General features: G+C 31.9%; 7 protein-coding genes across 7 annotated transcripts; 5 read left to right on the top strand and 2 right to left on the bottom strand.

Moving 5' to 3' along the window:
* The first annotated feature begins 3,415 nt into the window (after nucleotides 1-3,415).
* LOC133038956 (disease resistance protein At4g27190-like) lies at nucleotides 3,416-10,606 on the top strand. The gene is made up of 5 exons (XM_061117675.1): nucleotides 3,416-3,687; nucleotides 4,838-7,706; nucleotides 7,790-8,209; nucleotides 8,454-8,822; nucleotides 9,305-10,606. Exons 2-5 carry the CDS (start codon nucleotides 4,869-4,871, stop codon nucleotides 10,262-10,264), a joined length of 4,587 nt encoding a protein of 1,528 aa, XP_060973658.1. The 5' UTR covers nucleotides 3,416-3,687; nucleotides 4,838-4,868; the 3' UTR covers nucleotides 10,265-10,606.
* Nucleotides 10,607-14,172: 3,566 nt separating this feature from the next.
* LOC115695614 (uncharacterized) lies at nucleotides 14,173-15,657 on the bottom strand. The gene has a single exon (XM_030622670.2). The coding sequence runs from the start codon at nucleotides 15,655-15,657 to the stop codon at nucleotides 14,173-14,175; it is 1,485 nt and encodes a 494-aa protein (XP_030478530.1).
* A 6,996-nt stretch (nucleotides 15,658-22,653) lies between these two features.
* LOC115695613 (uncharacterized) lies at nucleotides 22,654-24,144 on the bottom strand. Its single transcript, XM_030622669.2, has one exon. It carries the CDS (start codon nucleotides 24,142-24,144, stop codon nucleotides 22,654-22,656), a length of 1,491 nt encoding a protein of 496 aa, XP_030478529.2.
* A 5,759-nt stretch (nucleotides 24,145-29,903) lies between these two features.
* LOC115695612 (protein SENSITIVITY TO RED LIGHT REDUCED 1-like) lies at nucleotides 29,904-31,246 on the top strand. Its single transcript, XM_030622668.2, has 2 exons — nucleotides 29,904-30,095; nucleotides 30,614-31,246. Exons 1-2 carry the CDS (start codon nucleotides 29,904-29,906, stop codon nucleotides 31,244-31,246), a joined length of 825 nt encoding a protein of 274 aa, XP_030478528.2.
* Nucleotides 31,247-41,977: 10,731 nt separating this feature from the next.
* Nucleotides 41,978-43,429, top strand: LOC133039528 (protein SENSITIVITY TO RED LIGHT REDUCED 1-like). Its single transcript, XM_061118428.1, has 2 exons — nucleotides 41,978-42,276; nucleotides 42,813-43,429. Exons 1-2 carry the CDS (start codon nucleotides 42,085-42,087, stop codon nucleotides 43,395-43,397), a joined length of 777 nt encoding a protein of 258 aa, XP_060974411.1. The 5' UTR covers nucleotides 41,978-42,084; the 3' UTR covers nucleotides 43,398-43,429.
* A 6,525-nt stretch (nucleotides 43,430-49,954) lies between these two features.
* On the top strand, nucleotides 49,955-51,324 carry LOC115695611 (protein SENSITIVITY TO RED LIGHT REDUCED 1-like). Its single transcript, XM_030622667.2, has 2 exons — nucleotides 49,955-50,195; nucleotides 50,479-51,324. Exons 1-2 carry the CDS (start codon nucleotides 50,004-50,006, stop codon nucleotides 51,121-51,123), a joined length of 837 nt encoding a protein of 278 aa, XP_030478527.2. The 5' UTR covers nucleotides 49,955-50,003; the 3' UTR covers nucleotides 51,124-51,324.
* A 3,631-nt stretch (nucleotides 51,325-54,955) lies between these two features.
* LOC115695610 (uncharacterized) lies at nucleotides 54,956-56,999 on the top strand. The gene is made up of 2 exons (XM_030622666.2): nucleotides 54,956-55,490; nucleotides 56,062-56,999. The coding sequence occupies exons 1-2, from the start codon at nucleotides 55,248-55,250 to the stop codon at nucleotides 56,662-56,664; spliced, it is 846 nt and encodes a 281-aa protein (XP_030478526.2). The 5' UTR covers nucleotides 54,956-55,247; the 3' UTR covers nucleotides 56,665-56,999.
* Nucleotides 57,000-57,356: the final 357 nt, after the last annotated feature.

The following is a 57,356-nucleotide window of genomic DNA, read 5'->3' as shown; positions in this document are numbered from 1 at the left end:
GGAAACAACTCAGCTAATAACCCAGCATTATTAAAAATAACACTAACAAATTAATTAAATAAAATTAATCTCAAGGAAGCAACCACCTGCTCCAAATCCAAAACTAGGAATTCTTCTTCTTCTTTTTTTTTTTTTTAGAAAATGATGGATCTGCAAGCAAGAAGTAACAAAATTGAAAATTATTAAACCAAATATTCTCTCCTTAAAAATAAATAAGAGCATATATGTAAACATATTATCCAGAGAAGAAATAGAGAGAACATATTATAAAGTACGTACCTTTTATAATTATAGAGATTAGAGATTGCTGAAACAAACACTACTACTACTAGATTAGACTTTTTTTTATTTTTTTTAACAGAAAGAAGAATGGCTGAAACTAAACTCAAGTGTAGTAATCAAAAGGAGAGAGAGAGAGAGAGAGAGAGAGAGAGAGAGAGAGAGAGAGAGAGAGAGAGAGAGAGAGAGAGAGAGAGAGAGAGAGAGAGAGAGAGAGAGAGAGAGAGCAAGTTAAGTAGAATGGTTGATGAAAATGAAGGAATAGAGATTAGAATGAATGTTTGATGAAAGAAGTGACTCAAGTGAAGTCAAGCAATAATCCTACTTACTATTCTTCTCTAATGAACAATTAATCTCTAAGATACAAACAAAAGACATATATATTTTATCAAAAGACAACCAAAACAAAACAAAAGAATCCATACATTGTGTGAATATACAAATACAATGATATAGATAATAGTATTATGCTTTTGGAATTTCAAGTTAAAAATGACTCATGAAACAAACACTACTAGTACTACACTAATTGCAGATTAATTAATTAATTAATTAAAACTCTCACTTCTGGCCTGGTGGGAATCTAGAGGATTAAACTATACTACTACATTTGAATCTCTCTCTGCTCCATAAACAACCAACTAAATAATAATAATAATAATATATTGTTTATTTGTATATGTGAAAAGACAATATTCTCGTACAAACAAAACAAAAAGATTAAACTTATAAATTTCATTTTGAATTAGACAGATAGACAACTCTTTAAAAAATTATACTTGTCAATAATATTCATTTTCCAATTTATTCACATTTTATATTAATGACCAAACTGAATTATTATAAAAGAGGATTTCCATCTCAAAACCAATTGGTAATGAGTGGAGTAGTCTATATTCTTATACATAGCTTAATACTTTTATATTTAATCTATGTGGGATAATGTTCTCCAATATTACCCCTCAAGATGGTGGTTATTTTTGCGCGCCAATCTTGAATCACCTTATCACAGGCCGTGCCATTTTGCTCGCTTTATTTTTATTCAGATCTTAAGTGTCTTTGCACCATATGGATCTTATTTTGTTCGGATCTCAAGCGTCTTTGCACCATCTGGATCTCATGCGGCTGGCTAACCATCTGGATAGATGTAGATCAAAAGCCCGCTAGGAATATGACTCTGATACTATATTGAGAATCATGGGATTCCATCTCAAAATTAATTGGTGATGAGTAGAGTAGTTCATGTTCATATGGATAGCTCAATATTTTTACATTTAATCCATGTGAGACAATGTTCTCCAATATAAAAGAAGCATAAATATATATTAAAGGAGAAATTTTTTATTAATTAAAACGCAAATGCTACAAAGACCAACATCCACAAAATAAAATTAAAAATTCGTTGGTCTCTCTTAGAGTGATTCCTCCTATCAAGTAATAATCTCGCTTTAAGAAAAACTCCAATCAAATTATTCACATAGCTTTCAAGAAGCTATGAGAAGTAAAGATACTGCAGCATGGCTACAGGCCAACCAAGAAGAGATGCAGCCTCTTAGGAAGAATAAAATATGAATTGTTGTGAAGAAACTAGAGTTTTATAAGCTCGTAAGATTTAAATGGCTTTTCAAGCATAAAAAAGGTTCAGAAAATGGGCCTACCAAATTCAAAGCAAACTTAGTCGCAAAGGAGTTCACTCAGAAGAAGTGACAACAAATTATGTGGGAACTCTTTTATTACATTAATATGTATGATCAATAAAAGAAGATTCAAGGAATGAGCCTACCATATTCAAAGCAAGGTTAGTTATAAAGGGGTTCACTCGGAAGGAGTGACAACAAATTGTGTAGCAACTCTTTTATTACACTAATATGTGTACTCAATAAAAGAGTTACAAGTGACAACAAATTGTAACTCCTTTCCAAGTTACAACATGTAGGTTATAAAAGTGTACGTAAACCATAGGTTACACATTTATTTACCATACACTTAATATATATTTATTATATTTTAATTTATACTCATTATATTATTAAATAATATAACACAAGTAATTTTTTGTTGCGACTAAAAGTCACATTTAGTTACAAAAAATTTATGTTGTAACTAAAATGTTATCACTAAAAGTAATTATTTTTTGTAGTGGTGTGTGTATATATGAGTTGATAATAATTTTAGTCTCTGATTTATACTTTTTGGTTGACTTTGTGGTCAGGTACGAGCTACTCGTCAAATTAATAAGAAGTTTTTATACCATATATTGAAATTTTTAATTTTTTTTTACTTTTTTACTATAGGGTGAATTTTTTTTCACAAATACTGTGTAAGTTTTATGATGTAACTGTGTCAAGTTTTCACAGTTGTTCCACGTTTATTTTTTAGTTGTTCCACTGTTATTTTAATTGTTTTGTTTTGTTGTTTTACAATACGTTGTTTTATAAAAAGACAGTATGTTTGTAAAAAAAATTCTATCGAATAGTAAAATTGTAAATTTTTACTAAAAATTTAATATTTTTGTAAAAACCCCAATTAATAATGTTGCAATTTGGTCAATTTATTTTGCTAAAATAATTCTTGTTTCTTGCAGTATTAAATTAATGGAAAAGTACCACATAAATTATAACATGTTTGTTAATTATTGTAAGGAAGCCAGATTAATTGTTTGTTTTGATCAATCAACTGCCATTTCTTGGACTTCCTTCAACCAAACATATATACATCTTATTATTACTTTAATTTAATTAGTAAAAAATGACCCATATATTGGGTCAACAAATTTGAGTCTTTTTTAAATAATTAATACTGATAATCTGATTAGTGGAATAAAATATGGTAACAATTATATTAGACTATAACATTATATAATCACACTACCAACAAAATAGTTGGTATTTTCAAACTATACCCTTTGATCTTTCTCACTTGAAAATTCAGACATTAATTAATCCGTCCAATAAGACATGGGATTTATTTAATTAACATTAATCTAATCTAATTTTTTGTTTTCTGTAGTTTGTGTCTATATATATTCTCTCATTTTTCTATACAAAACAATATATTAATTTCTAGTTGGTTGACATTTTCTTTTTATTTCTGTTCCCCTTTTATTGTGGTTCCACTTCCATTATATTGCCTTTGAGTTTAATTTCAGTCATAAAATCTTCTTTGATTTTCTTCACCAAAATCAAGTTCTGCTCTTTCTTTTATGTTTTTTTTTTTATCTCTAAACCAAAATCAATCCAACTTTAAGTGTACTCTTGTTCTCTCTCTCTCTCTCTCTCTCTCAAAAAAAAAAAAAAAAACCTTTCTATAAACCAAACAAAAGATTAGAAAAAAAAAGTCTAGTTCTGTAGCTGTGGTTTTTGCTTGATCTTGGTTTCTGAGCAAGCACCAATATCTGTTATATGCCAGGTACTTTATATGTTACTTATATACATGGTTTTATATATTTTGAATTTTTAAATATATACATTCAAGTAATAATTAGAACAATTTATGCACATGTACGATCTTTTTTTATATATTTATATATGTTGTATTATAAGATTCTCATCTGTACAAGTATAATCCGTACAAATTTTTTAATATTTTTACGTTTCTTTGAATTTTATTTATATAAAATACAGTGTTTTGATATATTTTTATGTTTTTTTTGTTAGTTTGTTGTTAATTTTTTAATATTTGTATATTGTTTTTTTTATGTTGTTTTGTTGTTACTTTTATGTGGTTTTTTTGTGTTTTTATAAAATACTTTGAAAAGGTTAAAAAAAAAAAAACTTTAAACTTAAAAGTATAAAAATTAGTGCTTTATTATCCTAAATTTAAATATATCTTCATTATAGAGGAATGCTCTTAATTTTTTTATAAGATAGAAAAAAAAAATGTTAAAACAATATGAAAAAAAATGTGAAAATAAAAGAATCATATTTTAGTAAAGGTTAAAAGAAATTAATTAAGATATTTTTTTTATAAAATGGGATTAATTAAAAAGAAAATAAAATGAAATAGTTTGAGTGCATGTGAATAGTAAGAAAATGTAAATAAGAAAAGTATATATATGTATAATAATAAGTGTTTGTATTTTGTAAAAAACTAAATAAAATTTGTCAGAGTGAAAAAGTATTTGAAAAATAAGATATAACAATGTAAATTTATTATATATATTGTTATATATAAAAGAGAGAGAAGAGAAAGAAAAAAAAGAAGTCAATCAAAAAAATACAAACAGATATAAAAAAGAAAAAAAATTAAAGAAGTTTTAACAAATAAAAAATAAGTAAAAAAAAGTATAAATGTAAAAATTCTTTTGTCAAATTATAAATGTAAATTTTGAAGAAAAATTACTGAATATGGTGTAAATATCCCAATTTTTTTCACGATCACAAACATTTTACTTGTACATTTTTTAAGAGACTCTTCATGATCTCTCTCCCTAACAGACTAACAGTCCTATATATATAGTATATATTCTTGAAATTCCATTTTTATAATTACCAATTTATTTATTCAAATTAAAAAATAACAATAATTTGTTGTTGTTGTTGTTGTTATATTGAATCAGTTGAGTAGTAGAAAGAAAGGCAATTGGTAGCATGGACTTCATTATTTCAATTGCAACCAAAATAGTTGAGTATGCAGTGGCACCAGCGGGTCGACAGTTGGGCTATCTATTTCACTACACAGCCAACGTAAGTGAACTCAGGAATCAATTGGAAGATTTGAACAATGCCACACAAAGAATGGAACGCCGTGTCAATGAAGCATTAAATAATTGTCATGAAATCGAAGTTGATGTTCAAACATGGCTGAACAATGCTGGAAAAGTCTCTGTAGAGGCCATCACATTTCTTAACCCCGAAAGCCATGCACAGGCCTTGTGCTCTTGTGGATCGCCTCATCATTTGGTGATGCGACACCAACTGAGTAGGAAAGCAAAGAAGATGTCAAACAATGTACGTGTAGTTGTCTCCAAGAAAAACGAATTTGATTCTGTTCCAATTTCGTATCCTCGTCAGCCAGAAGGATCCTCTACAACACCAGCGAAAGGGTACCAGACTTTTGATTCAAGGAGTAGAATTATGAAGAAGATAATGGCAGCTGTGGGAGATGGTAATAGGAGGAGGATAGGGTTGCATGGAATGGGTGGGGTTGGCAAAACTATGCTTGCGGATGAAATTGGTAGACGAGCTCAAGAAGAGAAGCTGTTTAGTAAGGTGGTTAAAATCACTATTTCTCAAACACCTAATACAAAAGAGATTCAACAACAAATTGCTGAAATGCTAGATATAACAAGTTTCAACCAAATAGAAAGCACAAGCAAGAGAGCAGAGCTACTTCGAATGCGGTTGAAGCAAGAGGAAAACAAGATTTTATTAATCCTCGACGATATTTGGAAGGAACTTGATCTGGAAGCTATTGGAATCGACCATCAAGAGTCTAGGATGCTGCTTACCTCTAGATATCTACATGTTTTACGCAACTTCATGGATGTTGATGAGAGTAATGTGTTCTTAATTGAAGCTTTGGAGTCGAGCGAAGGCATAAGTTTGTTTAAGAGAATCATTGGAGAGACTAAAGTTGAAAAGAGTGGAGATTACAAGGCTCTAGCACTTGAGATTGTTGATGAATGTGCAGGACTGCCAATTGCCATTGCGACAGTGGCACATGCTTTGAAATGCAATAATATGGATAACTTGTTCATATGGAAGGATGCGTTGCAACGACTAAAGAATTCCAACTTTAGGGGAATTGAGGGAATGCATGACAAAGTGTACTTGAGTATTCGATTGAGTTATGATTTTCTTGGAAGACATGAGGAGGAGGCCAAGTCATTGCTATTGCTTTGTGCTTTACATAAAGAAGATCAACAAATAGACGTGGAAGACTTGATTCGATACAGCATTGGCTGGAACTTGCTTCAAGGAGTGAGAACAGTGAGTGAAGCAAGAAACAGGGTGAATTCGTTGGTTGTTAAATTGAAATCTCATTGTCTTTTGTTGGATGAAACTGAGACTGATAAAGTGAAGATGCACGATGTCATTCGAGATGTTTGCATAGCGATTGCAAAGGAAGATGATGATGATGATCATGGGCATAGGATGTTCATGAATAGCATTACTAGTGCTGCTACCTATGAAGAATTAGTTGTTCATCAAAGGCATAAAGCATCTAAAGCAATCTCCTTTGTTGATTTTGATGATTTTGATAATCTTCCTCAGATATTGGAATGTCCTGGGTTAGAATTACTTCTTCTATCTAGAACTCGCCTTTGTTTGGAATCAATTCCAAATGACTTCTTTGAACAAACTGGGCAACTTAAATCGTTGGGTATGAATGGTGCACGCCTAAGATCATTACCTTTGTCTTTTCGTTTGCTTCAAAATCTCCAAACATTATGTCTGTGTGGTTCTTTTATAGAAGACATAGCGGTGATTGGTGAGTTAAAGAATTTAAAAGTTCTTGATGTGTCCTGGTCTTTTTTCATTAAGCGACTGCCAAAAGAAATAGGAGCATTGCAGCGTTTGCAAGTGCTAGATCTACGAGTATGTAGAAATTTAAAAGTGATCGAGGCGAATGTCATTTCAAATTTGACACAAATGGAAGAACTCTATCTTCCTACTACATTTGAGAGATGGGATAAAATTGAAGAAGACGGAACAAGAAATGCCAGTCTTATCGAGATAAAGAGTTTGCAACGACTAACAGCTTTATGTTTGTATGTTCCAAGTGATCAACATGTCTTGCCAGAGGGTTTGTTTGATGAAAAATTGGAAAGATACCAAATATCTATTAGAGGCGATAGATATTTGGATGATAAAATTTCATCAAGCAGGTGCTTGCACTTATGTCTCTCTCAATTGGATCAAGTATATGCACGTGAACTTGTAGCGTTTATGACAAGGTCTGAATATTTATCACTAGAGGGATATTTTGATGTTGCTCCATGTTTGGTTAAAGAAGGTTTTCCTAGATTAAAGGAATTGACTTTTGAGGCAAATGAAGGCGCCAAATATATCATTAATCCGACAGACATGATGATTCATGATCAAGAAGCCTTTCCATGTTTGGAGGAATTAACACTTCGACATTTAGAAAGCTTGGAAAGCATTGTAAGTAATATTAATGTACTCCCAAGAGGGTCTTTCTTCAATCAATTGAGAAAGGTGGATGTGTACCGTTGTGGTAGATTAAAGAATTTGTTCCCTTTGTCAATTGCCAAACTTCTTCATGAGATTTCAGTACAAGAATGTGAGATGATAGAAGAGATCATAGTCAGAGAAGATGGTGATGATGATCATGAAGTAGTTGTTGCCCATAATAACTCTTCTTTGCAATTACGCTCTTTGCGTTTAAATTATTTGCTAAACTTGGTCCAATTCTACTGCTCTCCACTAATAGAAGATTATTCTATGCCTTTATTCAGTGAAACGGTACAAAACTCTTCCTATATGAATACATACAAATTGAAAAGAAAAAAAAGTTATCTTATATGAAATTCCTTATTAATTTGCAGGTTTCTTTTCCTAAGTTGGAAGACTTGACCATCCATTACTTCACTAAAAAAATGTTATGGCCAGATCAAGTTGTGGAATCATCATCAAGTTCTTATTACATGCAAAACTTAACAAGGTTAAATGTGAGTAATTGCAATAATTTAAAGTATCTATTCTCTTTCTCTATTGCTCAAAAGTTTGTAAACTTAAAGAGTATACAAGTCAAAGATTGTAAGGCAATGGAAGACATAATAAGAGTAGTAGATCAACTTGGAGAAGAAGATGATCAGTTGCAAAGGGATTATATTATTTTGTTCCCTAAATTAGAATGTGTTAAGCTTGATGAGCTTTCATCCCTCCAAAGGATTTATGGAACTGCATGTACTGATTTATCAGAGCTTGTTGTTAGCTCTTCAACACAAACTTTCTTCAAAAAAAAGGTAATTAATTAATTTCTTAAATGTGATTATGTTTCTTATAGGTTGTCCCATATGTTTATTGAACAATAGAGCATTGCAATTTGAAATCATGAGGTATAAGATATTGCCTTACAAATGATTATTAACGATTTAATATTTAATTCTACCAATAGTAACAATACTTTGGATGGGTTTAGACTGCATTTTTATTATTCTTAAATTGAAGTGAGTACAAGTAATTAATGCTTTAATGTTTTATTTTCAGATTGCATTAATGCCCAACTTAAAAGAGTTTAATGTTAGGTACTGTCACAATTTGGAGTCTCTGTTACCATCTGCCATAGCTCGAAGACTTGTACAACTTGAGAGATTAAGTGTAACAAGATGTGGGAACATAAAAGTGGTAATTGTAAGCAATAGTAGTGATGATAAGGAATATCTATCATTTGAGAAACTTGAATCCCTTGAACTTGATAGGCTTCCAAACCTTTTAAGCTTCTGTGAAGGAGATTATTGCATTGAATGTCCCTTATTGTCTAAGCTGGTTATAGATGATTGTCCTAAAATGAAGGAGTTTATGAAGATGGTGTCCACTCCTAATAAACAAATAAGTCACTTCAAACACAATAATAAGGTACACTAGTATATATATTTATAAAATTTTAGTTTCATTTAAAAGTAATTTCTTGCACATTTAAAATAAAAAGATACCAAGAAGCAGTCCTTATTTATTTTTATTTTAATTGTCACTACAAAATTAGTTTCTTTACTGATAATCTTTTATTTATAAAATATGACTAAATGTGACTTTAAGTCAGGATAAAAAATTACTTGTAGCTAAAATATAGTATTTGAATATAAGTTGTTGCTAATTTAGTTTTAGTTACAACAAGTATTATGACTAAAAATATATTTTTAATTACAATAAATTGTAATTTTTGTGCCTAATACTTTTAGTTACGAAACTTTTAGTCACAATATAAGAATGATGATTTGTAATTAGGCATAAATTTTATTGTGACTAAAAGAAAGAGTTTTTGCAGTGTGTTTTGTAAAATTAAATTAATTATTAATTAGATGTTCAATGCACTTGTAATATTGTTTTCCTTTTTGTAGGTGATTTTTCCTATGCTAAAGAATTTACAAACAGCCTGGAGTGAAGGAATTAAGGAGATATTTGAGATGAGTAGTAACTCAATAATATTATTTCCCAACCTTTCCAATGTTTCATTTAAATCTTATGGTGACGAACCAATTGGTGTACCGAATCTGAACTCATTCCTTCACAAGTATCACAAAATTCGTACACTTTCATTGTATGGCTCCTTTGTCAATTTAAGTAGCACTCGTGGTAGTGGTAATGGTAATAGTAATAGTAATAGTGACGATGAATCGATGGATAACATTACTGCTACTCATCTTACATCTATAGCTTCTTCATTGGAGACACTGTATGTTATTGGTGCTGAGAAGCTTGATTATGTGTTTGGGATAGAACCATCACATGCACATAATAAGTCCATTGTCTTATTTCCAAATTTAGATTACGTGTGTGTTCAAGATTGTAACAGATTACTGAGCCTTGCACCCTCCAATATGTCTTTTCACAACTTGGGAAATCTCGAAATTAAAAAATGTCATGGACTGAGGTATTTATTCTCTTCCTCAACAGCAACCACTCTTCTTCAACTGAGAGAAATGAGAATAGATAATTGCAAAGAGTTGAGGGACATTATTATTACTATTAATACTACTCAGTCGGAAAATAGTAGTGGTAATCACCATCACTACTCCATACTAGTTTTCGAGAATTTGAACCAACTATTTCTAACTGAATTACCCAATCTCGAAAGCTTCTACTCAGGAAATAAAGTTATGAGCTTCCCAAGTTTGAAACGATTATACATACGAAATTGTCCTAAGATAAGGAGATTTTCAGGTGGGATTATAAAAACTTCTTCATCATTATTGAAGACAATCGAGGTTGATGGTAAAGAAGAAATTCTGGAACCACATGTTAATACAACTTGGGAAAATCTTTTCGGGGAACATAATACTAACAATAATGATTCCTGATTCCGATTCAAGATTACCACATGAATTCACTCATCGAAAGGTACCTTCCTTCATTTTTACTTTTTCGTTGTTCTTCATCTTTTAATATTATATTAATTAATATGATAAAGTCTTTATGTAAAATTTGCCAAAATGAGAATGTGAAATACTAAAATTTGTAAAATAACTCATCTAATTTGTAGTCGTTTAGCCATATATTTCATCATATTTTTGTTTGTTGATTGAACATCATGTCTTCTTTGTTGGTTCTGTGGTAAAGGATTTGTGGAGTGCATGCAGATGCAGGGGACTCCTCTTCTCTTCTATTCTACTATACTAGAGAGAGAGAGACACACACACACACAGGTAAAAACCTCACCAAATTTAGTTTAATATCATCATGATGATGTACACAAACTCTTCTAACTATTATCCCAAGCAAATTCACAAAATAAACTAAATCTCTCTAATGTAAGAAATAAGGAGTAAATGTTCGTTTAGAATTAATACACTTGCATTTAACATTTGTTTATTTGTTTGTTAATTAAAATTAAAAGTTAAATGGTTTCTGTTATTTATTTATTCGCAGAGGATTTGTGGAGAAGAAATAATTAATTAATTAGTCATGCAAAAATAAATTGAAAGCATTATTATCAAAGGATCGATCAATTGATGGAGGAATGCATGGAGATGAGATTTGAAAACATTTAATTAATTGTGTTATCTTGTTTGATATGTAACAATACTTATACACCTCTCTCACTCTTTCTTTCTTCCTTTCTATATCAAACAAAAAAGTTCTGTTAAAGCCTTTTCCTTAGATCTTGTTTTAACATTTCTACTTAATTTTCTACGACTCTTCTAAATCATCATCTTAATTTACTCTTTATATGATAATATACATTATTAATTAATTTGTAATGACTAGTTTTTTTTAATCTATTTACTCTTGATATTTATATTTGACATATATGAAATATATCATCAATAGGTTTTTATTTGTCATATTTATTTATTTGTTATTTAATTTTTAATCTAAAAATTATATTATATGAAATAATATAACAATTAAACATTAGCTTTCTTATAGTATAGGAATACAAGTATATATATAGTAGTGAGTACTCTTGTAATATTTTCTAATAGTTTGGAAATTGAGCAAATATATAAATTATGCCAAAGAAAGCCCATTGCAAAAAGAGAGCTGGGGGCAAAAACACACAATAAAATTAAATACTGACAAAATAGTATGTAGTATAAGTACTCAAAGTTTAAAATTTGTAATCGGCATAATTCTAATTTTTATTTTTAGCGGCATAAATACTCAATATTCTGTAATTTTCTTCTAATTTTGTCAATACAAACTTCATTTGAATTTATTAAAGAGAAATGCAAGTAAATGACCTTATTTTTAACTTTATAGATAGTTAATGTCCATTTTTTAAAATAATAAAGCAAATGTCATTTTTTACTTTTTAATACCTAAAATACCCTTCATTATATAAAATGTATTATATGTTTTATTCCTTTAATAGAAATTATAAAAAACAATAGATCAAAACCTCTCTACTAAATTTTTATCAACTATTTTTTCATTATATAAAAGGTGTTATATGTTTTATTCTTTTAGATTTTGTTGTTGTTGTAGCTGTCTAATATGTTATGGGAAATTTGAGTTTCTATGCATTTTTTATACCTAAATTAATTATCTAAACTAATACTTATAACTCTTTAAAAAATAGGACTACTTTTACCTAAACCCCAAAATACCCCCCTCATTATTCTCAACCATTTCTCTCTCTTCCTCCTTTCTCTCTCAAATCAAACCCACCAAAACACACTGCCGATCCACCTCCCTTCCACCCAAAACCAACCATCGCAGAACGGCGAATGCCACCTCCGACCGAGACGCCGACGGAGAGCCAACCGAACCCACACCTCCACCACCTCCGACCCTCTCTGAAATCTGAAGAAAAAAAAAAAAATTCTGAAACTTTTTTTTTTTTTTTTCCTGCGATTTGAGAGAGGGAAGAAGACAAAGGTCCGATGGTCGGACCTTGGGGGTCCGATGGTCGGACCCATCGGACCCCAAGGTCCGACCATCGGACCTTTGATTTTTTTTTTTTTTTTTTTTTTTTTTCGCGATTTTGGAGAGAGAGGAAGAAAGGGTCCGATGGTCGGGTCCGATGGGTCCGATGGGTCCGATGGTCGGGTCCGATGGGTCCGATGGTCGGCTTTAATTTTTTTTTTTTTTTTTTTTTTTCCCGCGATTTGAGAGAGAGGGGAAGAGAGAGGTCCGATGGTCGGACCTTGGGGTCCGATGGGTCCGATTGGTCGGACCCCATCGGACCCCATGGTCCGACCATCGGACCTGGGGTGTGGGATTATTGGGACCGGCTAGATAGAGAGAGAAAGAGAGATAATTTTAGTTTGGGGGTATTTTTGGGGTTTTGAAAAAAAAGGTATAGTTTTTTTAGGGTTTTAATTATTGGTTTATAAATCAAATTTTTTGATTTTCTAAGCATAGAAAATCAAATTTCCCTATGTTATTTAAGCATATAATTAGTTTTTTTTATTAATATATCGTATGATATACAAACAATATACCTTAAACCAATATACATGTATCACAAACTTAAACTAATATACTATTAAATGAATTGTTTTCCACAATATACAGTAGCATACAAAAACTTATACCACAATCATAAGAAGATATACCATAGTCAAAAATTAATATACCATCAGCATAGTGAAAAAAAAAAATATTATACAAAAGACTTAATTTAATATTTCACAATTTTTTTTTCTTGTTCTTTCCTTCATTAGAATATAAAATCAATATCCCTCAGTCAAATATAACTATACCTCATACTTAAATTAATATTTAATAGTTTTTTTTTCCTTTCTATCCTTCACGATATACATATCACATACAACTGATATACCTTAGACCAATATAAATATACCATAAACTTAAACTAATATACTATTAAATAATTTTTTTTTCACGATATACAATAGCATATAAAAACTATATTTTGCAATCATAAGCATAAATACTATAGTGAAAAATTAATATATCACCAGTATAGTGGAAAAAAAAATATATATGTATACCAAAAATTTAATTTAATATTCCACATGTTTTTTTTTTCTTTTTCTTTCCTTCATGATATACTAATGAACATAAATACAATATTTTCTAGTGAAATATAACTATACATCAAACTTAAACTAATATTCCACATTTTTTAATTTTCGTCTTTCACTCATTATATACCATAGCACATTAAAATAATATACTACAATCTTAAACTAATATACTACATTTCAGTTATTTCAAAAAAAATATATATATAATACCTTTCAGTTTTTTTAATATATTATTGCACATAAAAATGATATACTATTGTGCAAAATAACTATACCAAACACTTAATTATTCAAGGTTATAATTGTAATTTCATTATCAAATTTTTAACAGAATGGACATTGTGTTAATTTTTTTAAAAAATGGACATTTATTAACTTAATTGTTAGATTTAAGGCCATTTTGCATCTTGGCCTTTTAATACATTTAAAAGTAACTGATACTACATGTTTCTGTTTAGACTCAATGATTTAGAATCTGGGCCTTATATATGTGCCCTGTTTAAGACAATAACAGAGTATGTAATGATCAAATTAAAGAAAAAATATAATTTTAAAAATATTAAGTATTTATGCCGCTAAAAATAAATATTAAATTTATACTATTTATAAATTTGAAACTTTAAGTAATTATTATGCTATTTGAATGAAACAAAATTAATAATACTGACTTTTAGTGACCTTATATAGCTATCTTATCATTACATGATAGTATATATAATGTCATCATATTTATTTGAACTTAGTGCCAAACTTGAAAACTAGTAATAATTGAATTAATCAGAAGTTGGTAAGGGCTCCTCCTTAGTAACGTAGTCTATGTTGGTGGTGTTGATCCCCTTGTAGATCCCATCATGCAGTCTTTTAATCTCGGGATTGCGTTTATTGTGGTAATAATCGCGACGAGTATAAGAGAAGGGAACTTCACATATTCCGTGCGTGGCTACAAGGGTCACTGTTTTTCTAGTCCTTGGAGCCACTTTAACAGCGTTCATAGTTTCAGTTACAGTTTCAGTTAAGTCGGTGGTTCCCCATTGAACTGTCCCTGTAAGCTCAGCCGAAAACTCGATCTGCCCACCTAAGTATGCAGGTATCACGTCAAGTTTAAGGGTTGCTTTGGCACCTAACTTGAGGGAAACACTTCCCCCAAGAGTTTTAGATTTTGATTTCTTGTGAGAAAACTTAAGGGTCACAGTGTCTTCTGTTGTGTAACTAGTGTTGCGAGATGTCACACTGTCTTTCTCAATGACATTATACACCTTTCCTACCTCTGTGTGGTATTCTACGTCGTATATGTTCCTTTCAATCAAGGTCTCAACCACCTCCAACTTCACCTGATTTGGCATGCCAGTCTCTGCGGCATTAAGGCAATCTGTTACGCCATCTAGAGTGATTCCCTTGAGAAAACGATCATTCACCACACTGCGCAGTGCCACCACATTATCACCGAGTTTGACAGGCCAGAATATAGTGTTTTGGAAGTCAGAACTCTTATCATCCTCAGTCTTGTCAGAGTCAGCCCAGATCCAATTAGGGCTACGCCTCCAGAATTTTCCAGTGGAGAGATTTTTTATACGGACAAAACCATCACCAACAGTGTAGATCACATTGGCTACAGTTGTGTCGCCCTCATCGGTGCCATCGAGGAACTGCAGGTACGGGTGGTTTTTGAAGGATCTGCAGCTGAGAAACTTGTTTTGGGTACCGTGCTGCTTGAATGCGACTTGTTCAGGAAATATAACGATGGACTCAAAATCCATGATTTTGAAAACATCGTCATAGTACTTATTAGTGGAGGGGGAGGTGTAGGCGACGTATAGGCTTTCCTCGAGTGGCTCAGGCATCCTATGGTAACTAACGTACTTGTTAGTCGCGACGTGTAGAAGACGGTATAAATCTGGTTGACCCTCCAATTCAGCATCGGTAGCTCTGATAGGTTTGAAGAGTGTAGATGTATTCACAGATTTTTCATCATCTATGGGAATGTCAGCCTTGGCATGAATAAACCAGCCAGTTGTCGACCCCATGACGAGATACTTGTTGGTGTGGCAACACCGCAAGTGCACAAATTCCTTATTTCGAGCTGTCACCACTTGAAATTTTATCAAAGGACTGCTAATGTGCTCTCCTCCAAATTTCACATGCATTTTAAATAGTTTTCGTTTCTCATCCTCAAATTCCTCCTTAGTTAAACATCTCAAGTATTTTCCATTGTCCATGGATTTGATAATCACAATATTGGGCAATGCCACTACCTCCATTCTCAATAGAATATAAATAATTATACTACTATATATACTTAAGGAATTATATATAATGGATGTGTTTGGAATGAATATATGAATACTACAAACACAGAAATAAGTACGTATATATAGAGCAACACATTCCTACAATACATACATATTAATCAATTCTATAAATCATATCATGTGTAGTACCAGTACGTGAAGCCCATTATAAGTATGAACATTAATAAATTAACACGTTTTTGCTTATAATAAATATTATATTATAGATAAGACTTCTCATTTTTTGTAGTATTATTATTTCGTGTGGTATACGAGTTTTGGGCTTCAACAATAAACAACTCTCCCACCTCACAACTCACAACTCACAACTCATGATCAAGATCATATATAAAAGCATTTGATTGATTTGATGTTGATCTTATAATATCAGATCGATCGAGACATCAAATAAATAAATGTGCAGTAGTGCCAGGATAATGAATCATTAATAATTCTTACTTTGTCAGTTTCATCAAAAGAAACCAGTTTTATTTCCTGGAAAAAATTACATTCTGTATCTATTTTAATTTATTTGTTTTAATTTTTATCTCTTAGTTTTTATATTTTGGGTACATAGCGGTAAAACCCTTAAAAATTTCATTTTGGTTTCACTTAACCCCAAAACTCAAATTTGAGCGGTAAAACCACAATACTCCTATTCTATTAGCAATTAATTAACCCTTCTGTCCAAATTTAGCTGTTAATTGTCAGGTTGGATTGTTCACGTGGAGACAATATACACATGTCACAATTTTATTGGTCCACGTAAATAATTATTTAAAAAATTAAAAAATTAATTATTTTAAAAATAAAAATTAAAAAAAATTAAAAAAATTCTTTTTCTTTTTTCTTTTTTTCCTTTCTTTCTTTTTCTTTTTCTTTTTTTTTTCTTTTTTTCCTTTCTTTCTTTTTCTTTTTCTTTTTTTTTTTCCTTTCTTTTTCTTTTTCTTTGTCACGATGAACCCTAAACCTAAATCCTTCCCAACCACCACCCACAGAACCCTAAACCTAATTCCAGCCACCACCCACCACCATTCCCTTCCTTACCAGCCATCGCCATCGCCACCATCTTCCTTCCTTCCTTCCTTCCTTCATACTGTTACCAACCACCACCACCATCTTCTTTTTCTTCATCTTCTTCAAATCTGCTACCACCACAACCATCCAAATCACAAAAAACAAAAAAACAACAAAACCAAGCTCAAACCAATTTAAACAAATCCAAATCCAACAAATAAACAAACACACATATATATACGAAACCTTAACCCCAAAATTAATATTTGAAAACCCTAAATTTATTTCCCCACAACTATTTAAAAACCCTAAATATAAAGAGAAATAGAAGAGATCGGGAAAGAGAGAGGAGATCGATCCGAGCTGGCTTGGTGGTCCCCGACGTCCTCCTCCACAACCACGTCGAAGCTACATCTTTGTTCGCCAGCTTTAATGGCGGATCTGAGATGGAGGAGATGGTGGGTGGTGGCTTTAATGGCTTCGAAGTCGGCGGAGGAGGACGAGGCCGGAGGAGGTTGCGGTTCAGAGGTGGTTAGTTGTGGAGGATTGGGGACAGAAGAAGAAGAAAGAGAAAGGGATAGTGCGAGAGATAGAGAGAGGAGATTGAGAGATGTTTCAGAGAAAGAAAAAGAAAGAAAAGAAAAAAAAAAAGAAAAAGAAAAAAAAAGGAAAAAAACAAAGAAAAAAAAAAGAAGAAAATTATTTTATTTTTAATTTTTTTTAATTTTTTTAAAATAATTATTTACGTGGACCAATAAAATTGTGCCACGTGTATATTGTGTCCACGTGGACAATCCAACCTGGCAGTTAACAGCTAAATTTGGACAGAATGGTTAAATTGCTAACAGAATAGGAGTATTAGGGGTTTTACCGCCCAAATTTGGTTTTTGGGGGTTAAGTGAAACCAAAATAAAACTTTTAGGGATTTTGCCCCCATTTACCCATATATTTTTTAAGATATACCCATTTTTATATATGATATCTCCATTAGACCCCTTAAGTTAATGTAAATTATATGCTAGACTTAAGTAAAGAGTAAGGTATATTGGACAACCCACTCATAAAAATAGGTATATTATAATAAAATATAATATAAGGGTATTTTTGATTAATGGATATAATTAAAAAAGGATATTTTTTTTAATTTATCCCTTCATTTTGCGTGAAATTAAGGAAAGAGTGGAATTCAATTAGGCTTGGAAAGGGTATTCTTAATTAGGGAGAAGTTGAAGAATATCTTTTTTTCTTATACATTAATCAAATTTACTTTTAAATAAAATTTAATTTAAATATAACTCTTTTTATAAGAATTGTACCTAAATTATCTTTACACCCTCACATAACTAAGACATAATTTCAAAAATAATAAAATAATGTTCTTTGGAGATGGATGTGTAAGTTCGTAGAAATGTTTGGATAAAATTTTAATTAGAGAAGAATGGAGACTATTGTGAAATAATAGGGCTAAAATTAGTAAAATGATTGAAAAAAGAGGTAAACATAATAGATTTTGAAAGAGAGAATAAAAATTAAAGACATGAATTTAAAAAAGTATACAATGTAATTTAGTGGTGTTCTTAAGTAGAGGCCCTTGAAAAATTGGCGATCTAGACGCTTCGACATAATGTTTGAAAAAGTTAAGATGCTCTTCGAAAAAATTGTACTATAAAAATGTATTTGGTGAAAAGAGCAATGTTAAGTGTTACGTGCAGTCCAAGATGGCACGTTACAAGCTAAGTGATGCCTACAAGTTGGCCAAGTGGTGGTCAAGTAGTGGCGCATGTTGTGGTGCATGCAGGTGCCATGCTTATGCTTAGTTTGTATGCAGTGGCATTTTCGTAAATATCTTCAATATTGTCCGAATTGGGACGGGACTTGGTATTCGCAATTTATTTGGGTCTACAAATAGAATGGTGCAATTGGATTGGCAAAGTTATGTGATTTGGTTTGCGGTTTGGCCGTATGTCTACAGAGCCAAAATCATGTATGTTCCTGATAGAAGGCTAAAAGCTCAGAATGCTATTTAACGGGGTACTCTGGTGTCAGCTCTCCACCACCCCTTGCACCTTGGTTCTAAGTGAGCTACTACTAGTCAGTGGGGCTAGTAGGGCGGGCATATGAGGACCGCGAGAGGACTCATATGTCTCCTGAGTTGGAGTACTCATGGACATTATCGGCCCGACCCGGTAGTACGTCGAAGAATGCCGCAAGAGGTTCACTGGTACGTTTCCAATGGCTTGCCGGTATGCCGCTTGCACAGGACGTGGCTTAGATCCTCCAAGAGACGTTGTGGTGCACCTAGGCCACGAGTCTCAACACGAGATGACACGGGTAGTCATTCGTGGGCTAGCTTGCGTGCATACATGGGAAGGATACACCATGCTGGAAAGGGACAGAGGTCTAATGTATGCAACTAGCTCGGTGGTTTATCTTGAGGGCCTGCCAACATGCATGGAGGCATGGCGCCTTGAGGATTGGTCCATGGACGTATGGGAGTCCTTGGGCGACGAGGGAGACTGTTCGGACAGTATCAAATGGGGCATGATAGAAGCGTTGGCACGTTGGCTTGGTGTTTGCATCTTGCCACACATGCTACCTTGGTCACGAGTGACAAGGTGAGTGTCGGTGTTGGGATTTGTCTTACCATGGTGAGAACCTATGGACAGTGCGAGTATCTTGGCTAGAGAGCCTCAATGCATGGATGCAATCCACCAAATGTGTCAATTTAGGCTACTCGGCTTCCCACAAAGGATATAAGTGTCTTAGCTCCACCGGTCGTATCTACATTTCTCGTGATGTTGTCTTTAACGAATTGGAATTCCCATTTAAAACTGGTTTCCTTAACAACTACCAGTCTGAAACACCTCTTATGATCCATAGCTCTCAATGGTCTTACCTGCCTATCCCCATTCCTACTGTGTCACAGCTCAATGCACCCCCTAGAGCTCTTGGCACTCGTTCTAACTCTGTTGTTTTTCCTCCTTCAGAACAGCCTGTTGCTTCAGATATTGAGTGGGAGACAGCAGCAGTAACACCCCGTGTTCATGACCATGATCCTGTCATTACTGTCTCTCCTATGAACTCATCTTCCACTGCTGCATCTGTGAGTGATCAACCATCTGAACCGGCTGTCACAACACCTGTTGCTCCACAAGCTACCCATCCAATGATAACTCGTGCCAAGGCCGGCATCTTCAAACGACGATTTTTCTTTGGACAATCGAAGTGGGAGTCTCTTCTTAGAGAACCAAGTAGCCTAGAAGAAGCCATCAACCATGCTGGGTGGAACAAGGCTATGAACTCAGAAATCATAGCCCTCAAAGCCAACAATACATGGTACCTGGTTCCTACAGCACCTGGACAGAATCTTGTGGGCAACAAGTGGGTTTATAAAATAAAAAGGAATGCTGATGGATCTCTCCAAAGACTCAAAGCGAGATTGGTAGCAAAAGGATTTCATCAAAGACCCGGGATTAATTTTGGTGAAACATTCAGCTCAGTTATCAAGGCCTTAACAGTCCGAATCGTCCTAATCTTGGCAGTAACTAAAGGCTGGGAAATAAGGCAGCTAGACATAAACAACGCCTTCCTAAATGGAAAAATTGAGGAAGATGTTTTCATGGTTCAACCACCGGGTTTTGAAGAACCTGGAAAGGAAGATTATGTGTGCAAATTGAATAAATCTTTATATGGTCTTCAACAGGCTCCTAGAGCATGGTTCGACAAACTCAAAGCCACCCTTGTAACATGGAATTTCAGACAATCAAAGGCGGACAACTCTCTGTTTTTCTTGAAAACATCCAGGGCCATCATCCTTGTACTTATTTACATCGAGGATATAATTGTCACAGGAAACAACATCAGTGAAGTCAATAGCTTCATCACTCAACTGAACAGGTTATTTTCCCTCAAAGATCTCGGTGCTCTACACTTCTTTCTTGGAATAGAAGTACACAGGGATGATTCGGGTTTGTATCTCACCCAAACTAAAAATATTGAGGATCTACTGTAGAAATACAACATGACCAACATAAAGTCGTGTCCCACACCTACAGTTGCAGGAAAACCGATGTCTGTATCTGATGGGGAGCCAATGCACAATCCTACTATAAATCTAAGCATGATTGGTTCATTACAGTACTTGTGTCACACTCGTCCTGATATAGCGTATGCGGTTAACAAGCTAAGCCAATTCTTTCAAACACCGAAAACAACACATTGGAGTGGAGCCAAGAGAGTACTAAGATATTTAAAAGGAACAAGAACACACGGCCTGCATATCAGCTGCAACAATAGACTGCAAATCATAGGCTATTCTGATGCCGATTGGGCCTGTTTCCCAAATGATAGGCGTTCGATTGCTGGATACTGTGTTTACCTGGGAGATTCACTAGTATCTTGGTCTTCAAAGAAGCGGTATCGAGATCAATTACAAAATCCGAATACCGTGTTCTGGCACATGTAGCAGTAGAAATATCGTGGATTGAGTCTCTACTCAGCGAATTAAGTGTACCCTTCTCTGCTCCTTCGATCACTTGGTGCGATAACATCGGTGCAGGAGCTCTTGCTTCAAATCGCGTCTATCACGCACGCACCAAGCACATCGAGATTGATGATCACTACGTTCGTGACAAGGTCCTACAAAAGCAATTAGAAGTGAGATATGTTCCATCTCATGACCAAATTGCTGATTGCCTCACCAAGGGTCTGTCACCATCACGTTTTACTTTCCTTGTTGACAAACTGGGTATCCGTATCTCACCCTTCAGTTTGAGGGGGAGTGTAAAGGAATAGTAAAACCAATTGACATGTCATCTGCTGAGTCATACCCTATTCCTGAATATTCGGAGCTCACCTAATCATTGGCACAATTCAACACGTTTTCATTGCAGTACAAGACTCACCAGCTGTCCCTATCTTTCAAGAAATCTTTCTGTTATTCCTTATGCAATTGTATACTGCCATCTGTAGTCTAATTGTATTGGCTTTTGCCCCTTGCCCTGTAATTGACTCTGTCTATAAATGAATTGCTCTGCCTCAGTCTTTATTGAGCTGAGTTTATTGTATTAGATGTATACCTAAAAATTCACTTTCTATTCATATGATATCAATGATTCAATGTATATATCTATATATAAATTCATAAATACTCAACACAATATTTAATTTATATAATTATGAAGATGATTATGATACCACTTCTCTAGTGCCATCTTCAAAGAATATATTTTTTGATTCAAGAATAATCAATTAGCCAAATACTTGATCATGTACAAGCTCTCCAATTTCAATTAAACACCAGCTGCAGTAGATTCCTTCAAAACTTCCCTAAGAGTTTTATCCTTTGAGACTTAAAATTATCGCACTATGAGCTTGTCCAAGATCTCAAACTTCTCTTTCTTAGTTAGACCTGTAGGTAGAATCTTCTCTCCTAAAATCACAACTTATAATTCTTGTTGAACCAACAATGCTGTCATATTTACATGCCATATAATTTGAATTTTCTTTTCCGTGTAAATTTCTCTAAATTGAACTTCGTGCTCCCCATTTCTTCTCAGCCAATTTACTAAGTTCTTAATTACTCAATCCAAGATCCTCCTTTGAACTCCCAAGCTTTGATACTAATTGTTGCATAAGTTTATCTATCAGTTTAGCACCATAAACACTCAAGAATAGAATCTGAGATTATACGCACAAAATCAAACACTAGAGATACTGAATGCGAATCTTAACCCTTTTATTAATTTGGTAATTTTGTATTACAATGTATAGTCTCTTTGCAGAAAAGTGAGCTAGAGCAAAGACAAATGAAAAAATACATATATAGATTTAGAATAGAAAATATGACATTTAGATCTATAGCTATCACATCATCACATGATAGTATATTATTGGAAAGTAGTACGGAAGTTGAAATTAATATTATTGCTTGCATGTTGATCGATTCAATTAATCAGAAGCTGGTAGGGGCTCCTCCTTGGTGTCGTAGTCTATTTCGGTGGAATCGATTCCCTTGTAGATCCCATCATGCAATCTCTTAATCTCGGGCGCACGTTTATTGCGGAGATAATCACGACGAGTGTAAGAGAAGGGCACTTCACATATTCCATGCTTGGCTACAAGGGTGACTGTTTTTCTAGTTCTTGGAGCCACTTTAACAGCGTTCATAGTTTCGGTTACTTTTTCAGTTAAGTCGGTCGTTCCCCATTGAACTGTCCCTGTCAGCTCAGCTGAAAGCTCGATCTGCCCACCTAGGAATGTGGGTATCACGTCAAGTTTAAGGGTTGCTTTGGCACCTAACTTGAGGGAAACACTGCCTCCAATAGTCTTAGAGTTTGACTTCTTATGAGAGAACTTGAGGGTGACAGTGTCTTCTTTAGTGTAACTAGTGTTGCGAGATGTGACAATATCCTTCTCTATGACATTATACACCTTCGCTACCTCTGTGTGGTATTCAATGTCGTAGACATTCCTCTCAATCAAGGTCTCAACCACCTCCAGCTTCACTTCATTTGTCATGTATTCTTCTGCGGCATTAAGGCAACCTGTTACGCCATCTTGAGTAATTCCCTTCAAAAAGCGGTCGTTCGCCACACTGCGCAATGCCACAACATTATCGCCGAGTTTGACAGGCCAGAATATGGTGTCCCGAAACTCAGAGCTGTTGTCATCCTCAGTTTTGTTAGAGTCAGCCCAGATCCAGTTAGGGCTACGCCTCCAAAATTTTCCAGTGGAGAGATTCTTTATGCGAACAAAACCGTCACCAACGGTGGTGATGACATTGGCTACCCTTGTGTCGCCCTCGTCAGTTCCATCGAGGAACTGCAGGTAGGGGTGGTCATTGAAGGATTTGCAGTTGAGAAACTTGCTTTGGCTACCATGTTGTTTGAATGCGACTTGTTCAGGAAATATGACGATGGATCCGAAATCCATGATTTTGAAGACATCAAAAAAGGGCGCATAAGTTCTAGGGGTCTCGGAGAGAATGGACAAGTGATCGTTGCGAGTGTCGGGCATCATCCGGTAAATAAGGTATCTCTTAGTCCGGACGTGTAGAAGTCGGTACATTTGTGTGTCACCCTTGAATTCATCATCTGTAGCCCTAATAGGCTTGAATAGTGTACATGCATTTGAAGTTTGATCTTCTATGGGATTCTCAGCCACGGCTTGAATATAGTCATAGTAAGTAGTAGTGGTCCCCATGACCAAGTACTTGTTGGTGTAGCAGCACCGAATGTGGACCAACTCTGGATTTGAGGTGGCTGTCACCACTTGGAATTTTATCAAAGGACTGCTAATGTCCTTATCTTCTTGTAATTTCACACCCCTTTTAAATTCTTCTCGATTCTCTTGCCCAACCTTCTCCTCCTTTCCAGTTAAACATCTCATGTATTTTTCCATGGCCACCGATTTGATAATCACAATATTGGGCAATGCCATACTTATTAGCTACGTACTTCAAAGAATTATTATAAATAAACCAATATATTTGGAATGGAGTTTTTGAATGAGTACTATATATCAGAAATAGGTACGTATATATAGCACACCATTAACATATGATCATATATATACGTACATATACTATTATTATTATTATTCTATATATATATATTCTGTTTAATCATATCATGTACGTTCATGTGTGGTAATGCTGTTAATTAATTAACGAAGAAATCAATTCGATCGTGGGTAGATCGATGTGAAGCTCATATATACAAAGAAGGAATTAATGATCGCATATAAATTGTCACGTTTTTGTTTATAAATATTATTATATACATGTAATCCCAGCAAAATATATATAGAGACGACTTTTCATTTTTCTAATAATATTTATTATTATTTCTAATTAATGTAAATTTTAGTGTATTTTATATTAAAAAAAGTTAGCTTTATTTGGATCTCGATCGATCTTATATAATGAGATCGTTAGAGGTATATCAAATAATGTGGAAGACCGTTTGGTTGGAGGTAATGTAATGAAATTGAATGGAAAGGAAACAATTTTCATTCTATTTCTTTGTTTTGTTGCATTTAAAATTATTGGAATATCATTTTAAAATGGAAGAAAAAACTATTCCAATGCAATATTTGAAAATTTTAATAATTTTTTTTTATCAATTTCTTATACATTTTAAATTTAATTCCATTACATTCCTATATTCTAATCCCTATCACCCTTTCTATTCTTATATTTTTAATCATTCCAACCAAACATCATATTATAAATTAATAAAGGAATGTGTAGTAGTGGGAGGATAATCAATCATTAATTTTTTGATGTATCAAGTAATTGTATAATCGCACAAAACTTTTACAACCTAAAAGCACTCAAATTTTTCGGCCTTTGAATGTATATAAAACAAATAATCAAGAATAAAATCAGCAATTACAATGTTGAATACCAAATACTGTCTTCTCTAGATACTTTTTTTGGCCAAAATAAATCTATCCTTTGCTTCACTCCAGCCTTCAGTTCTTTACAGATTCTATTGTTGTCAGGTGCTTATTTCTCCCAATAGCATGTGTTCCTCGTCTTCTATATGTGATACACCAAACTGGTAAGTGCAGCAGCATACACCAGCTTTCGAAACTTGCTGGTTTTTGCCTTTCCCAGCCAACGAACCAGCACAGAAAAAAAAAATACCTTGAGCTCTCCATTGCAGCCAGCTCTTGATGCTTTGTAACCAAAGTTGGGTGGTTGGACACTCAAAGAAAATATGAGTGTGTTTCAGGTTGTAAGTTACATAGAAAACAAACCTAATCTGCAGCAATCCCCATTTTAGCCAATCGGTCTCTTGTCTTGAGCCTTTGTTAGATGGCTAACCAGCTCACAAAACTGTATTTTGGGGGTATTAGATCTCCTCCAAATTTGGTTACTCCAATACACTTTAATTCGGTATGGACAGAACAATTTGTACCCTTGTGCTACTGTGCATTTGCCTTGTATCATGCTGTCATTCATAGAGGCTTTGAATTTCTCTTTGAGCCTCACTATGCAGATCCAATACCAGCTAGCTTGAGTTGGAACAGCATGGCTCCACCAGTCCTCATTGTGTAAATACACACTATTAATTCATCTCAACCACAAGCTATCTTCCTTGTTAGCCAAAGCCCACACATACTTTCCTATTGCAGCTTTATTGTTGTGTCTTCTGAATTGTAGATGAAACTAAATATATGTGTTCTTTACGTTAACTGTGATACTACAATCTTATTAGTTAATTCAATTAATTAATCATACTTTGTAAGGACTCGGTTTTGACCGAGTCAAAGAGAAATATATATATAATAACAAAATAAATAAATAAATAAATATATATATAATATAAATAATCCTTTTCACCATCAACACACTCTCTCTCTCTCTCTTTCTCTTTCCCTTTCTCATTCTCTCTCTTCAAGCTTCAAAGAAGCCATGACCACCATCACCACCACTCTCTAGCAACCTATCTCTAGCCACCGCCTCACGTGTCAGACCAATTGAAATCCCAGGTGCTGACGACCTCAACCCCCAAGCGGCGCCGTTCCCTTCACCACCATTAGCCTAGGATCACAAGTCAAAGTTTAGCAGTTCAAACTTTGAATGGATTTTTGAGCCACTTCTTATGTCCGTTTGATGAGCCGTCTTTACCACTAGACTCACCTTGTCGTGGAGAACAACCTACACTAAGCTATTTTGCCCAACTCGCTACTTTTTTCAGTGACATTTTCGTAGCTCTACCCTTTTCCAATAACTTTTCAATGATATCGTGTACCGTTTTAACAAACGGATGGTATGAGTGTGATCTACTCGTTGAGGTGGTCGTTTTGATATACACTACTCCTATTTTTGGCGATGTTTCTAGTACACCGATTTTTACTGCCACCGGTAGTTAATGTGCACTGCTTAGGTGAGGTTTCGGAACTCCAAACTTTAAGTATAGGCATATTAGATGTCGTTGAACTCGATTTTGAATGTAGAATGCAATGATGATAATTATTTAGCCATTTGATGGTATAGTTGAGAGTAATATCTAAGATTGGGACTAAAAAATTGGAGCTTGTAACTTGAGAGCTTAAGATCGTGATTTTTTGGGCAAAGTTTAACGACTTGGGAGAGGTAGGGACTCAACTTGATTATTGGACTTGATTTTTATATATGTTGTATAACATTAGACATATTCTAAATTATGATTTGCAAATTGTTTGAAAAATTAAAAACTTAATCTGCATATTTTTCTGAATTGTTATGGGGCACTGAGTGCAAAATATATTTTTGTACAAATATTTATACAGGTTATGATTTTTAGGTATATTCAAAATATAGGTGTTATGCTGTCGAATTTTCTAGAAAATCAAAAGGAATATGTTCTTTTGTTATGCTTATTATTTGTCTGCTTTGGTTATACTAACAAGAGCTATGTTGATCATGTTCGGTGCATATTGTTGTTTCACGACCTAGTCTCTTGCCATCATAGGTAGATCAGGTGTGCACTCACCTGTAGGTGAAAGACCTAGAATTTGTACATGAAATGAATTAAATCTGAGCCCCAGTATTATGGTGGTTATCATGTACGAATACCCAGTTTTGGGATGTCGTCTTTTATGAGTGGTATTGAGAGCTAGGGGTCTAGTGGACGGTGTGATATGCATTTGACGCTTGATTTTGTGATTCTTTGTGTTCTCTCTACTTTAATTGTTTATACATTTTGATATTGGTGATGATATATTTTATTTTTTAAAAAGCTAACCATATATACAGGAATTTTTATTAAACCAAGAGTCATTTGATATTAGCTGTTTTCCTACTTGAGTTTATAAGCTCACCTCCCTTATTTACTTCCCTTCCAAGAACACAGTTTAATGCTAGTGGATGAGGATGGTACCGTTGAAGAAGAAAGTTGTTATTAGTTTAGTCTTATTTTACTTATTAAACTTCCAGTGAAACTAATTTTGTATTTAAGCTGGAATGGATGGTCTGGATGACTAAAATTAGCTAAGTGTCAGTTAGAAATGAGGAAGTATGGAAGCTAGATATTATTTTGGTATTTTATTAACTTATTAAATCTATCTATTCGGCGATTACATAACTGTGGTGATATTATTGTTCTTTTATATTAATGAGTGGTCCTGCTTTTATTACTAATATTTTCTTAACGATATAGGAGTTAATCCACTATTTTTAAATTAGTATTTGTGATATAAATTAAATGATCATTTATAAGCTAAAAGTGTGACATTTGACCACCAAAATTATAAATATTACATGTCTACCACGGCCTAAGGCTTGCATCGTGACATACTTTATAACAAATTTATTAATTATATTATTTAATTATATTTTATAACAAAATTAGTTAAATATCTAAATTTATTTACTTATATATGATTGTTCAATAAATTTTGTTAGGTATATTTTTTGTAAATAAATTATATATATTTAAAAAAATATAATCAAATTATATTATATTGTATGTATTATTTAATTTTATTATTATTATTTAAATTAATAATTAAATAAATGACAACTCTAATACAAATAAACATACATTGCATGTTTTTTTTTTTTTTTTGATAATGAACTTTCATTGAAGATAATCAGAGTTTAGTACATCATAGAGAAATGGAGGAAAATCATCCATCCAAACTAATTCGCCATCCACCCTGAGTGCACGAACTGCTAACTCATTGCATGTTATTATTAATATATATATAGCTATATCATATCATATCATGACATGATATTATTAAGTATGTATATATGTAGTGTCATGCATGATTATTATTATAAATATTCTTCATTTTGGAACAACATCGATCGTAATGAACTTGGAAGAACAAATATTATTATTAATATTCTGACTAAACTAATCATATCATCATGTCTAGTAATGCTTTCAATAATTAAAGAAGAAAGAAATCAATTCGTGGGTGGATCGATGTACGTAATATGAAGAACCATAAATAAATAAATAAATTATCGTTTATAAATTAAATATATTGGTGGCGGTTGGTAACACTTTTTTAATCAGTTTTTTGTTTTTAAAATTAAAAAGGTGAAAAATATTTTTTAAAAACATGTTCTATAAATCTGTTTTTGCTTTTTAATTTTTTAATTGAGATTCAAAATTTTAAAAACAAAAAAAAAAAAATCACTTTCAATATTTTTTTAAATAATTTTTTTTTTAATTAATATTTTAGACTCCGACAAGACCCGAACCCAAATCCTCTCTCACAGCCCTTGTGCTGAACCTGACTTCTGACCCGGATCCGAATTTGACTTTGGACATAGACTCGACTTAAATAAAATAAAAAAAATAAAAATAAAAATGAACTTTACAGAACACACTTTTATTTTCTGTTTTTAAAATTGAAAAACAAAAGTGGTTACATAACGCATTTTTGTTTTTCAAAAACAAAATTTTTAAAAATAAAAATTTTACTTTCATTTTGTGATTAAAAAATTAGAAAACAAAAGTGTTACTCCCGACAAATAGCTAGAGACGACTTTTCATTTTTCTAATAATATTATTTCGATCAAGTTATTATTATTATAACCTATTTCTAATGTAATTCTATATTACATATAAAAACCTTAGCTTGATTTGGATCTCCATGCATTTTCTTTTTGTTAAATGAGTAAAATTTTATAGCGAATACTTAATTTGTCAAATTAAATTTTATTCTCTTTTACGTGTTTTCTCTCATCTTTTAAAATGAGAAATTCTATCACAAATTTTTTTACTACAGCATTAACTGTAGCTGGATCTCGATCATTTAAAACAATAATAAACCAACAAAAATCTCTAATTTATTTCTTAAGCACTCTCTAATCTCTATCTTTAAAAACAATAATATAACAAACAAAAAACATCTCTAATTATCTAATCTCGATCTTTATGTATGTATATCATGCACTTTCATATCTCATTAAGAAACCAATTTTAATTTGTTTTTATTATTATTTATTATTTTTGTGTGAAACAAATTAAGGAAAGAGTAGGTGGTGGTTGCAATACACTAACTCTAGCTTTATTTGAATAATATTCATATTTTTGTTAATTTCACTACGTCTCCACCTCTCAAGTTAGTTATTAATTACTTGTATAAATAAACTCTCCATTTTTCAATTTCTCTTCACAACAATATCTTCTACCTTCTTCTGCTTTTATATTTGATATTTCTTTTCTTAAACATTTGAGAAGAGAATAGAGATGGCTATAGTTGGTAGCCGAAGAAGATCAGGGACGACCCAACAGAATGCTAATTTACCAATTGTCTCTGCTAATTATAAATGGAAGAAATGGTCATATTTCGTTCCTCTTGTTGTCGCCCTTGCTGTTATGTCAGACATGGCCTTCGTGGATCGTCTCCACTTCTTCTCTCAGCCTCCACCTGCCAATCAAGTACATGTTTATATTTACTTCTCTTTTTATCTTCACATGCATATATTAATAATTATTCTTGTTTGTACCATCAAATAGTGTTATGCATTAAATTTTGATATATAAGATGAATGGACTACTTCTTTTATTGTCAATTGGTTTTGAGATGGAACCTCATTTATCTTATCTCTAAATTTTAACTTGGTATCAGACCCGAATGTAAAGATAGTTCGTTATATCACTAATTTTACTTTTAGTCACAATAAGTATTATGATTAAAAAAAAATATTTAATCACAATAAATTGTAATTTTTTTAACTAATATATTTAGCCACGGATTTTTTAGTTGTAATATAGGTGTGATAATTTATAATTAGTTACAATTTTTTTGTGACTAAAAATAAATTTTTTTTGTAGTATTATGTGATTATAATTAAGTATATAGCCTAGTGATTTATTTTTTTTTGTAGTACCTGTATATATTTTAATTAATTAATTTTATCTCTCATATATTACTTATTTGTGTAAATAAGGAACAGGAACCAACAATACAACAGCTTGTGCAACTTAGTAAGAATGAACTGAACACCATGCCATTTTTTGTCAATTTTTGGGATCAAATTCAAAATAATGAAGAGATTTCACTGCGTCTTGAAAATCTTGTTAACTCTACCGATGATAGTAAGATCGATATGGTGATATATTGTATTGGGAGGATCAAAGAGAGTGAACACTCAAGGTTACAGCTAAGTCTGGCACTTTTGCTAAAGGAAAAAGTGGATTGGATTAATAATGATAACATAAAAATATTTGATCCAAGACTGAGTGATGAAGAGAATGAAGCTTTGAGTGAAATGGGTTTTCAAGTGTTGGAGAATAATGAGGGAGGTAGGCGAAAGGCGAATGAACCAACATTGTTCTACATGCCTCATTGTCCAGTGACTATGTATCTGGGTCTAATGGAAGAAAACTTGGAAGACACATTGAATAACGTAGTGATATTAGGGAATAGCTTCGAGAAATATAAAACTGATTATGATGATAGTAATAATGTCGACTCGTTGAGTGGAAATTTTTCCCGTGAGTTCCAAATTGTGAGAAACGTAGTGGATATATTACCATTAGTTCAAGTTGCCTTTAAACACTTAAGTTGGATGTTTTGTTCAGAGTAAATAATTAAGTGATAATAAATTCACACACAATAAATATGAGACTCACAACAAACAAATTTAAGGTCACCTTAATTAATTATTGAGTGTAATATTTTCATTCTTCTTTTCTGTATTTTTATGCTTAAAAACATAAAATAATATTTAAGTTGGCATTTTTCCTCCGACCAATAAGTAATTTGAGTACACTATGATCACAAGGGACAATTTACGCTTCTCCTAACCTTAATGAAGGGTGTATTTTTTATTTCTTAAGATCCAGACTGCTAAATCAGAATCCACATTTGAATAATAAGATGTTACTTTTGAATCTGAATATTAAAATATTTAGACACTTTATTTTTTTCACATTTTGAGTATTTTCTTATGTTTTTAATTATATTATATCCACAAAATTATTAAGTTTTATTTTACTTAAAAAAATTTATTTAAATATTTAAATACAAAATATAATTAATATATTAATTTTAAGAAATTTGTTCGTTTTAAGTATTCTAAATACGTTTAAGTACCATATAAATAGACATATATACGAAATAATTTTTTATTAAGAAATAAACTTTTAATATTAAAATTATGTGTAAATATAAAAAATAAATTGTTAATTTGTTTTGGATAGTATGCTGACAAAATACTAATATAAATATGCTTACAAAATACTAATATAAATCTGTAATATTATATAAAATCTCAAATAAGTAGTAAACATCTTGCGTTATTCGTGATGGATGTATAAAATATTTTAAATTATATATAAAATATAAATTATGTAGTTTAATTAATAATTACTTAATAAAATTATATTATAATTTTAACTTTATATTTAAAAAATGTGTGACATATATACTTAAAATATTAAATTTGTTGCTAATAAATACCGGAATTCGAAAAATAGTAGCATAAATTTTCAAATTTCTAAACTTAAGAATTTTATAATTTTATTGGTACCCAATTTAATGGTCTTGAACGGAAACCAAGTCAAAGAATAAGAAGAAGATAGTTTTGAGTTTGGATTTGATTCAGTTATGGTTTAATTTTTATTCTGATGTGTGTGTTAAGTTTTAGGTTCGAATTTATTATGTATTTTTAATGTTTGAGTTTTAGTGTTTTACTAGGATTCTATTGTTTGAGTTTGTGTTTATGAGATCTATTTTTTTTATTTATCTATTGTGGTCTAACATGATTCAATTCATATTACTAAATTCTATGCAATATCAGATTTATTCAAGTAATTTATAGTCTTCTGAAATTACATGTAAATTTTCTACTCTCGTGATAAATTAGACATGTAAATTAAAGGCATGCATTAAATACAAAAACCTATAAGCTATCCAAACCATATAGGTACTCTCGTCCTATATTAAAATTTTTCTATTTCACTATAGCATAATTGATACTCACTTATCAGATTTCACATGATCAAAGTCATAAACATTTAATTGGCGATTAGGTAATTAATAGTAATTGAGTACGAATGAAATAGAATACATAGAAATTAGGAGAAAATTAAATCACATTAAAACCATAAATCAATGTCAAACAATTTGCAAATCATAAAAATTGAAATATGTTTAATGTTATTCAACACATATAAAAATCAAGTCCAATAATCAAGTTGAGTCCCTACCTCCCAAGTCGTTAAATTTTGTCCAAAAGATGTTCTTAAGCTCTCAAGTCCCCCATTCAAAAAAAAAAAAAAAGCTCTCAAGTCCCAAGCTTCAATTGTTTAGCCTAATTTTAGATATCAGTCTCATATATACCATCAAATGGCTAAATAATAATCATCATTACATTATACTCTCAAAACTGAGTCCAGCAACATATAATGTGGCTATATTTAAAATTTGAAATTCCGAAACCTTACCTAAGCAGTGCATGTTATAACTATCGGTGGCAGTAAAAATTGGTGTACTGAAAATATCGTCGAAAATAGGGGTAGTATATATCAAAACGACCACCTCGACGAGTAGATCGCACCCATGCCAACCGTTTGTCAAAATAGTACACGATATCGCCGAAAAGTCACCGAAAAGGGACAGAGCTACAAAAACATCACCGGAAAAAGTAGCGAGTTAAGTGAAATGGCTTAGCGTAGGTTATTCTTCTCGACTAGCCGAATCTAATGGTGAAGACGACTCGTCAAACGGACACCGGAGGTGGCCGAAAAATCCATTCAAAGTTTGAACCTTCAAACTTTGACTTGCGATCCCATGCTAATGGCGGCGAAAGGGGCGACACCGCTTGGGGTTGAGGTTTTCGGCACCTGAGGATTCGAATGGTCCGGCGCGTGGGGATAGATAGTGGCCAGAGATGGGTCGCTAGAGTCACATCGGTGATGGGGTTTCGTGGGTTTCCTTTTGTGGTTTGAAGAGAGAGAGAGAGAGAGAGAGAGAGAGAGAGAGAGAGAGAGAGAGAGAGAGAGAGAGAGAGAGAGAGAGAGAGAGAGAGAGAGAGAGAGAGAGAGAGAGAGAGAGAGAGAGAGAGAGAGTGAGTGAGGGAGAGGACGATATGGGGGATTCTATTTTTATATATATACATATATTTTATTATAATTATTTATTTATTATTATATATAATTCTTTTGACTCGGTCAAAACCGAGCCTTTACATTCTCTCCTTTTTAAAGAAATTTTCTTCCGAAATTTCAAAGTACAACCTCAAGTTGAAAACTTAAACAAGTGAGGATACTTTATATACATCTCAGACTCTAACTCTGAAGTAGCTTCGTCTTCTTTTGTGATTTTTCCATAAGACCTTGACTATTGGAATCTCTCTATTCCTTAACACTTTTAGCTCTCTCGCCAAGATTTTGACTAGTTGTTCTTCATAAATCATATCTTCCTGAAGAGGGATAGCCTCATAATGAGGATCGACCCTGAGTAGAAATTGGCCATATATAAAAAAAAATTGGGCTCTTATACTATAAAGATAAATGAGAAATTCTATGGTAGTGACTATGGTTTTGTTCCTATATACTATGCACACATCTTTTTAGCCATTGTTTTATATGACTTTTAAAAGTCAAGATTGTATAAGATGTATATGTTTGTAGGTTATCAAAATTTCTTTTTTTAAAAAAAAAAAAAAAAATCTGATACTCAATTAAAATAAATTAACACCCAATTAAAAAAAATTAACAACCAATAAAAATTTATTTTGTTATCTTTTAAAAAACCAATTTTTAATGTTATTTATCATTTCCTATGAGTCACATTTTGTCCATTCCCATTTTCGAACCACCCACAACCACAACAAACCATTATTCCATTCTCACACCCACAGAAAGCCCCATTTGTTGATTATTAAGCCATCGATTTTTGAATTCCAAATCCAGAAAAATTGAGGTAAAACTCCAGTAAGATTATTGTAAGAAAGTCTCACATCTTGCAAATTTGGGAATGAGCCAAAAATATCAAGAATAGTACCAAATATATTACAGCTTCCAGCATATAAAGTAACCAAGCTAGAAGATCCGATCAGCTCAGCCGGAAAACTCCACGGAGCAAGATTTATATTTGTGCTAATACTCAAAGTTTGCAAATTTGTCAATCCTTGAAAACACCCAGATGGAATTGAAGTAAAATTGTTACCATCAAGGTAAATTGATTAAAGAAGAAAAAGATTGGTCATTGATGGGAAAGAGCCATTGAAATGATTCCCTTGAAGAGGCAAAGTTGTGAGTTGAGACAGAGTACCGAGATCGGAAGGAAAGAGTTTTGCCTGAGCTACATTTATGCCATCCCAACACTAAAACACTTTGAGATTATAAGGCCTAATATTAGGATAGCATAGGCAGCCAAACACTTTGAGATTAGTGTAGACAGGTTTTGTGTTGAACAATGTTTCCATTGGTGAAAGTTAGTTGAGGACAGGGGTAGGTAATCAATTATGTAGGTAGACAGCACATCTAAAAGTCTCATCCCAAAATTGCAATGGCATAGAGGCTTGAGCAAGTAAGCTCAGCCCATGTTCAACTATTTTCCTATGTTTTCTTTCCACTAAACCATTTTGCTCATGAGTGGTTGGACAAGGATGTCTATGGACAATACCAGCCTGTCTAAGTGGTTCAAAAAAGCTCCTATATTCCCCTCCCCAATCTGATTGAAACACTTTAATTTTCTTTCCCAATTGTAACTCAGTTTCTGTTTTGAATGCAAGAAATGTTTTTAAAGCCTCAGACTTATTTTTCAGTAAATAAATCCAAGTGAAACGACTAAAGGCATCTACAAAACTCATGTAATATTTGTATCCATTATAGGATAAGTTGTGGGAAGGGTCCCATAGATCCGAGACAATGAGTTGCAAAGGTTCTGAGTACATTGTATTAGAAAATTTTGGAAAGGGCATTTTATGTATCTTGCCTAAGCAACAAGCTTGACATACACCATTTGAGGTTTTATTACATGAGATATTACAAGAGTTTAAAACAGATGTGATCACCTTGTGAGAAGGATGGCCAAGTCTGTTATGCCACAAATCAAAATCTGAAACAGTAGGCTGAGTACAATGGCTGCTGGAAGCTGAAACAGCAAGGTCACTGGTGACAACGAGCAGATTTTGGACTGGAAAATTGAACACCAGAAGTGAGAGATGGGTGGGAAGAAGACAACACTTTGAAATGGCCTGGATCAAAAGTATACAGGCCATTGTGGAGGGTCCCAGTTAACAACACTTCCTTGGTAACCTGGTCCTTAACATAACAAGCATCAGCATGAAACTCAAACAAAACATTATTGTCCAAAGCAAATTTGGAAACACTTAGCAAGTTCTTAGTTATCTCAGGTACATGCAGTAGGTTTCGAAGCAATAAAGGCTTATCATGATTATTAGATGCAATAAGAGTTGTACCATGGTGTTAAATCGACAGACCTGTTCCATTTCCCACATAAATCTGATCAGAACCAGTGTATTCAGCATTTGCCATCAAGTTCTGAAGGTCTGGTGTACAATGGTTTGTAGCACCTGAGTCGGGATACCAATTTCCATCATCAACTGATGTGGTCTGAGCTAAATTGGCCTGCATCGAGGGAGTTTCAGCAGAGGGAATTACACCAGTAAAACTCTTATCAAATTGATAAAAGCAATCAACCACAGTATGCCCAAGCTTATGACAAAGCTGGCATTGAGGCCTGTGTTGTTGTTGAGATGGCTTTCCTCCTCTGGTTCCAGCATTCGATCCCCTTCCCAGATTAAAGGGTCTGAATATTTATCATTAGATGGATTCGAGTGTGTCCACAATGTTTTTCATGACATCCTTAAAGATAGTTTTCCTAGATTACAGCAATTGAGATTTGATAATAATGATGGGTTCCATTATATCATTAATTCCACTCATCATGAAGCCTTTCCATGTTTGGAGTCACTAAGACTTAAAGATAATTTAAGAAGCTTGGAAAGCATTATATGTAATGGTGGTAATAATAAACTCCCAAGAGGCTCCTTCAATCAATTGAGAGTGGTGGATGTGAAGTATTGTGGTAGATTATTAGTCAATATCATTGATGAAGTTGAATCAATGATGCCATATTTTTCCTTATCCTCCAATGTCACAGTATCTACACTTTCATCTAACAACCTTTCTTTTTGTTGCTCACTCTCCATTTGGCTATCCATATCCTTGCTTGTGATTTCATATTCAATGATTTCTTGATCATGGATGAATTCATTCTCTTCCATGATTTCATTCGCCCCACGACATTCATTATTTATCAAGAATTTGATTTAGCTAAATTTTGAGTTAATACCACTTCAAAAGGATCTTGATCTTCAATTGTGGACTCATTATCTTCCTTGTATTCAACTAATGACCCTTCTTCATTGTACCAATAACTCTCATCACTTTCATTATTGGAGTGATTACATTCTGAATTATGAGTCATTGAATTATCACATAAGGATCTCACCATGTCAGTTAAGCGATTAATCTCTCCTGGAAGTGATTGTAGAAGTGATAGTAGTTGCTCCTCTTTTTCAGTTTGTTGGGATGAATTTGGGCAATAAGGTGGGTATTGGTGACTCCAACCCTGAAGTGATGGATCCCAATACCAATCGTAATCAAAATCTACCATATTATTCAACAGATTTATTACATCATAGCATCTCATTAATAGAGGCGCTCCAGTGACCTCTGCTCTATAATCAACCCAGATTTTGGTTTCATCATTAAGTCTGTTATAGAAGAGCCAAGTAAAACATCCACTTGAGAAAGTGGGATAACATCTCTCTCCAAGCTCTTTAAATCTCCTCCAAGTAGAATAGAATGGCTCATTGTGTTCTTGGGCAAAATCCTCAAGGTATAGCATCTAGATTTATCTTGCATGTCAAGCTCATCAATAAAACATTAGTAAAATAAAAAAAAAAAAAACTAAATTAGTACTAAAAAGATAAAAATTTGAAACAACAAAATTAATACTAAAACTGAGAAGAAAAACTAAATTAGAACAAAATTTAATTTTTAATAATATTAACTAACAATCTCCGGCAACGGTGCCAAAGACTTGTAGTGGGAGGATAATCAATCATTAATTTTTTGATGTATCAGGTATCCCACAAAACTTTTACAACCTAAAAGCACCCAAATTTTCAGGCCTTTGATATATATCTATACATTCGGTATATAAAACAAATATAATCAAGAATAAAATCAGCAATTACAATATTGAATACCAAATATTGTCTTCTCCAGATACTTTTTTTGGCCAAAATAAATCTATCTTTTGCTTCACTCCAGTCTTCAATTCTTTACAGATTCTATTGTTGTCAGGTGCTTATTTCTCCCAATAGCATGTGTTCCTCGTCTTCCATATGTGATACACCAAATTGGTAAGTGCAGCAGCATACACCCGCTTTCGAAACTTGCTGGTTTTTGCCTTTCCCAGCCAACGAACCAGCACAGCAAAAAATTACCTTGAGCTCTCCATTGCAGCCAGCTCTTGATGCTTTGTAACCAAAGTTGGGTGGTTGGACACTCAAAGAAAAGATGAGTGTGTTTCAGGTTGTAAGTTACATAGCAAACAAACCTAATCTGCAGCAATCCCCATTTTAGCCAATCGGTCTCTTGTCTTGAGCCTTTGTTAGATGGCTAACCAGCTCACAAAACTGTGTTTTGGGGTAATGAATCTCCTCCAAATTTGGTTACTCCAATGCACTTTAATTGGGTTTGGACAGAACAATTTGTACCCTTGTGCTACTGTGCATTTTCCTTGTATCATGCTGTCATTCATAGCAGCTTTGAATTGCTCTTTGAGCCTCACTATGCAGATCCAATACCAGCTAGCTTGAGTTGGAACAGCATGGCTCCACCAGTCCTCATTGTGTAAATACACACTATTAATTCATCTCAACCACAAGCTATCTTCCTTGTTAGCCAAAGCCCACACATACTTTCCCATTGCAACTTTATTGTTGTGTCTTCTGAATTGTAGATGAAACTAAATATAGGTGTTCTTTACTTTAACTGTGACGCTACAATCTTATTAGTTAATTCAATTAATTAATCATACTTTGTAAGGACTCGGTTTTGACCGAGTCAAAGAGAAATATATATATATAATATAATAAAATAAATAAATATAATATAAATAATCTTTTTCACCATCAACACACACTCTCTCTCTTTCTCTTTCTCTTTCTCATTCTCTCTCTTCAAGCTTCAAAGAAGCCATGACCACCATCACCACCACTCTCTAGCGACCCATCTCTAGCCACCGTCTGGCCTCACGCGTCGGACCAATTTAAATCCCAGGTGCTGACGACCTCAACCCCTAAGCGGCGCCGCTTCCTTCACCGCCATTAGCCTGGGATCACAAGTTAAAGTTTGGCAGTTCAAACTTTGAATGGATTTTTGAGCCACTTCTGGTGTCCGTTTGACGAGTTTACCACTAGAATCACCTTGTCGTGGAGAACAACCTACACTAAGCTATTTTGCCCAACTCGCTACTTTTTCCAGTGACGTTTTCGTAGCTCCGCCCTTTTCCAAAAACTTTTCAGTGATATCCTGTACCGTTTTGACAAACGGATGGCATGGGTGTGATCTACTCGTTGAGGTGATCGTTTTGATATACACTACTCTTATTTTTGGCGATATTTTTAGTGCACCGATTTTTACTGCCACCGGTAGTTAATGTGCACCGCTTAGGTGAGGTTTCGGAACTTCAAACTTTAAGTATAGGCATACTATATGTCGTTGAACTCGTTGAACTCAATAATTATTTAGCCATTTGATGGTATAGTTGAGAGTAATATCTAAGATTGGACTAAAAAATTGGAGCTCGTGACTTGAGAGCTTAAGATCGTGATTTTTTGGACAAAGTTTAACGACTTGGGAGAGGTAGGGACTCAACTTGATTATTGGACTTGATTTTTATATATGTTGTATAACATTAGACATATTCTAAATTTTTATGATTTGCAAATTGTTTGAAAAATTAAAAACTTAATCTGCATATTTTTCTGGATTGTTCTGGGGCATTGAGTGCCAAATATATTTTTGTACAAATATTTATACAGGTTATGATTTTTGGGTATATTCAAAATACAGGTGTTATGCTGCCGAATTTTCTAGAAAAATAAAAAGGAATATGTTCTTTTGTTATGCTTGTTATTTGCTTGCTTTGGTTATACTGATGAGAGTTATGTTGATCATGTTCGGTGCATATTGTTGTTTCACGACCTAGTCTCTGTGTCATCATAGGTAGATCAGGTGTGCACTCTGTAGGTGAAAGACCTAGAATTTGTACAGGAAATGAATTAAATCTGAGCCCCTGTATTATGGTGGTTATCAGGTACGACTACCCTGTTTTGGGATGTCGTCTTTTATGAGTGGTATTGAGAGCTAGGGGTCTAGTGGACGGCGTGATATGAATTTGACGCTTGATTTTGTGATTCTTTGTGGTCTCTCTACTTTAATTGTTTATACATTTTGATATTGGCGATGATATATTTTATTTTTAAAAAGCTAACCATATATGCAGGAATTTTTATTAAACCAAGAGTCATTTGATATTAGCTATTTTCCTACTGGCCTTTGTAAGCTCACCTCTCCTATTTTCTTCCCTTCCAAGAACTCAGTTTGATGCTAGTGGATGAGGATGGTACCGTTGAAGAAGAAAGTTGTTATTAGTTTAGTCTTATTTTACTTATTAAACTTCCAGTGAAACTAATTTTGTATTTAACCTGGAATGGATGGTCTGGATGACTAAAATTAGCTAAGTGTCAGTTAGAAATGAGGAATGATGGATGGTAGATATTATTTTGGTATTTTATTAACTTATTAAATCTATCTATTCGGTGATTACATAATCGTGGTGATATTATCGTTCTTTTATATTAATGAGTAGTCCTGCTTTTAATACTAATATTTTCTTTATAAGAGTTAATCCACTATTTTAAATTAGTATTTTGTGATATAAATTAAAGGATCATTTATAAGTTTTATCTTCCTACAAGGGTAAAAATGTGACTTTTGACCACCAAAATTATGAATATTACATGTCTACCACGGCTTAAGGCTTGTGTCGTGACATACTTTATAACAAATTTAGTAATTATATTATTTAATTATATTTTATAACAAAATTAGTTAAATATCTAAATTTATTTACTTATATATGATTGTTTAATAAATTTTGTTAGGTATATTTTTTGTAAATAAATTATATATATTTAAAAAATATAATCAAATTATATTATATTGTATGTATTATTTAATTTTATTATTATTATTTAAATTAATAATTAAATAAATGACAACTCTAATACAAATAAACATACATTGCATGTTATTATTAATATATATATAGCTATATCATATCATATCATATCATGACATGATATTATTAAGTATGTATATATGTAGTGTCATGCATGATTATTATTATAAATATTCTTCATTTTGGAACAACATCGATCGTAATGAACTTGGAAGAACAAATATTATTATTAATATTCTGACTAAACTAATCATATCATCATGTCTAGTAATGCTTTCAATAATTAAAGAAGAAAGAAATCAATTCGTGGGTGGATCGATGTACGTAATATGAAGAACCATAAATAAATAAATAAATAAATTATCACGTTTTTGTTTATAAATTAAATATACAATAACTCCCGCCAAATAGCTAGAGACGACTTTTCATTTTTCTAATAATATTATTTCGATCAAGTTATTATTATTATAACCTATTTCTAATGTAATTCTATATTACACGTAAAAACTTTAGCTTGATTTGGACCTCGATTTTCTTTTTGCTAAATGAGTAAAATTTTATTGCGAATACTTAATTTGTCAAATTAAATTTTATTCTCTTTACGTGTTTTCTCTCATCTTTTAAAATGGGAAATTCTATCACAAATTTTTTTACTACAGCATTAACTGTAGCTGGATCTCGATCATTAAAAACAATAATAAACAAACAAAAATCTCTAATTTATTTCTTAAGCACTCTCTAATCTCTATCTTTAAAAACAATAATATAACAAACAAAAAAAATCTCTAATTCTCTAATCTCGATCTTTATGTACGTATGATTGTATATCATGCACTTTCATATCTCATTAAGAAACCAATTTTAATTTGTTTTTATTATTATTTATTATTTTTGTGTGAAACAAATTAAGGAAAGAGTACGTGGTGGTTGCAATACACTAACTCTAGCTTTATTTGAATAATATTCATATTTTTGTTAATTTCACTACGTCTCCACCTCTCAAGTAATTAGTTATTAATTACTTGTATAAATAAACTCTCCATTTTTCAATTTCTCTTCACAACCTCTTCTAGCTTCTTCTGCTTTTATATTTGATATTTCTTTTTTAAAACATTTGAGAAGAGAATAGAGATGGCTATAGTTGGTAGCCGAAGAAGATCAGGGACGACCCAACAAAATGCTAATTTACCAGTTGTCTCAGCTAATTATAAGTGGAAGAAATGGTCATATTTGGTCCCTCTTGTTGTTGCCCTTGCTGTTATGTCAGACATGGCCTTTGTGGATCGTCTCCACTTCTTCTCTGGGCCTCCACCTATTAATCAAGTATTATTACTTGCTTCCCTTTTAATCTTCACTTCACATGGATATATTAATTAATTATTGTTCTACAATTAAATAATGTTACACCACAAAAAATAGCTACTATTAGTGATAATCCTTTAGTCATAATGTAATTTTTTTTTGACTAAATTTAACTTTTAATCATAACAAAAACAAAAAGTTACTTGTGACTATAATTTAGTATTTAGATATAAGTTATCACTAATTTTACATTTAGTGACTAAAAAACATTTAGTCACAATAAATTGTAATTTTTTTAACTAATATATTTAGCCGCGGACCTTTTAGTTGCAATAGAGGTGTGATAATTTATAATTAGTCACAACTTTTTTACTTTAATCACAATTTTTTTTTGTGACTACAAATAATTTTTTTTTGTGACTAAAAATATTTTTTTTTTTTGTAGTATTATGTGATTATAATTAAGTATATAGCCTAGTGATTTATTTTTGTAGTACCTGTATATATTTTAATTAATTAATTTTATCTCTCATGTATCACTTATTTGTGTAAATAAGGAACAGGAACCAACAATACAGGAGCTTGTGCAACTTAGTAAGAATGAACTGGAGACCATGCCATTTTTCGACAATTTTTGGGATCAAATTCAAAATAATGAAAATATTTCACTTCGTCTTGAAAATCTTGTGAGCTCTTGCAATGATAGCAAGATAGATATGGTGATATATTGCATTGGGAGCATAAAACATAGAGAAAGCTCAAGGTTGCAACTAAGCCTTGCTCTTTTGTTGAAGGAAAAAGTGAATTGGATTAGTGATACCATACAAATATTTGATCCAAATCTCACTTATGTAGAGAATCAAGCTTTGAGGGATATGGGTTTTCAAGTGTTGGAGAATAATGAGGAAGGTGGGCGAAAGGTGAACAAACCAACATTGTTCTACATGCCTCATTGTCTAGTGGATTTGTATGTGAATCTATTGAAAGAAAACCAAGAGGAAGGCACACTCATGAGAAACGTAGTGATATTAGGGAATAGCTTCAACCACTATAATACTATAATTCCTAGTGATGATGTCAACTTGTTGGCTCAAAAATTTGCTCATGAATTCCAAATTGTGAGAAACGTAGTGGATATATAGCCATTAGTTCAAGTTGCCTTTAAACGCTTAAGTTGGATGTTTTGTTCAGAGTAAATAATTAAGTGATAATAAATTCACACACAATAAATATGAGATTCACAACAAACAAATTTAAGGTCACCTTAATTAATTGAGTGTAATATTTTCATTCTTCTTTTCTGTATTTTTATGCTTAAAAACATAATATAATATTTATGGTGTGTAATTTATGAGTATAATAATATAAAGCTAATAATAAATGAGAGAAGATCATAATTTACAAGTTTTTTCTGTATCGAAAACACATTTTGGTCGGGTAATTGCCTAGCATTAGGATAAATAAGTACTTCAATGTGTATTGATCTCAAAATATACAATATCCATTTTTTGTACATATCCACACAAATTAAATAAAGCATTTAAAGATTCATACATGAATTTACCCTAACTCTTGAACAAGAATTCAAGAACACAAATCTAAATCTCCTTAATTAGATCTTTTGAAGTCAAGATCCCCTTAATCCCTTCAACAACACAACCTGAGATTCCTTCAAACAAAGCAAAACAAAAGATTCACTTCGCTCAAAAGGTTCGAGAAATATAAAACATAGTAATAATGTCAACTCGTTGAGTGGAAATTTTTGCCGTGAGTTCCAACTTGATTCTTCATCCTGTTCTACGTTTAAATACTTAAGTTGGCATTTTTCCTCCGACCAATAATTAAGTGATTTGACACTATATGATCACAACGGACAATTTAGGCTCCTCCTAACCTTAATAAAGGGTGTTTTTTTTTTTAGACCGCTAAATCAGAATACACATTTGAATAATAAGATGTTATTTTTGAATTTAAATATTAAAATATTTAGACACTTTATTTTTTACACATTTTGAATGTATATTCTTATGTTTTTAATAATATCATATCCACAAAATTATTAAGTTTTATTTTACTTTAAAAAAATTATACAAATATTTAAATACAAAATATAATTAATTTATTAATTTTAAGAAATTTATTATACGTTTAAGTATCATATAAATAGACATATCAAATAATTATTTATTAAGAAATAAACTTATTATATTTAAATTATAATTTGTAAATATAATAAATAAACTGTTAATTTGTTTTGGATAGTATATATTGCCAAAATACTAATATAAATATGCTTACAATATACTAATATAAACCTGTAATATTATATAAAATATCAAATAAGTAGTAAACATCTTGCACTATTCGCGGCGGATGTATAAAGCATTTTAAATTATATATAAAAAAATAAATTATGTAGTTTAATTAATAATTAATAATAATTACTTAATAAAATTATATTAAAATTTTAACTTTATTATTAAAAAAATTTATGACATAAATACTTAAAATATTAAATTTGTTGCTAATAAATATCAGAATTCAAACAATAGTAGCATAAATTTTCAAATTTCTAAATTTAACAATTTTATAATTTTATTGGTATACCCAATTTAATGGTCTTGAACAGAGACCAAGTCAAAGAATAAGAAGAAGATAGTTTTGAGTTTGTATTTGATTCAGTTATGGTTTAATTTTATTCTGATGTGTGTGTCAAGTTTTAGGTTCGAATTTTATTGTGTATTTTTAATGTTTGAGTTTTAGTATTTTATTTGAGTTCTACGGTTTGAGTTTGTGTTTATAAGATTTTTTTTATTATTATTTATCTATTGTGGTCTAACATGATTCAATTTTTATTACTAAATTCTATGCAATATCATGTTTACTGAAGTAATTTATAGTCTTCTCAAATATATAAATCTCAATTACATGTAAATTTTCTACTCTCGTGATAAATTAGACATGTAAAAGGCATTAAATACAAAAACCCTATAAGCTATCAAAACCATATAGGTACTCTCGTCCTATATTAAAATTTTTCTATTTCACTATAGCATAATTGATACCCACTTCTCAGATTTCGCATCAAAGTCATAAATATTTAATTGGTGATTAGGCAATTAATAGTAATTAAGTACGAATGAAATAGAATACATAAAAATTGGGAGAAAATAAAATCACATTAAAACTATAAATCAATGTCAAACAATTTGTAAATCATAAAAATTGAAATATGTCTAATGTTATTCAACACATATAAAAATCAAGTCCAATAATCAAGTTGAGTCCCTACATCCCAAGTCGTTAAATTTTGTCTTCTTAAGCTCTCAAGTCCCCCATTCAAAAAAAAAAAAAAAGCTCTCAAGTCCCAAGCTTCAATTGTTTAGCCTAATTTCAGATATCACTCTCATCTATACCATTAAATGGCTAAATAATTATCATCATCACATTCTACTCTCAAAACTGAGTCCAACGACATATAATATGACTTTATTTAAAATTTAGAATTCTGAAACCTTACATAAGCAGTGCACATTAACTATCCCTGACAGTAAAAATTGGTGTACCAGAAATATCGTCGAAAATAGGGGTAGTATATATCAAAACGACCACCTCGACGAGTAAATCACACTCATGCCAACCCTTTGTCAAAATAGTACACGATATTACCGAAAAAGTCACTGAAAAGGGCCAGAGCTATGAAAACATCACCAAAAAGAGTAGCGAGTTAGGTGAAATGGCTTAGTGTAGGTTATTCTTCTCGACTAGCCAAATCTAATGGTGAAGACAACTCGTCAAACAGACACTAGAGGTGGCCGAAAAATCCATTCAAAGTTTTAACCTTCAAACTTTGACTTGCGATCCCATGCTAATGGCAGCGAAAGGGCGGCACCCATGGCCGGCTTTAACCCTGTGCAAGTTGTGCAATTGCACAGGGCCCAACCTTGCACAGGGCCCAACTAAATAAAAGCTAAAATTTTTATCATTTTTAAATTTAAATCCTTTTCAGTTTATTTTTTTTTATTTTTTTAATTAATGACCCACCTCTTTATACCTAGAATCTCTTCCAATTTATGGTAGTTTACTATTTATTTTTTTTCAATCTTTTATATTCCATTCAATATATGTTTGATAGTGGAATATATATATAATATCTTTTAGTTGTTTCAAAAATTGATTAATAAATAATTTTTTTCATCATATATATTTAAATATTTCTATTCAATTTTAAATTTTCATTAAAAAAATAAAGAAAAGAAAATATCAAAAGAGAAAAAAAAAAAAATATACACACGAATATATATATATGAGTTAATGGCAAGACTTTATTTCTTTTAAAAAAAATTATCAAATATGAATGAAACATTTTTTATAACTAAAACTTCTAGAAGTAAATTTTTAAACTTGATCATCTACCTAAAAAAATAAATAAAAAAATTGAACTTAGAATTTAATTAGACTAATATTTTTATTAAGAGCCAAATTTTTAAGATTGGAACAGGGCCTCTAAAATGTTTAAGACGGCCCTGGCGGCACCGCTTGGGGGTTGAGGTTGTCGGTACCTGAGGATTCGAATGGTCCGGCGCGTGGGGCTAGACAGTGGCCAGAGATGGGTCGCCAGAGTCACACTGGTGATGGGGTTTTGTATGTTTCCTTTTGTGGTTTGAAGAGAGAGAAAGAGAGAGTGTGAGTGAGGGAGAGGACGATATAGAGGATTTTATTTTTATATATACTAGTGGAGTCTCACGTGCTTCGCACGTGTAGCTCATTTAGACACAATTATTTTAAAAAAATAATTAATATTTTATCTACAAAATTTATAACACTATCAAATTGTATACTCTAAAATATACATTATGGTGATAAAATTTTGTGAACTCTTCCATTTACAAACATATAGTACTTTTGTTAACTTTTGTTCTTTTTTATCATTTCACAGTTCATGTGTCGTTGTAAATTAATTACTTTTCTCATGAACATTGACCACTACTAAATTATGCCTCTTCTTAAAAAATTAATTAAATATTTTTTTCTAATAATTAAAAAAATCCAACCTAAAATATATTATTGTTGATTCATATAAGAAATTTGCACCTTCAATTCTTATGTTTTGAGAATAGCAATTTAGTATGTAAAGAATATGAATATGATTGGTAAATATGAAAAAAAAATTAAATCTGATTTGTTTAAATGAACTTAATCTTTGAAAGAAAGAATTTTAAATATTTAATATTACTTTTTAGAATAATAGTTATTAGATATAATAGTATTATTTTTAAAATCTAATACAATTTCTAATACTAAAAGGGAATATAGGCTTTTAAAAAAAATATTCATAAATCACAAAATATATATGTGTTATCAATTTAATTATATATACACATATATAATTCTCTTTTATTATATTATATGCTTATTAATATATAGGCATGGTTTCATTCAAGATATATATAGGCATGGTTATATAAATAATAATTATTAGTAAAATTAGCTTAAAATATAAAGAAGCATTATTTATTTGAAAATATACTTATTGATAGCAACAAAAAAAAACATAAGACAAAATAATCATTTTCACAAATATTCACAAAAGATAAAATGATAATTAGGGAGAAGCTTAATTTAGAAAGAAAAAAAAAAGTAAATAGTGTACATGTTTCAATTGCTTAGTTAAAATTTTTTATAATTGAATATATAGTAAAGGCTAATTATGTAATTCAATTAGTGAAAGCCCAAAAAGCTATTCTCACTTTTATATAGGTTATAGATACATATATATTTTATTATAATTATTTATTTATTATTATATATATTTCTTTTGACTCGGTTAAAACCAAGCCTTTACATCCTCCCCTCTTTAAAGAAATTTTGTCCTGAAATTTCAAAGTACAACCTCAAGTTGAAAATTAAACAAGTGAGGATACTTTATATACATCTCAGACTCTAACTCCCAAGTATCTTCGTCTTCTTTGTGATTTTTCCATAAGACCTTGACTACTGGAATCTCTCTGTTCCTTAACACTTTTAGCTCTCTCGCCAAGATTTTGACTGGTTGTTCTTCATAAATCACATCTTCCTGTAGAGGGATAGCCTCATACTCGGGTCGGCCCTGAGTAGAAATGGGTCATATATAAAAAAAAAATTTGGGCTCTTACTATAAAGATAAATGGTATTTTTAAAAATTATTAAAACAATATATATTTTTTATTTGGGCCCCTAAAATGAGTGGGCCCTAGGCGCGGGCCTAGCCTCCCTTAGCCTAGGGCCGGCCCTGCTCATACTCAATGACCTGTGATGGATCTGGAGTATACTTCCTCAACATAATAATACATGGAACAGATTATGAACATGTCCCAATCACCCTCGTAAGTTTAATGGGTAAGCGACCTTCCCAATCCTCTCGATAACTTCGAAAGGTCCAACATACCTCAGGGCTAGCTTACCCTTCACTCTGAATCTCGTTACGCCACGCATAGGAATAACTTTCAAGAAGACATATATAATCACCAACATCAAACTCAACTTCCCGTCGATTGAGATCGACATAGCTTTTATGACGACTCTGAATAACCTTAAGTCTTTCTTGGATTTCCTTAATCTTTTCAGTGGTACTAGTGATAATTTGAGGTCCAATAGTAACATGCTCATCTGGTTCTGCCCAACACAATGACGATCTGCATGGTTTATATAAGGCCTCATAAGGAGCCATGTCTATACTGGCTTGGTAGCTATTGTTGTATGTGAATTCCACCAGTGAAAAGTGTTCTCCCCAGCTACCTTCAAAATCCAAACAACAAGAACAAAGCATGTCTTCCAAAGTTTGTATGGTTCTCTCAAATTGTCTATCTGTCTGTAGGTGATGGGCAATATTTAAGTGAAGTTTAATTTAATTTCTAAGGGTTGTTGCAGGACCTTCCATTTCATCATGTCTAGTAATGCTTAATAATTAAAGAAGAAAGAAATCAATTCGTGGGTGGATCGATGAACCATAAATAAATAAATAAATTATCACGTTTTTGTTTATAAATTAATATTACATATATATATAGTGCCAGACTATACATAATAACTCCCAGCAAACAGCTATAGAGACGAGTTTTCATTTTTCTAATAATATTATTTCAAGTCATTATAACTATATATAAAATATTTCTAATGTAATTGAATATTACATATAAAAACGTTAGCTTGATTTTTGGATCTCGATTATTTTTGTTAAATGGTTAAAAAAATTTATTGCCCAAGAAACTTTACAAAGTACAGCTTAGTTGAGAATACTCAACTTGTCAAATCCAATTTTATGTGTTTAATTTCTCTCTTTTTAAATAAAAAAATCTATCACAAATCTCTTTATTAATTCTGTAAACTAACAAAAATCTCTAATTTTCTTAAGCACTCTCTGATTAATCTCTATGTTTATTATGTATCATCCACTTTCATATCTCGTAACACTTTCTTTGGCAGCTTCATCATATAATAAGAATTAAACCAAATTTATTTTTATTATTATTTATTATTTTTGTGTGAAACAAATTAAGGAAAGAGTACGTGATGGTTGCAATACACTAACTCTTTATTTGGATAATATTCATATTTTTGTTAATTCCACTACGTCTCCACCTCTCAAGTTAGTTATTACTTGTATAAATAAACTTTCCATTTTTCATTTTCTCTTCACAACCTCTTCTAGCTTCTTCTGCTTTTATATTTGATATTTTTTTTTTAAAACATTTGAGAAGAGAATAGAGATGGCTATAGTTGGTAGCCGAAGAAGATCAGGGACGACCCAACAGAATGCTAATTTACCAATTGTCTCTGCTAATTATAAATGGAAGAAATGGTCATATTTCGTTCCTCTTGTTGTTGCCCTTGCTGTTATGTCAGACATGGCCTTTGTGGATCGTCTCCACTTCTTCTCTCCGCCTCCACCTATCAATCAAGTATTACTTGCTCCATTGTGACTATAATTTAGTATATATTTAGATACAAATTGTCACTAATTTATTTTTAATCACAATAAGTATTATGACTAAAAACACATTTAGTCACAATAAATTGTGATTTTTTTATTTAATACTTTTAGTCACTACCTTTAACTCACAACTTTTTTACTTTAATCACAAGTTTTTTGTGACTAAAAATAATTTATACTTCTTATACTGCCTGTATATATTTTAATTAATTAATTTTATCTCTCATATATCACTTATTTGTGTAAATAAGGAACAGGAACCAACAATACAGGAGCTTGTGCAACTTAGTAAGAATGAACTGGAAACCATGCCATTTTTCGACAATTTTTGGGATCAAATTCAAAATAATGAAAATATTTCACTTCGTCTTGAAAATCTTGTGAGCTCTTCCAATGATAGCAAGATAGATATGGTGATATATTGTATTGGGAGCATCAAACATAGAGAAAAATCAAGGTTGCAACTAAGCTTGGCACTTTTGTTGAAGGAAAAAGTGGATTGGATTAGTGATAACATAAAAATATTTGATCCAAATCTCACTTATGTAGAGAATCAAGCTTTGAGGGATATGGGTTTTCAAGTGTTGGAAAATGATGAGAAAGGTAAAAGAAAGGTGAACAAGCCAACAGTGTTCTACATGCCTCATTGTCCAGCAACTATGTATGTGAATGTAGTGAAAGAAAACCAAAAGGGAGGCACATTGAAAAATGTCGTGGTATTAGGGAATAGCTTCACTTGGATTAAAAATATTTTTCTTGATGATATTATCGACTCTTTGGGACAAAATTTTGCCCATGAGTTCCAAGTTGTGAGAGACGTAGTGGATTTGTTACCACTAATTCGGATTACGTTTAAACACTTATGTTGGCATTTTTGCTCCGTATGTAATAATTAATAAGTGATTTTACTTTATATCACTCTCAACTAGGGACGATTTATTAAGGGTCCACTAGCCTCATTAATTAAATGTATTGTATTATTTAATATAATAATATGTTTAGTATTGATTTGTATTAATAGGTTGTGTAAAGTTATAATATATTTTCAATAAATTTGACCCAACACCGACACCAAGTCAGAGACTGGGGTTGACCCCGGATCCTTTATAAATATTATAATACAAGTTAATACAGACTATTAGTTGTGTTTTAAATAATACAACTTAAATTGTATTAAAAAAAATTTACCGTAATAATTAATATTGCTAGCTTAAAGGGTAACTAGGATTTTTACTCTCTGGACTTTAAAATGTACTAAATCATATCTTCTAAACTTTTCTGTCTGTTAAAAATTCTTCTTGAATTATATTGGATTTAAGGACTTTTATCTAATTTCATTTAATTTTACTAAATTAGTGATTGTCCATGTACTAAATCATGCTCTTCAGACTTTGATATTTACCAAATAATCACGTCCCTCAAACTTTGACATCTACTAAATCATGCCCTTTGAACTTTTATCCATGTTAGACTTTCCTTACTAAAATTGGACAAAATTCCTTAAATCTAACAATCTTAATAGTACTTCAGGGGAGATTTTCAACAACCTTAAAAATTTAGGGGATATGATTTGGTACATATCACAATTCAGGGGACAAAAATCCTAATTAGCCTAGTTTAAATTCCCTCATAAGAAAATACAAGTACCATACCGTGGACACAACCGCAACAGATCATCAAGATCCTCTAAATAGACTCAACTAACACTTAACCTAGCTAGCATTGTTCAACTACCAGATCTAACAAGATTAACTGAAACAACAAGTTGCAGAAAGCTATAAATGCCTTAGATCTAGCTTATTTACAATCAGAGCAAGCTTCAAAGCTCCAAGATCTAAGAGAGAGAAAGTTCATCCTCGTAAGAAAATGAGAGAGGGAGAGAGAGAGAGAGAGAGAGAGAGAGAGAGAGAGAGAGAAAGTTCATCCTCGCAAGAAAATGAGAGAGAGAGAGAGAGAGATAGAGAGAATAAGAGTGTTAGAGAGAGAGAGAGTTATACGAAAGAAAAAGAGAGGAAACAGAGAGAGAAACAAGTTTGTACCTGATGATTATCGTGACTATGAGTCAAAGTGCAACTTGGAATCACCACCATTGATGTACCTTGATCTATTTTCATAGTGCAAGAAGTGCTAGCTTCTTAAGGCAAGCTCACGGGGACGTAGCCCAAGAAATTTGGGGTGAACCTAAAAAAAAATTCCTAGGGTTTGTGTTTCTGATCTCTTCCTCTCTTCTCTACTTGATTTACTTATTGATTTCTAGTTTTTCCCTTTCTTTGAATTGTGTTTATTTTTGCAAGTGTTGTGCCCTAACTTTGTTCCTAGTCAAAATGAAGAGAAGGAATTTTATCAGATTAAACTAACTCAAGAAATAAACAACAAGTAATTGAATGTGTGTGCGTGGAAAATTTATGTCTATGTAAAGTTAAGGTCAAGTTCTTGCAAGTATCCAAGGGGAAAGTTTCTGCATGTATCCAGTGGGAGAGCATTCTTGCTAATGGCTAGAGGGAGTAGGTTCTTGCAAATGTTCAGAAGGGCTCATCAACTGCTAGTGTCCAGGGAAGCCTTCCACTGATATGTTCTCTCCTCTGGTCTTGATGTTGATGTTGCTTTAGTACATGCTCCTTCTGCGTCTCTTGTTGCCTATTCCAACAACGAGTGATTATGATCATTGAGGAGGAGATATTGTATTTCATTTTTTGTACACATACACTAAATATTGTTATGTTTTAGGTTTAGTTTTTCTGGTTGTTTTAATTGTCTGTTGGACTTGACTTTGTCAGTTGGTAAATGTCATGCTATTATCTTTTGGAATGTTTTAGTTTGTTGGTATTTTTTTGTACTTAATTCTTTTGTGTCTTTTTTCTTGTATATTGTGCTTAGTCGACGTTGATCATAGTTTGCCAAAAGGGAGATTGTAAGTGCCATAGTTTTGTATGGAAAATTATGTTGCTTTATATTGGTTTAGTTGTGTTGTTGTTCTGGTTTTTGTCATGCCTTTTTAAGTTGTTCATCTAAGTTGGTCTTAGTTACATCTATTTGGTCTGATTTAATTTATCTTTGCCAGGTCAACTTTTTAGTTTGTTTCTTTATTTAGTTTAGCTAGTTGCTAGCTGAGCTAATGAGTTAGTTAGTTGAGTCAATTTTACTGAAGTGTGAGATATATTAAGTTGATCTAGCTTTTTCTAACTAATAACTCTCCATCTTTGATAGAATTCTCATATAGTTCTTGCTCTGTTAGGACAAAACACTTTTTTGTATTTTTGTTTGATTGTGTATTGCAAATCGTAATTTATTGAATCTTCCAAGGTTGAAGGAGTGTGAATCTGCAATGTCTGGAGGGAGTTCAAACTGATCTGCTAGAGGGAATTCAGCTTGGTAGCTAGAAGCAAGTGGTTATTGTCTTCTCAGATCTAAGTGTTTTTAGATCCTTGTTCTTGATTGTATTCAAGTATTCGATATCTCTTGTGTAAGATCATTTTAGATAATGTTGTTGATTTGTAAATCAAAACTAGAAAATGTATTCTCATTGATTTTATAGTGGAAATTACTTTATCTAGTTCTTGAGGATCCAAATACTATTCGGGTTAGAATGTGTTTTCAATGTAGAAGAACTTGTAAATTTGTATTTATTAATTTATTTTATAGCTTTAATTCATCATGATTCATACTTAAATCAATGATTTACCTTTCGGAATAACTTGAACTTTCACCTTCAATACACATATACAAATAATAATAGTAATATTATGCATATATAATATTCCAAATAAGCATATCAATGTGTACGTAGTACTATTGGAGTGAGAGATCATGGGATCGATGTGAACCCCATAATTAACCATAAATTAACACGTTTTATATAACTACATAGTCCACCTAATTATGGGGAGGACTTTTCAACAATAAACAACTCACAATAACTCACGATTATAATGAGATCCATCGACTTATATATATCAAATAATTTGGAATATATATATTTATTTATATATAAATGAATTAATGGGTAGTAGTAGCTAGGAGGATAATGAATCAATATTAATACTTAACACAAAAGCCAACTAAAAGCTTTCAATATTGTCTTGCTGAACTTATAGTAGGAAGATCAGAGAGATGTAGTATATTGACAAATTATTTTAAAGATCGTGTCCATTATAGTTACATTACATATCATGTCTGCTTTCAAAAAATTTTAAATAATTTATATTACTGAAAATGAAATTTAAACATTTAATTACGGATGTGTTTTTTTTATTTTACATGCTTGCCACAAACTATTTTCAACTTTATTTTGAATACCATATATATATATATATAAGAGCAAAAGAGATATCTCTTCCAGAGTATTACTTTTGCTCTCACAATTTGAGAGTATTTTTGTGGCTTTCGATTCTCAATCTAATTAAATATCCACCTTCTAAACTATATCCACACATAATTAAATATCTATTTTGAATAATTGTTTTATTTTTATATTTTTAAACAATTTTTTTTGTTTATTTTTACAGGATTTCACATTGAAACCCTATAACAACTAACGAAATAACTTAATAATTAGAATCAAAATTCACGTAGCAATTCACATAAAAACTATCAGAACAACATAAACTGTAAATTTAAAAAAAAACTGAAAAAATAATATATGAAATAATTTTCCTAAAAAAAATAAAAATGATAAAAGTCTCAATTTCTGGGAGATTTATTCTAGTGCTTGGAACATCCAATTTCGTAGATACATTTTATTGTTGAATTAATTTTTGGCACCAACACTAACAATAACTAACTCTTTTTGATAAAGTCAACTTTAATTTCTAAAAAAAGAAATAATAATATTAAAAAACTAATAGCATGCAGTTCCACTAACTCTTGAGTATTCATATTTTTCTTTCACTATGTTTCCACCTCTGAACTTGTATAAATAAACTCTCCATTTTTCTTATCCAAAAATCAACCTCTGAACTTCTTCTACCTTCTTGCTTTTGCATTTTATTTTTACCATTTATAGTTTCTTTTTTGGTTGATAATGGCTATGTTTGGTAGCCAAAAAGGAGGGAAGAGCGGACAGCAAGATCCTAATTTACCGATTGTCTCTGCTAAATGGAAGAAATGGTCTAATTTCGTCCCTCTTGTTGTCGCCCTTGCTGTTATGTCAGACATGGCCTTCGTGGGTCGTCTCAACTTGTTCTTTAGGGCTCCACCTGCAAATCGAGTAGACGGTTGTAAAGCCTGGCTCCAAAGTTCAACCAATTTTTTAAGGCTTCAACAGGTATTATTACTTGCTTCTCCAAAGTTCATTTGAATATGTTAGGGTTTGATTGGTTTGAGATTTTAAAAAAAAAAATTATATATTTGACAATTTAAATAGTAAGGTGTCCACATAAAAATACTTAATTGGTAGAGTATTTTCAAAAGTAAATCTGAATATAATTTTACCTTTTAGACTGAAAAATGAAAATAACAATTGTATGTTTTATATGTTTATTTTAAATTATTGAATCTAAAAACTCTTCAAATATTCTTTTGTTTTTTTTTTATTTTGTGATTGCCAACAATCGCAAATTTAACTTTTTGAAACTCAAAAACGTTAAATCACACCACAACTAATCACATTTTTAGTTACAATTTTTAACATAAAAAAACTCAAATTTTTATTCTTCAAATTCTCTTTTTAAAAATACAATTTTTGAATCACAAATCATTTAGCTCTTTAATTCTTGCTTGAACAATTAAATATTTTTAAATGGATACAATCATATAAGAATAACCTAATAGTTTCACACTTCTCATATTATCTATATTTTAATTAATTTTCTCTCTCACTCCTTTCTTTAATTAAGGAACAACTAACAATACAACAACTTGTGCAACGTACTACGAATGAACTGAAGACCATGCCATTTTTCACCAAGTTTTTGGATCAAATTCAAAAAAATGAAGAGATTTCACTACGTCTTGAAAATCTTGTGAACTCTACCAATGATAGTAAGATAGATATGGTGATATATTGTATTGGGAGCATAAAAAATAGTGAAAAATCAAGGTTGCAACTAAGCCTAGCACTTTTGTTGAAGGAAAAAGTGAATTGGATTAGTGAAACCATACAAATATTTGATCCAACTCTAAGTGATGAAGAGAATAAAGGTTTGAGTGATATGGGATTTCAAGTGTTGGAGAATAATAGGCTAAAGGTGAATAAACCAACATTGTTCTTCATGCTTGGTTGTCCATTGAATTTGCATATGAATCTAATGAAAGAAAATGAGGAAGACACATTGAAAAATGTAGTGATATTAGGGAATAGCTTCAAGAAATTTAAATCTGTTATTCATGGTGATCATGATGGTGTTAACTCGTTGAGTCAAAATTTTAGCCATGAGTTCCAACTTGATGCTGCATCATGTTCTATGTTTAAAATATATAGTTGGCATTTTTCTGAGTAATTCAGTACTATATGTACATCACAAGGGATAAGAATAAGTGGTATTAATAAAGATGAAATATTAATATGAGACTTTAAGTGGCAAAACAGATACTATATAACCTTACTGAGTGTTATGTTATATTAAAAATACACTAAAATTAATCTAAAAAATAATACTTAAAATAACCTAACACTCTACCAATCTACGGTTTCGATTTGACGATTGTCCTCTCTAGCTAAGATACTCTTCTACAATACCCACTTGGTGAGATCCTAGCTTTTTCTATTTGTGAATCCATCTTTTGAGATGGTGGTGATTGTATTAGTGATCCAAGATTGTTTAATCTTTATGCTGTTGTAACTTGTGAGCCTCTAATTATACTTGAGAAAAATATTGCAATCCTATTATTGAACTTTGGTGATCACCACTACAAGGAAAGGCCTTTTATCCCGGTTTTTAAGGCTTTTTATCCCGGTTTTCGCTAATATAAAAACCGGGATGTATGCCAGTGGGATAAAAAGTATTTAAAAAACCGGGATAAAAGGGGTACTTTTTATCTCGGTTTTTTAGAAAAAACCGTGATAAAAAGTACCCCTTTAATCGGACTACGGTCTGCTTAGTTTTTTCCCGCATTGATAGTTTCCATGTAAAATGTCTCACTTTAATGCTTAATTTGTGTATTTTATATTAGTTGTGGTGCTTTAGTTGAT

The sequence above is a fragment of the Cannabis sativa genome, chromosome 6 (assembly GCF_029168945.1).
Source record: "Cannabis sativa cultivar Pink pepper isolate KNU-18-1 chromosome 6, ASM2916894v1, whole genome shotgun sequence".
NCBI lineage: Eukaryota > Viridiplantae > Streptophyta > Magnoliopsida > Rosales > Cannabaceae > Cannabis > Cannabis sativa.
The sequence above is the reverse complement of the archived record's forward strand: the minus strand, read 5'-3'. Positions and strand labels throughout refer to the sequence as shown.

Coding starts and splice junctions, on each gene's coding strand:
- LOC133038956 (XM_061117675.1), top strand. CDS start 4,869: ATGGACTTCATTATTTCAATTGCAACCAAAATAGTTGAGTATGCAGTG. Junction 8,210..8,453: donor AAACTTTCTTCAAAAAAAAG/GTAATTAATTAA, acceptor TTTTATTTTCAG/ATTGCATTAATGCCCAACTT. Junction 8,823..9,304: donor ACTTCAAACACAATAATAAG/GTACACTAGTAT, acceptor TCCTTTTTGTAG/GTGATTTTTCCTATGCTAAA.
- LOC115695614 (XM_030622670.2), bottom strand. CDS start 15,657: ATGGAGGTAGTGGCATTGCCCAATATTGTGATTATCAAATCCATGGAC.
- LOC115695613 (XM_030622669.2), bottom strand. CDS start 24,144: ATGGCATTGCCCAATATTGTGATTATCAAATCGGTGGCCATGGAAAAA.
- LOC115695612 (XM_030622668.2), top strand. CDS start 29,904: ATGGCTATAGTTGGTAGCCGAAGAAGATCAGGGACGACCCAACAGAAT. Junction 30,096..30,613: donor AGCCTCCACCTGCCAATCAA/GTACATGTTTAT, acceptor AATAAGGAACAG/GAACCAACAATACAACAGCT.
- LOC133039528 (XM_061118428.1), top strand. CDS start 42,085: ATGGCTATAGTTGGTAGCCGAAGAAGATCAGGGACGACCCAACAAAAT. Junction 42,277..42,812: donor GGCCTCCACCTATTAATCAA/GTATTATTACTT, acceptor TGTGTAAATAAG/GAACAGGAACCAACAATACA.
- LOC115695611 (XM_030622667.2), top strand. CDS start 50,004: ATGGCTATAGTTGGTAGCCGAAGAAGATCAGGGACGACCCAACAGAAT. Junction 50,196..50,478: donor CGCCTCCACCTATCAATCAA/GTATTACTTGCT, acceptor TGTGTAAATAAG/GAACAGGAACCAACAATACA.
- LOC115695610 (XM_030622666.2), top strand. CDS start 55,248: ATGGCTATGTTTGGTAGCCAAAAAGGAGGGAAGAGCGGACAGCAAGAT. Junction 55,491..56,061: donor ATTTTTTAAGGCTTCAACAG/GTATTATTACTT, acceptor TCTTTAATTAAG/GAACAACTAACAATACAACA.